General features: G+C 39.1%; 5 protein-coding genes across 5 annotated transcripts; 4 read left to right on the top strand and 1 right to left on the bottom strand.

Annotated features, from left to right (window-relative positions):
• Window positions 1–616: 616 nt before the first annotated feature.
• Window positions 617–4,116, top strand: LOC112188792 (heterogeneous nuclear ribonucleoprotein 1). Its single transcript, XM_024328001.2, has 7 exons — window positions 617–839; window positions 974–1,205; window positions 1,328–1,368; window positions 2,277–2,440; window positions 2,556–2,658; window positions 2,742–2,911; window positions 2,995–4,116. Exons 2-7 carry the CDS (start codon window positions 1,018–1,020, stop codon window positions 3,490–3,492), a joined length of 1,164 nt encoding a protein of 387 aa, XP_024183769.1. The 5' UTR covers window positions 617–839; window positions 974–1,017; the 3' UTR covers window positions 3,493–4,116.
• A 2,696-nt stretch (window positions 4,117–6,812) lies between these two features.
• On the top strand, window positions 6,813–10,396 carry LOC112188289 (glyoxylate/succinic semialdehyde reductase 2, chloroplastic). The gene is made up of 12 exons (XM_024327384.2): window positions 6,813–7,119; window positions 7,417–7,495; window positions 7,710–7,775; window positions 8,101–8,176; window positions 8,256–8,311; window positions 8,643–8,727; window positions 8,830–8,890; window positions 9,076–9,128; window positions 9,202–9,272; window positions 9,368–9,440; window positions 9,776–9,880; window positions 9,967–10,396. Exons 1-12 carry the CDS (start codon window positions 6,927–6,929, stop codon window positions 10,123–10,125), a joined length of 1,077 nt encoding a protein of 358 aa, XP_024183152.1. The 5' UTR covers window positions 6,813–6,926; the 3' UTR covers window positions 10,126–10,396.
• Window positions 10,397–10,800: 404 nt separating this feature from the next.
• LOC112190678 (nucleosome assembly protein 1;4) lies at window positions 10,801–13,934 on the top strand. Its single transcript, XM_024330149.2, has 11 exons — window positions 10,801–10,880; window positions 11,141–11,175; window positions 11,371–11,430; window positions 11,595–11,687; window positions 11,851–11,926; window positions 12,008–12,063; window positions 12,157–12,341; window positions 12,429–12,582; window positions 12,683–12,726; window positions 13,183–13,387; window positions 13,610–13,934. The coding sequence occupies exons 1-11, from the start codon at window positions 10,829–10,831 to the stop codon at window positions 13,664–13,666; spliced, it is 1,017 nt and encodes a 338-aa protein (XP_024185917.1). The 5' UTR covers window positions 10,801–10,828; the 3' UTR covers window positions 13,667–13,934.
• Window positions 13,935–23,868: 9,934 nt separating this feature from the next.
• LOC112190295 (nucleosome assembly protein 1;4) lies at window positions 23,869–27,243 on the top strand. Its single transcript, XM_024329730.2, has 12 exons — window positions 23,869–24,063; window positions 24,266–24,309; window positions 24,632–24,727; window positions 24,886–24,978; window positions 25,163–25,247; window positions 25,326–25,387; window positions 25,474–25,658; window positions 25,744–25,921; window positions 26,014–26,057; window positions 26,455–26,662; window positions 26,785–26,802; window positions 26,908–27,243. The coding sequence occupies exons 1-12, from the start codon at window positions 23,997–23,999 to the stop codon at window positions 26,968–26,970; spliced, it is 1,143 nt and encodes a 380-aa protein (XP_024185498.1). The 5' UTR covers window positions 23,869–23,996; the 3' UTR covers window positions 26,971–27,243.
• A 14,022-nt stretch (window positions 27,244–41,265) lies between these two features.
• LOC112190307 (beta-fructofuranosidase, insoluble isoenzyme CWINV1) lies at window positions 41,266–47,410 on the bottom strand. Its single transcript, XM_024329744.2, has 7 exons — window positions 47,065–47,410; window positions 46,847–46,855; window positions 42,700–43,565; window positions 42,405–42,563; window positions 42,006–42,247; window positions 41,832–41,922; window positions 41,266–41,735 (listed from the first exon to the last, which is right to left on the bottom strand). Exons 1-7 carry the CDS (start codon window positions 47,255–47,257, stop codon window positions 41,535–41,537), a joined length of 1,761 nt encoding a protein of 586 aa, XP_024185512.1. The 5' UTR covers window positions 47,258–47,410; the 3' UTR covers window positions 41,266–41,534.
• Window positions 47,411–60,948: the final 13,538 nt, after the last annotated feature.

Raw genomic sequence — 60,948 nt, 5'->3', positions numbered from 1 at the left:
ATCCTCACGGATCTTTTTTTGAATCGTCTTTTCACAATTATACAAAGTTCCAACTATCGGATCTTCATAAGGAATAAGAAAAATTATAAAAATGCCCAGGTTGGAAAAAATAAAATAATGGGGAACCCGCATTTCCCGCCCCCGCCCATGTGATGGGGAACCCCGCCCCCGCCCTCGCTTGACAAACGCCTGAAAAACCCGCGGGTACCCTGCCCCCCCCCCCCCCCCCCGGTTTGCTCATTCCTACTCCTACCCTATCGAGCCCAAAACCAATCCAAACCCTCGCTCTCCGCCCCAATAACCATTCAAACTGCCACTGTCCGAAGATCAACCAACTGAGCATAAGTCTCAGAGACTGGATACTACAACAGAAATAGAAATTTGGCCCTGCACAAAACTAGGTACCATTACATTTAATATTCTAAGAGACTAAGAGCGTGAATAACATTTTTTTTTTCCGTTATATTAAAAGAATCGTTATTTTTTTTTTTGAAATAAGAATCGTTATTAATGAAGTCGAGAAACACTAATATTCTTAGCTCCACTTTTTCCCATAAAAAAAAAAAAGAAAAAAAAAGAATATTATTCCCAACCTAGACGTAGACATAGACATAGACATAGACATACTATTTTGATTGTTTGCTTCTCACGAGGCTTTTGCTGCGGTAGCGTTTGCATGAGCACCACCACCAAAGGAAGCTTTCAGGCTTTAACCCTCAATATAAATACCCCAAAATGCGAAATTGAACTTTTAAAACCAGCCCCCACGGCGCCGTTTCAGACTTAGGGTTTCTGCAACTTCACTCTCGCTGTCGCTCTCTCCGTCCTAGCTTAATAAGGTAAATCATTCACCCAAATCCTAGGGTTCATCACAGTGATTGATTCCCTCTTGGACTTTATGCCAATCCGATTTTGTGATTCCAGACCTAGGTTAGGGCTCGTCACCCGCATAATAATGTTGATTTCTTTGCAGGTTTATAGGTGTTGTTAAGATTGAGAGGTGATAGATTCTCAGGAATGGAAGATTTCTCGGAGCAGAGTGGATTTGATGACAACCAAATCGGTTATGATGGGGAGGAGGAACAATTTGAACAGCCGCAAGAGCAGCAATTCGATTCCGGGCGTGAGTTTGAGGCGAACCATAACGTAGATAGTGAAGGCAATGAGTTTAGGGAGTCTTCATTCAGGGCTGATTCGGCTGCGGGGTTAGTTAGATTTTGAGTTCTGAAGTTATAGTTTTTCCTTGTTTAATTGTTCGATTTTTGTTGATAATTGAGGTTTAGGATGAGAGAGTAACATTTGGGTTTTGTTTTTTTTGATGCGGTAGAAAACTATTTGTAGGAGGCGTTTCATGGGAGACCACTGAAGGTACTTGGTTAAGCTTTTGATTTTGTATTGCAATGGATTTAGTGTAAAATTGGCAACCGACCTGTTTTGTGTATAAGTTGTTGCAATTTAAATGATATTGGATTTATTTGTTTGGATTGTCCAAAAGTTGAAGCTTGTTATTGTTGCTTAATGTCGTGTCTGTAGACTTAGTTCTATGTAAAACATATACTCACTTAGTTGTGTTGAAAACGGTGTTCTGGTGTACTTTAGTGTGCACAATTGCTATGTTAGGATTGCAGTCATTTGCTACTATCTTTATTCTTTGTCATATGGAGGCATGGTTGAGCTCTTTGAAGATAGATTGAGGTTCTAATCCTTCGAGGGCTAGGTTAATTGATAGAGCACTATCCTTTTTAAGGGCTCTGGTAAAACTAGGCTAAACTTCAATAACTTTGTGGCTAGAGTTTTCCAGGGAAATTGTGAGAATGTACAAAGTTGTAGCCCTTTTATTAATTTCTATTAACTATGGAAATGTTCCGATACATTTGACGGATATGATCGCCATAGGTTAAAGCATGCCATTGATATGTCCTCTGTTTTCTGTTCCTATTAAGGCTGTTTATTAGTCACCCCTCAACCTAATTGCTGCCTTGCTGCTAATGTACATCATAGAACCTGGCCATGTTGGTTATGTATGGTATAATATTTTACTAGTTTCATTGAGCTGTTGCATTTCAATTTCTTTCTTAAACCACGATTTTCTTTTATGAAAGAAAAGCAGCTGCAATCTGATCACCTTCATTTAGTTGCTCGGTGTTCATAATACTGTTATCAGCCCCCTTTAACCTTACCATACTATACAAATATGGAGGAGGCACTTGTTTTCATCATGACTGAATTAATTTCTGGCTAGCACTCACCAAAATTTATGATGATTTTCTTTACAGAAACCTTTACTAATTACTTCAGCAAATATGGAGAAATAGCAGATTCTGTTATAATGTTAGACAAACATACTGGGAGGCCAAGGGGGTTTGGATTCGTAACATTTTCTGATCCAGTGGCTGCTGATGCAGTTTTGGAGGAAGAACATGTCATAGATGGCAGAGTGGTAACGTTCAATATCCTATTGTCATAAGGCATTTGTCACCGCAAAAGTTCAGATAGATTCATAGATAGTTATTTAACTCAGCTCCCTGATTGCTGGTGAAATTTTTGTATGTTAGGTGGAGGTGAAGAGGACCGTTCCCAGGGAGGATATGGGATTTAAGGGGGGATCAAAAAGAAAGAAGATTTTTGTTGGTGGGATACCAACGTCTTTGAATGATGGTATGGTAAATCCTACGCTTTATAGATATTACAGCTAAGTTAGTTTTTGTTTTCTTCTTTGACACTACGGTAAAACTTTGTAGAGGAATTGGGGGAATATTTCTCTACATTTGGTAGCATTGTTGAACACCAGATTATGGTAGATCACAAAACTGGGAGGTCTAGAGGATTTGGATTTGTCACTTTTGAGAGTGAAGATGCTCTTGACAAGGTATTCTCAGAAGGAAAAATACATGAACTTGGAGGCAAACAGGTAAAATTGAAAGAATGTTTTATATTCTGCTGATTTCTTCAAATGAAATGTTTATGAACTCTGCACATTGATTTTAAATGTAGGTGGAAATAAAAAGGGCTGAACCTAAAAGGCCTGGTGGTGATTTTAGTGGTAGTGCTGCAAGGTCGTATGGTGGCTTAGGTGGCCCTGCAGCTGGATATGGTGGATATAATTCTGGAGGTCGTTTCAATGGAAAAATGGGCAGGGGCTATGGTGGACCTGGTGGTTATGGCGCTGCCTATGGGAATTACAACAATTATGCTGGAAATTATGCTGCGAACTATGCAGGTTTCTATGGTGGCTATGGTGGATATGGATATGGTTTTGGGTATGGCGGACCCATGTATGGCAATGCTGGATATGGAGCGGGTGGTTATGGCATGCCTGGTGGTTATGGTGCTCCTACTGGTTATGGTGGTGGTAAAGGGTATGGAAGTGGTTCTGCTGGTCGGGGTCAAGGTAGGGGTCGGGGGCGCGGTGGTAGTAGTTATGATGCTGGTAGAGGATATGATAGGAGTGGTGATTCTACAACTGGAAGATATCATCCTTATCAAAATTGAGGAAAGATTTTGTTGACTGCATTCTTAATCAATGCCTGCCGACTGTTGGAGCATAGTGAACTTTCCTCGGGCACTGCATGAGAGCATCAACAAAGTTTGCTGTAATGTGAAAAAGAATTCTGATCGTATTTATTAAGATTTGCAGTACTTTGCCTACCTCAACGGTTACTTCGGAAGAGAAGCAAATGACGACTTAGCAAAGCATCCATGTGTCTCCAACAGGAGGTTTTTAGTTCTTTACACATACTCTGTAGAGAAAATGAAGTGCAGATCAACTTTTTGCTAGCCGCTTACAATTGCTACTCCCTTATTTATGACTCACTTTTAAATCCAGGGATTTGAAAGAGATGTGTTTGATTGAAATGTCTTAGCAGTTGCTTGTAGTTATAAACATCCCTTCTACAATAGAAACATATAGGGTTGGTCTGTTTTATCTGTTGCCTTTTTTTTCTTTTGGAGCTGAACAGAAAGTTAGAATAGCAAAGTGTAAATCAGCAATTGAGAACTATAGGCTCAGGATTTTGGCTACCTATGAACAAGTCACAATTGTCATCTACATTTTGCTCTCTGACCTGTACGAAAATGGCAATGAAATTTTCCATATTTTGAGAGGTGAATGATGAATCATTACTGTGTAGTCTCTCCATACCTCTTATATTTACAGTTTGGTTTTGCATGCTATCGAGTTTCTGAATCTTTTAATAGATTCATGAAGCATGGTCTACAAACGTAATAGTCATTTTGGAATTTAGAGGAAATAAACATGAAAATTGTCGACATATCATATGTTAGACATTGTTTCAAAGAACATCTTTGAAATAGCTCGACCAGATATTAATCGAGTTGGCTAATTGTGATAAAACAAGAGTGGTGTTCCCCTGGTCAGCTGCTGACCATGGATTATTTACTCAACTACCGTCTGATTTCAATCAGACAGTTGACAAGTATTTAGATTTTTAAGAGATGAGATATGTCAACCGTCCGATTGAATTGGACGGTAGTTGAGTAAATAATCCCTGTCCAGCTGCTGACTAGGGGAACATCAGCGGATAAAACAAATGGGCAAAAAACAATATTTTTACTAAATCATTGAAATGAATATTATTTTGAATAACTAATTTTCCAGTTTTTGCAAAACATGGTCTTTGAAAGATAATCTAGAAGTACAAATGTTATATTACACTGTAGTTTGTTATGCTACTGAGTGAATTAGAGCTTACGCCAATAACTATACAAGTGTAACTTAAATGATAAATCTCTTGTTTGTAATATGAAATCTTAACTATATAAGCGTAACTTAAATGATAAATTTCTTGTTTGTAATAGGATATCTTGAGTTTAATACAATAATTAATAAGTTGTTATAGAAGAGTATGGAAGGGAACCAGGTGGTGTTGCTTTTGTCGGCTCGTCTACAGGAGTACCAGAGACACCATGGTAAGGGCCAGGGTAGAGGAAGCCGGTGAGTAGTTCATTGGAAACCTCCAAGTGCAAGGTGGGTGAAGATTAATGTTGACGATGCCTTTTACAAAGATACATGTACTGGGGGGGGGGATTGGAGTCATTATTCGTGATGACATGGGGAGATGTTTAGGTGGTTATTATGCTCTAGTATCTTATGCTTCTTCTTCAGAACAGGTTGAAGCATTAGCAGGGAGGGAGGCAGTCTCCCTTGCTATTCTGCGTGGCCTCTCTCCAGTTATTTTTGAGACCGATTCTCTTACTCTTTTTCATGCTACTAAGTAGAGAGTCATTCCTCATACTTCCTTCATTGGGCGTGTGTATAATGACATTACCTTTCATCTTCAGCAGATGCGGGGTTCTTATTTTACTCATGTTTATCGTCAAGCCAATGTTGTGGCTCACACTTTAGCTCGTTTTGCTTGTATTTTGGGGCCTAGAGCCTCCAGCTTGCATTGTTTTTTTTTTTTTTTTTTTTTTTTTTGAGAAAGGAGCCAGTAGGCGAAAATATATTCATCGAAAGCCAGAATAGGCCATTACATACCCTTCCACTGCTATTAACAGACAAGAAGATAGTGGTAGTACCCACAGCGGTACATAGAAACTAAACCCACTCATTGTACAATCAATACGTAGACATAGCGGGGATCCCCCATTGGTACTACGCCGGAGGCGCTAGAAACCTAACTCTTTAACCAATAAACCTAGCTGCCTAGAGACCTCAATTGGTGTACACCTAGATCCACTGAGAGTTAAGTCGACAAGACTAGACAAAATGCAAAAAACTAGATACACAAAAGTGCCTAGACTGTCCCGAAAACGGAACCTTATTGTAAATAGACAAAACTAAAAAACTATTGTAATTTAGTCAAAAACTAAATAACATAGTGTTGGGCCAAGGCCAAAACCCTAGCCCAAATTCAAAGCCCAGCTGCTCCCAAAGAGAGCCCAAACTCCAGGTCCAGCAGGTTGCTGCAGCAAGCCCAAAACCTAGATCCAACGCACGGTGATTGTGTAGCACGTCCGCCGCAACCAGCTGCGCCGACCCACGTCCTCGCCGGCTGGAAACCCCGCGTCCCACACCTGCCTACGTCGCCGCGCTATCCTACAACCACCATGTAGACGCTGGATCGGCCAAACACCTCGCCACCGCATAGCTCCGGGGAACCTTACCGCGGCTCAGTCCAATCGACCCACTCCGTCGTCGCAAGATCTGCAGACCCACGCCGCTGCTCAGGCCATCCCTGCACAACCCAACCACCATACATAGAGTCTACATCTGATGCTCACCAGCCAAGCATCCATCGTCCCCTTGAGTCGAAGCCATTCTCTGGAACAATACCGAGCGACATAGCTATCAAGACCCGTCCAGCAGCGACTCATCAGCGGCAAGGCAGGCCCATACCGATTCCGAACGCCACCGGACGAGCAGAATTCTCAAAACCCTAGACCAAGGGATGCCCGAGTTTTTTGGAGCTCCAGAGGGAGTTTATTTTGCTTTCCTCGTGTATGTAAATTTCCAGCTTGCATTGTTGATGGACTTTCCAAGGAGTTTATTTAAGTTGACAGTTTCTTAAATAAAAAAAAAATATATATATATATTTTCATTAAAAAATCTTAGAGTGGGCCTCTCTAAATGAGAAAAATAATTGAGTGAATAATTAATTATGTATTACAAAACTAACTAGTTCATTAGAGCTCACGCCAATAATTATGCGAGTGTGACTTAAATGATAAATTTTTCGTTTGTAATAAGAAATCTTGAGTTCAATACGATGATTAAGTTCTTATCTTGGAGTGCGCCCCTCTAAGTGAGACCATGTTCTCATATTGTCTCAAGTCTCAACTAAAACAAAAGTTAGTGCCCAAAACCTTGCCATGCCTCTCTCTCTTTATATCCAAACACGTGGACGATACGAAGCATAGAAATGCGAGCTTTCCCAGAAGTGGTCTAGTTTCTAGTGAGCTTAGTTATGAGCATGTCCTTCTTGGTCAAGCCTAGTAACTGTCACCACTTATCTTTAACTGCCATGGCAATGTCCTCGAGCTTCTGCCCTCATATTCCTAACCACTTGAGAAGTAGACCCATTTGCTCATTCCCTACAAAACCTCTTTCTCTCTCTCTCAAGGCCTTCTCTTCCCAACCATCCAATGCTTCATTCACAGGTAAATTTGTCCGCATACCTTAGTGTTATTGTTCTGGGTATCCCTTATTTTTTCCATTTTTTGTTTTCAATGTGTTTGATTATAAGCATAAACCATAAACATGCAATTTGAATTGAGCATGCTAATGGGTCATGGAAGATAAGGATTTACTGATCCAAAGGAATGTAAAGGACAGAACTTTTTCCCAGTTTAGTCTCAAACAGAATACTGCAGAGTCACTGGTGTAGTAGATACTTCTTAGTTTCTCCTATATCTTATGCTTTTCCACTGAGGTATGATTTCATGGGCTTCATGCAGATGAATTGCCAGCACGTGTGGGTTTCCTTGGTCTTGGAATTATGGGTTCTCCAATGGCACAGAACCTTATAAAATCTGGGTATGGATTGAGCATTTCCAAGATTCATGTTCATTCATTGAAGTATCTATCCCGTTTGAGTGGCTAGGATGAAGTTACCTTTTAAGGTTGTATGATTCATAAACTAGGGAAAGACTTTGTGTCTCGGATTCTTAGGATGAAGTATCTAACTATTATATATCGACGATTGTTGTCTGCTCGAGTTCAATCCCCTGTTAACTTTTGGCTTTTATAGGTGTGACGTGACTGTTTGGAATAGGACGAAGAGCAAATGTGATCCACTCATCAGCTTAGGTGCAAAGTAAGTACTTAATGTACATATATTGTACTTAATTACATATCACAATTGCTTTGTGCTCTTGCTCTTTTAGAATACCTTTGTAAAGATGATTTAGGTATTGGCCAGATTTGAACAACAATTTTGAGACCTTTGACGCCTTTAAATTCACTGCATTGCTCTCATTAGTAGTAGAATTCACCCCAGCACAGTTTATATCTCGTTCAAATTTGATATACTTGGGAATTAGCTGTTTATTTGTAGTTTGGTTGCTGTCTTCTATGACATTCAAAAGCTAAAAGCAGAAAAGTTCAACTTAGAGCTCTGATTAATCACAATGATTATGCAGATATAAACCCTCTCCTGCAGAAGTAGCTGCATCTTGTGATGTCACATTTGCTATGCTTGCCGATCCTGAAAGTGCTGTGCGTATGTTTTCAATTAGGGTTTCACTTGCTTACTCTGCTATGACAGTTAGAGGAACTTATATTTGCTTTTATTCAGGTTGATGTTGCCCTTGGGGAGCATGGAGCTGTTAGTGGAATGAGTACAGGAAAAGGGTAATGTTTTCATGTATGCATCGCTTGATGTAAGGAGTTCTACAGTCCCATATTTTGAGTCTCGAGTTAGTGCTTAACTGCTTATGGCACCATAAACACCAAATCTTTTGAATGGTTTGAGATCATTGCTTACTAATATCTATGCAACACTTTCTACTTCTCATTTCAAAGTTTAAGGGCATTCTGTTTGTTTAGGCATCCTTAAGTTCTTAGTTCACCTTCTAAAAAACTGTTTATTCTGGTAAAATGGGATCAGATGTATACTTTCATCATATATGTTCTTTGTAAGCTGATCAACAGCATTTATATTACCCTATATGAACATCTGCAGGTATGTGGATGTTTCAACTGTTGATGTTGAAACTTCTAAACTGATTAATGGTCATATCAAAGCTACTGGGGCATTATTTTTGGAGGCAAGTTACTTTCTAGTTTTTTTTTTCCCCTAAAATCTGTATGATTGATATATACAATTTCATGTTAAGTGTGTTAATTAAGTTTTGACATTTTTCCTGCAGGCTCCAGTTTCGGGCTCAAAGAAACCAGCAGAAGATGGGCAACTAATATTTCTTACTGCAGGCATGCAATCTTGTTCTTTCCTTTACGTTCATATACTTTTGGGTTTCCACTCATTTATGCTTGTTCCTGTCACCAATATGAATTAAAATGTAATAAGTGCATTGAAAATTTGTGATGATTGTATTCCCTTTTGAATAACGAGCAAAAGGAACCTCAGAGAACTGAATCAAGTTGAAATTTGTTAGGTGACAAATCTTTGTATGAAATAGCAGCACCGCTTTTGGACATCATGGGGAAGGTATTGGCTCTTCTTCACCTAGCCATCTAGTCACCTGTCTCTATTCTATGCTTATGTTAACATTTCCATTCAGTCAAGATTTTACCTTGGAGAGGTTGGATACGGTGCTGCCATGAAACTTGTTGTCAACATGATCATGGGAAGGTTGTGCTCTATTTTATTCTAGTTAATTCCTCCTAGTTCGGTTGAGTTGATTGATTTTCTGACTGTATCCTTTAATGTTTTCCTACGAATTCTAGTATGATGGCATCATTCTCGGAAGGGTTGGTTCTCACTGAGAAAATAGGACTGGACCCCAAAGTACTAGTTGAGGTAATCTCCATAACATACACTATCTCCCTGCCTTGCTTTTTCTCTATCTAACCTATGAAGCTCCTAATGAATCAATATCTTCCTTTAATCCGGAATTCTGGATTGCAATTGTTTTAAATCTCTCCCGCTCCTGAGTTTTTTGCATCCTATAGTAGTGAAGGAAGATTTCTTGGGTTAGAAGTTAGGCTTGAACTGAGAGAACTAATGAGAGACTGTTCTTTCTTTACATTGTCTTCTTTCTGCAATAATTAATTTCATAGTATTGTTGTATGTTCCTGATAGAGGAAAGTTATTGTTCTCAAATTTCAAGTCTTTGCATCCCCATGGTACTGCAGGTGGTCTCACAGGGTGCCATTAGCGCACCAATGTACTCACTCAAAGGCCCATCAATGATTCAATCTCTCTACCCTACCGCGTTTCCCTTGAAGCATCAACAAAAGGTTTGTCAAGTTGCCTTCATTGCCTTGCACACTATATAACCCCTTGAGTCCTTGACCTTAAGCTGCACGGTTATGACTGGTGGCAGGACATGAGGCTTGCTCTGGGATTAGCAGAATCTGTTTCCCAATCTACGCCGATTGCAGCAGCTGCAAATGAACTATACAAGGTAGCAAAGTCACATGGCCTTAGCGACGAGGACTTTTCAGCAGTCATTGAAGCATTGAAACCGAAGTTGAAGCACTAGGCAATGTAGATGATATCCAATTTTCAAAATAAAGTAATTAACAAGTGCATGATTTCATTGGAATTTGAGATAGAAAGGAGTCATTATCTTACAATTCTCCCAATTGTTCTGTTAAATCAATTTCAATGGTTAAGCGCATGTTGGGCATTAGGTGTCCAATCAAAAAGATTACTCAGGACACACGGTTTCTTTCGAATTTTACTTCCAAATGTTGCATTGCTAATTTGGTAAACACTTTGAATCAAACAAGAATTTTAAGCTATTGGTATCATTCAGTTTTCCCAACATTATCCAATTGCGGTAATTGGAAATGTACATCATACACTTCTCCCAACATTATTTTCTTTTCAATGATTAAGCAGCATGTTGGGCATTAGGCATGCAGTTTAAATGATTAGTCAGGCACAAGATTTGTTTCCATTTTTACCTGTTCAAATATTAATGCATTGGTTTCTTCTAAAAAAGAAAAATTTAATGCATTGGTTATTAGGTATATAATCGAATCAAGGAAGGAAAGTGAATAATAAAAAGCCAAAGAATTGGAATGTTATTTTGGAGAGGTGTACAGTGTACTGGACATAAACAATTTCTATCGATTTAAAAAGCCAAAGAAATGTTCAATTAATCAATTTGACACACAACATTTTCAAAGTTCACTTCTTTCCCTCACTCTGTTCTTCATTTTTCTAGCTTTCCCTTCAAAATGAGTTCCTCTGGATCTGGCTTCAGTGGCTCCGACCACAACCTCAATTCCGGTAACACCCCATCAAAAGTCTCGTGCTTAATATTGGTTCATAATCTCATTTTCCATCTACAATTTTGCTTTCATTGGCTGCTGTTATTCAAATTTTTCTTAACTAGACAGACATGGAGGTCTGATTTGAATTTGATATTGGAACCATAAAACCATATTATAAGACCCTTTGAAATTATGAATATGTAGTGTGTGCCGGACGTAATACATTTATCATTACTTCATTAGTATTGAAACTCATTGCTTGTTTTTGATCAACAGAGGGAAGAGATCCTGGTCTTACTGCTCAGAAGCAGGTAAGTTTCTTATGGAAATTGTAATAGAAACTAATTGGATACAGGTTATGGGAAGCAATTTAAGCCAAAGGGTTGAGGTCTCTTTTCATTTTAACTCTTATTTTGAATTTGTCCAATGACATGCTTCTTCTATGGTCCTATTTTTGTGTTGATAAACTTTTCAATCACTCTGTTTTTCCTTTTTCTTTTTTCAAGATTAAGTCTCGGATTACACCCAAGATAGTGAAGCGCGTTCATGTTTTGAGACAGATAGAGGTTGGCCTGATTTCAAAACTCGTCTTTCTCAAGTTTCAGTGTGTTCAGAACTTGATTTATTCTTTCTACATTTAGCCTTTTTTTCAGATACAATTTCTATGCTTACTGTGAGAATTAACCAGAGTATGTGCTTAAGGCTACCCCTACACGTTGTTGTTTTGCAGGGGCAGCATAAGAAGCTGGAACAACAATTTTTTGAGGACAGAGCTGCACTGGTAGATAAATACCATCAGCTTTACAAACCTCTCTACGAAAAGGTTTGTACGTAGGATCTTAACAACTAGTTAATATGGTCTGATACGATTATATGCCTTGCCGTCTTGGAGTTCACAAACTTAAAGAATCGGCTTGAATGTGTTGTTGATATTGATATTTAGTGTACGTATTGATTTCTTTCTGATTAACGTGTGATGATTGCAGAGATATGAGATTGTTAATGGTATCACTGAAGTGGAAGGAGTGAAAACTCCAGACCAAGGACAAGAAGCCACTGAAGGTAGTTGTCAAAATCTCAATTCTTTTATGACTCTCATGCATTATACTCGATTTTGATGGTGGATAATCTCTTGTCATGCAGAGAAAGGAGTACCTAACTTTTGGCTGTCCGCACTGAAGAATAATAAGGAACTTCTGGTGGGGGATTTAATAACCTTTTTTTTTTTTTTTGGTGCTCGTTTTCTCAAGTTAAATGTGGAATTCTGATCGATAAGTTGTTTCCTGGAATAGATAATGGAGCTTGACGAACACGCTCTCCAGTTTCTCAAAGATATCAGGTGGTGCAGGATACATGATCCTAAAGGGTTTAGGCTGGAATTCTTATTTGATCCTAATCCTTACTTTCGAAACTCCGTCCTGACAAAAACATATTACATGATTGAAGAACATGAGCCCATATGGAGCAAAGAAATCGGGTAATACAAATTTCTGTGTACGTGGTGTAGTGATTTTCCCCCCTTCTTTTGTTTTATTCTGAAGTTCAGAATTGGGATGCTTTGTAGGACGGAGATTGATTGGTATCCCGGGCAAAGCTTGACAATCAGTCCAAGAAAGGACCCAAAGAATGCCAAGTCCATGACTGCAGCTGATATTTGTTACAGCTTTTTTACGTTCTTCAAACCTCCCCAACATGATGATTATACCGGGGCAGATATGGTAAGTTTGGTTTCATTTGAGATCTCAAGGCTATTGACCAGGCCTTGGTTAATAATCATGATAAAGACTTTTTTAATCTCTCTGATGCATCTGTTGACAGGTTTCTATGTTCAAGACTAGGATAGAAAACGACCGTGAAATGGGGTACGTAATGATTAGCTTTGCTTTGCTTCTCTAATTCATATAGTGTAGCTGAATTAACCATTTATAGGCAGTACAATTTGTTGAAACAGAAATTTCATATTGTGGATAAATTATAAGTACGGAGTAGATATGTTTGTCACGCTATGGTATTGTGAATTTGTGATGTAATGTTTGTCACGCTGTGATATTGTGATGTGATGTTTAGATAAATTATAAGTACGGAGTAGAGATGTTTGTCACGTTGAATAAATTATAGAATTTTCCGTAGAGATGAAAGTGGCCAATGATGAGATTTGTGAGTTGATACATTCATATTCTTGTCAAACAAGTCGTGGACAGCTCGATTAAATCTTAACATTTCATTCGGAAGTCTGAATACTCATAGTTGATTATGCATGGGAATCTGTTTGTCATCTCTATCTAATGTCACTCCAATGTTTCTGGTGGAATGTGTAGCTTAACAATTCGAGACAAGATCATCCCTTACGCGGTGTCATGGTTCACTGGGGAAGCTGTTAAAGGATACGAGTTTGAAGATGACGATGATAGTGAAGACGATGATGACAGTGACTATTATTTTTACTCTGATAGAGATGATGAGGACGAGGAGGGTGCTGCTGCTGAAGACAAAAATAAAGAGGAGGAAGATGGCAAAAGAAAGGTATATATATGTCTATATTTCTTCCTGGTTTCCAGCCCCTTAGTTCTATATCATAATGTTGTATAAGTCTCAAGTTGTCAAGCACTCAAGCATGCCTAGATGAGATGAGTTAGCAGTGGTATGCTCTTTTATTTGTATCCTTTTTTTCATTACACATGTATGATGTATCGAGCCAGGTTCACTCGTGGTTAATGAACTATATCGTTCATCGATCAATTGCAGGAATTAAGTAGATGGACTAATGCTGAGAAAGCAATGGCTGTGCTAACGCTGCAATAGCAGTACCTGAATTAGAAGAATCCGCGTCCCAATCTATGCCAAGTGAAGCAGCTGCAAGTGATTCATAGTGACGAGGCTCGACCAGAGGCTGTTGAAGCATTGGAACACAGTTGCAGCACTAGGCATAGTCGTATTCAATTCTTAAAACACAATAATTTTTCAATTGTATAACTAATGGATTTTTTATTTTCCTAAAAACAGTCACCTTATTTTACGATTTTCCAATTGGTTTATTTTTATTAAAGAAGGTCAGATATTTCAATTTTTATAGGAGACTTTGGTATCTCAGATTTATGGAAATTTGGGTGTCGATAGAAATTTCAATATAGTTCAGTCAATTTTTTTTTGAAAGAAGGCAGTAGCCAATATATTGATCGAAAGCCAGAATGACCCTTACATACCCTTCCGCTGCCATCTATAGACAGACAAGAAGATGTGTTAGTACCCACAGTGGTACATTGAAACTAGGTCACTCATTTGACATTAAATACATCGAAATAGCATAGATCTTCCATCAGTACTACTCCGGAAGATTCGCTAGAGGCACAAAAGTGCGTAACTCCCTAAAAAAATTAGAGACTTATTGAAAATAATAAAATTACTATCCTAGAGTTGGCTTAGGGCTAAAAAACCCCAGCCTAAATAGAGGCTCAATAGGGCAGCCCCAAAGAGACAAGGCCCAATCCATGGCCCATCAATACTGGAATGATTCAAGCCCAAGACGTCATCATGCCCTCACATCAGGAGATGACACCGCCGCCCGACCTCGCCGCCACCGTGCCGTGACTCGTACCGCCACATCCCATGCTGCCTCAGCCTCCGCGACTCGTACCACCACGCTGCCATGGTACCACGCCACCTCGACCTAAGCAAACCGGCCCGCACCACTACGAACCAACGACGATGCAGCGCACCAGATCATTGCCTCCACGAGCCAAACCTCTAACGCCGGTCCTGGAAACCCACGACGAAGCATCAACATCCACTGTGATTCAGAGACGACGCCCATAAACTCCACCAAACTAGCATACCGCAACCACAAAACAGAAAACCTCTCTCCCGTGAAAGCCCCGGGCAAATATCATCAAAATCCGGTCCGGCAGCAGACCGCGGTACGTCGGCGAGGCCAGAGGCCAGCGAAGACATCCGGGTGCTACCGGACAGGGCTGATCTGTAGGTACACGGACGCCGCCGGCCTTAGGAGTTTTCTCACGCTAGAGAGAAAAACCTAGTTGGTATTTAATTGCAAGCACTTTATTTGATGAATCCTATGATATAATATAGTTCAGTCAATAATCAAAAACTAGTTGGAGATATTTTCTATATCGCTCAAATATCGATAAGCTCAATTACTCAAATTATGTTCGGTAATTTTGAAGAAATTTAAACCCATGATGATGAATAAGAGCTTATAGTCCACGGAAAAATGATCAATTCTGTGGCACCTCATCCTTGCAAGGAAAGTTGGATATTCTATTTGCTTTTGTGCTTTATGACTTGATACACGTTTACGCAAACATACGTATCACTGTCAAGATAGGGAAGTATTAAGCCCAAAGTTATCGTACCACGGAAAGTTGGATATTCTATTTGCTTTTGTGCTTAATGACTTGATACACATTTATGCAAGCGTACGTATCGTTGTCAAGATAGGGAAGTATTAAGCCCAAAGTTATCGTACCACGGGGATTAGTGTCTAACCCACAATCATTGGATAATCGGAACTAAAGTCACTAAGCAAACAAAGAAAAAGAAAAAGAAAATGCTATTCTAAGGCACCAAGCTTTAGCAATGATTGGCTTTGGTTTTCACCAAAACCTAATCAAAACTAAGAGCCTAGCCTAGTGAAAAGGTTACATCAAAAGTTTTTTTTGTGGGTGGTAATATTTTCTCTCCAGCTTCTCTCTAAAATCTAGAGAGAGAAAGTAGATCTGTGGGTTCTTCTCCCGGCTGAACGCCGTCGGCGTCTCTGCCGCCGCGTTCCGGCCCTGGAGAGGATGGGGATGCTGAGTAGCGGAGGGCTTTTGGGGCAGAGGCGCAGTCCTGGGAAGAATAATGGGTTTTTGGTCTCGGTTTGGGAGGACCGATCTCGATCTGTTCCTCTCGAATCGGGGACGAGGATGACGGTGGTTGTGGAGCAGAGATGTGACGGCTCTCTCCGGCGATGGGTTCTTGCGTCTCAGATCTGGGGATCTGAGCTGGGGCGGATGAGATCGAACCGAGATCAGGTCCTGACTCGGTTTTGGTTCTGGTTGCGGTCTTCAGCTGGGTCATGGATCAGTCTGCAACATGGCCAGACGGCGCGGCGGCGTAGTGATGCGGCGGCGCGACGTGGTGGTGTGTGGCAGCGGTGTGGTGACGTTGGAGCTGGCCGGAGTCGGAGATGGTTGTCCGATGTGTTTGCTCTTTGTCGGGGAAGTTGGTTTTTCGGATGGTCCTCTGGTCTTGGGCGGTTCTTTTGGTTTTCTTGTGTTTCCTGTTGCTTGGTTGTTTTTTGGTTGCTTACTGTTGTTGTCTTGTTGACAATAAGTCCCTCCTCTTTTGAGCGAGGGTTGGTTTTGTCGGTGCTTTCTGGTTGTCAATATGATGACGATTTACCCCTACACGTGGTCTGGCAGTTTTGGAGCACGGTGTCCGAACGGGTGAATCGGATCATCTTTTTATTGATGGCGGGGTTGTATCGCTACAATTGGGTTTGGTTGTTCCTTGGAGTTGCCAGTCTGGATTGGTTGTGGTTTTGGTTGTTCCTGGGTGTAGCTGGTCAGGTTTGGTTGTTATTCAATGTTGCCTGCAGGCGTAAAAGTTGGTTAGGGGTTGTGCCTTTTCGGCTCATGGATGTCAGTTGTTTTGACTGTCCCGTAACCGGTCGTTCCACGATGGTTTCAATGTTTTGTAATATAAAGTTGGTTTCAATGCTTTGTAATATGTTTGTTCATTAATGGAATTTGCACCTTTATCTCAAAAAAAAAAACTAAGAGCCTAGTGATGATTATTTACGATGAGGTAGAAATTGTCATTAAACATTGTGATTGTAATTTTCTAAAAAGACTAAGTCAAAAACTAAATCAACAACAACAATTAAAAAAAAAAATTAAGAAAAAAATAAAAGAGAGATAGGGTTGGGTACTAGGGATCACTCTCTAGCAATTTCAATGCAACGAACACATTTCAAGCAAACAAACATATCTTCATGAGAACCAAATCCCGTACATAATGCCGGTCAAAGCCACTAAGCCGAATTTCCTTAAGGGTATGCACATTTTCGATTAGAACAAATATGAACTCTCTAATTCATGAGTTAGTACCTTACCAGGGCTACCAAAACATGAACTAAAGACGTAGAGCTCTGGAAATTAGGGATTTAAGCATGCAATAGTTACAACCTAAAATGTAACGATTACTTAGTTCTCTACCTAATGCCGGTTAAGGCCACTAGGTCAATTTCTTTTATTTGGTATCCATTTTTCCGGTTAAGGCAAGAATGAACTCTCTAACCCTAATCATTATGCCTTGCTAGGGGATTAAAGGAGAAGAGCACAAGAAAATAGAAACGTATGCAATCTTTAATTCTCGATTAAGCAACTACTTGACACACCATACTAATTACATGAAGCTAGTGAACAAAAGAACCACCAATTGTATCACACATCACAAATCTCAACACATAACAAAGAGAGTGGTTAATTCCCTAAATTCATGCATCAAGAATCAATTAGCATAGTAATTAGAGTGCACTCATAAGAAAATACGTTATTTATCACTTGAAAAATATGTCAATTACATCAAAATTGAGCAAGAGTTAGAAACCCTAGCTCCCAAAAGTAACTACTCACAACCTATATTCATGAATATCAAAATTACTAAATTCAAATAGCAAAGAATAGAGAAGTGTAGGAGAAAACAAGGATAGTCACAAATAGCTATGAAGCTAGCATGTCTAGCCTTGAATTATAACCCCACAAAATACCCAAATCTTGAATCTTGTGGAGATTGAGCCCCTTGATGAATTCTTGAAGTTTTGTGTGAGTAGTCCTTCAAATCTCAAAATAAAATAGAAAGAAAAGAGGGAAAATGGAGGAAAGGAGAGGTGAGTGAGAGTTTGGGCTGCCCTGTTTTGGTTGTGTGCGAAGAGAGTTCGGTGAGAAGGAATGGGTGCTGCCCTTTTATTTGTGTCGAAGAGAGAGAGTCTGGATAGCTCTTCCGTGGTGGTGAGAAAAAGGCAAAGCATAATTAAGCCATTGCTTAATAGTGCAACAAGCAGATTCCACTCCTCCTTTTTATCATTTTTTTTCTTTTCTTCTTTTTGTATTTCTTCATTCTCTATAAATATATATAATATATATATATATATATATATAATTTTGGATTAAAATTTGCTCACCACCAATATTTTGGTGGTGATACCACCACTCAATACAAAACTGCCACGTGTTATAAAACATAATTATAGTTTATCATGAAGTTTTATTAAAAAATTATATTTTAAGTATTCAATTAATTCTATATGACGTGGCAAGTTTTAATAGATTGTTGATATCACCACAAAATAAATGTGGTGAGCAAATTTGAATCCTATAATCTTCTCCGCGATCTCAATATATTTTCGCACCACCATCAAGGAAGTAGTTGGGTTTCACTTCTCTCGTTGACATTGACCATGGTTGACCAGAGCCGCAATTTCGTCTTTTTGTCAGAAATTCTGAATTGCTCTGTTTTCCTGTCATTTTCTCTCGATTTCCACAACTCCACTTATTACCTATAAATAAATAAAAATGGATTAATTACATAATAATTAACTTAAGGATTAACTTATTTTTAGATACAATTACATGCATAAAAATGCGTGTAATCACTTTATAGCCTTACAGGAGTTATTTTTAGGCAATCATCAGACCATAAAAAAAAAAAAAACCTTAGGCCAGCAATTCTTATGATTTAACCTTTTAATCATGTTGTGTTGCTTACTCTCATCCCTGTTAGCAGTAAAGGCCTCATGCAATTTTTCAGTTGCAAGTAAAAAGTAGTCTTCTGGAGTTCTGGTTAGGTTAATTATCAGTGTTAATAATTAATAGTAGTTAATGCAGCTGTTCCTACATGTTAATTAGGGTTAATAGTTTGTTAGTGGAGCACAGATGCTTGATACGTGGTGTTAATCTGCATCCATTTCTTGTATAATTAAGTAGCTGCTGGCGCATAATTTTTATCGGTAATATTAACGGATAATCTCATATAATTTGGCGCATAATAAATGCATTGTGCAATTTGGCCCAAGTAACTAGATATTGTCGTGGAGTATGTCACATTACTGTTATCCAATTAGATAGAATTCCACAAATGATCACTCAACTATGACTCATTTGACATTTTGGTCACTGAAGTTTCAAATATATTATTTTGGTCACTCAACTATTACACTGTCAATCACTTAAGTCACCCAAAGAGTATTTTTGATAATTTTTTTAATGAAAAAAATTAACAAAGTGACTTAAGTGATTAACAATGTAATAGTTGAGTGACCAAAGTGACATATTTGAAACTCCAGTGACCAAAGTGTCGAATGAGTTATAGTTGAGTGACCATTTATGAAATTTTTCCTATCAAATTATTTTGGCATGTGAAACGTCTCATACGATTTGGCGGGTCTACTTGTTTTGGACTGTTACATTATCAGATAGTCTCATATGATTTGGTGCATAATGCAGTATTATGGTTGTACAATTTGGCGAGTATAATAAGTTGCCGTACAATCTGTTATTTTACTGTTATCCAATAGCGGTAATTGGAAAGTACATCTTATATTTCTCCCAACTGATCTGTTATTTCATTTTCAATGATTAAGCAGCATGTTGGAAATTAGGTGTGCAGTTTAAATGATTAGTCAGGCACAAGATTTAATACCATTTTTACTTGATCATATATTAATGCTTTGGTTATTTGGTATAAAATCGAATCAAGGAAGGAAAGTCACAGCAACAATTTTAGGCTGACGGGAAAAGAAATGGAATGTTATTTTGGAGAGGTGTACTTGGCATATAAATTGGCGCGTGATGAATAAGTTCTATCGCTTTAAAAAGCCAAAGAAATGTTCAATTTAACGCACACCAGTTACTCGAGGATTTTCAAAGTGACTCACTGTCTCACTTCTTTCCCTCACTCTGTTCTTCATTTTTTTTAGCTTCCCTTCAAAATGAGTTCCTATGGATGTGGCTTCAATGGCAATGACCGCAATCTCGATTCCGGTAACACCCTATCAAAATTCTCATGCTTAATATTGGTTCATAATCTCATTTTCCATGTACAATTTTCCTTTCAATGGATGCTGTTATTTCTAATTTTGCTTAACTAGCCAGACATGAAGGTCTGTTTTGAATGTGATATTGGAACCATAAAATAAGACCCTTTGATATTGGCACCCTTTGTAGTGTGTGCCGGACGTAATACATTTTCCTAGTTACTGAAACACGTTAAATTTGAACTCATTGCCGTTTTTGATCTACAGAACGAAGAGATCCTGGTCTTACTGCTCAGAAGCAGGTAAGTTTCTAATGGAAATTGTAAGAGCAGAAACAAGTTTTTATAATACATGCATCACTAGATCATTTGAAGTATGAAGTTTGGGGGGTAATGTAATAGAAACTAATTGGATACAGGTTCTGGCAAGCAATTTAAGCCAAAGGGTGACATGTTAATTTGATCTATAGTCCTATTTTTTGTGTCGATAAACTTTTCAATCACTCTGTTTTTTTTCTTTTTCTTCTTTTCTAGAATAAGGATCGTATCTTCATAAGAAAGCCTTCCCTCACAACCAAGATCGTGAGGCGCATACAGGTTTTGAGGCGGTTGGAGGTTGGCCTGATTTCAAAACTTATCTCTGTCAAGTTTCAGTTTGTTCAGAACTTGATTTTTTTCTTGCACATTATAGCCTATTTTTCAGATACAATTTCTATACTTCCACTGAGAATTAACCAGAGTATGTGTGCTTAAGAGTTAAGACTACCCTTACACGTTGTTGTTTTGCAGGCCCAGCATAAGAAGTTGGAGAAGAAATTTTTCAAGGACAGAGCTGCACTGGTAGACAAATACCATCAGCTCTACAAACCTCTGTACGAAAAGGTTTGTAGGAACTTAACAACTTGTTGTATTGGTCTTATACGATTATTTTCTCGGAGTTCACAAACTCAAAGAATTGGCTTGAATGTGTTGTTGATATATATTGATATTCAGTGTATTGGTTTCTTTCTGATTAATGTGTGACGCTTGCAGAGATATGATATTGTTAATGGAATAACTGAAGTCGGAGTAAAAACTCAAGAACTGTTAGAAGATGACGAAGCCAATGGAGGTAGCCTTTGAATCTCAAATCTTTTATGATTCTCATGCATTACACTTGATTGTGACGGTGGATAATCTCTTGTTATGCAGAGAAAGGAGTGCCTGACTTTTGGCTGTCTGCGCTGAAGAATAATAAGAAACTTTTGGTGGGGGATTTGATAATCGTTTTTTCTTTCTTTCTTTTTTTTCTTTTTGGTGCTCATTTTCTCGAGTTAAATGTGGTATTCTGATCAGTTGTTTCCTGGAATAGATTATGAACCATGACGAACGCGCTCTCCAGTATCTGAACGATATCAAGTGGTCCAGGATTCATGATCCTAAGGGATTCAGGCTGGAATTTTTATTTGATCCTAATCCTTACTTTCGAAACTCCGTCCTGACAAAAACATATTACATGGTTGAAGAACATGTACCGATATGGAGCAAGGAAATCGGGTAATACAAATGTCTGTGGTGTAGTGATTTTCCCCCCTTCTTTTGTTTTATTTTGAAGTTCATAATTGGGATGCTTTGTAGGACGGAGATTGATTGGTATCCCGGGCAATGCTTGACAATCAATCCAAGAACGGACCCAAAGAGTGCCAAGTCTATGACTCCAGCTGATATTTGTTCCAGCTTCTTTACGATTTTCAAACTTCCCCAACATGATGATTATACTGGTGCAGATATGGTAAGTTTGGTTTCATTTGAGATCTCAATAAGGCCATTGACCTTGGTCAAAATCATGATAATAAACAAGTCTTTTTAATCTCTATTATGAATCTGTTATCAGGCTTCTATGTTCAAGACTAGGATAGAAAACGACCGTGAAATGGGGTACGTAATGATTACCTTTGCTTAATTTGCTTCTCTAATGCATGTAGTGTAGCTCTGATGAACTATTTATAGGCAGTACACTTTGTTGAAACAAGAATTTTGTATTGTGGATAATTAAATTAATAGTAGGAACTGGAACTCTACAATAGTTAAGTGTGTGAAAATGGCCAATGATGAGAGTTGTGAGGTGATACATTAATTCTTATTCTTGTCAAACAAGTCACGGACAGCTCGATTAATTTTAGCAGTTCATTGGGATATCATGGTACTCATAGTTGATTATGCATGGGAATCTGTCTTTTATCTCTATCTAATGTCATTAATTCCAATGTTTTTGGTGGAATGTATAGCTTAACAATTCGAGACAAGATCATCCCTCACGCAGTGTCATGGTTCGCTGTTAATATAGACGAGCTTGATGATAGTGAAGACGACGATGACAGTGATCATGACTATCATTTTGACTTTGATAGTGATGATGAAGATGACGCGTACAAGAAGTATGCTGCTGCTTATAACAACAAGAAAGAAGAGGAAGATCGCAAAAGAAAGGTATATATGTGTATATTCTATATTTCTTCCTGGTCTCCAGCCCCCTAGTACTATTTCACAATCACACAATGTTAAAACAAGTTTTAAGTTGTCAAGCGCTAGATAATATGATTTAGCAGTGGTTTACTCTTTTATTTCTCCCCCTCTTTTTTTTTTTTTTTTTTCATTACACATATGTCAATTGTCAAGCTTCACACATGGTTAATGAACTATATCTGAACTGATCGACTTCATCAATTGCAGAGAGAGAGTGACTGGACTAATGCTGAGAGAGCAATGGCTAGGTTAACGCTGCGAGAGCAGTAACCGAATTAGAAGATCCGCGTCCCAATCTACGTCAACTGCAGCAGCTGCATGAGATTCGTAGTGACGAGGCTCGTTTAGAGGTCATTGAAGCGTAGAAGCCAAAGTTGCAGCACTAGGCATGACTATATTCAATTCTTAAAACACAGTAATTTTCAAATTGAATTGAATAACTATGGGATATTTTGTTTTTCCCTAAAAGCGGAGATTATATTTTACGATTTGCCAATTGTTTTATTTTCAATAATGAAAAATGTTTGAAAGTTCAATCTCAACATAGACGAAAGTTTGGGTATCGATAGAAATTTTGATATAGTTCCATCAATATGGAGATGGATTTGATAGGGTGCAAGGCATCTTTTATCTTAACCTTGCATAAATTGTCAAAGCAAGACTTTTAGTGGAAGAACCACCCTCAAATGTGCTTCAATTGTTCTTTTTTTTTTTTTTTTTTTTGAATAAAGGGCTGACAATTGTTCTTTTTAAAGGTGGAGAAGTTGAATACAATTTGAAGCGATTCAATGTGGAATAGATTAGTCATTAGTCCAATAGCCTAATACAATTTGGCGCGTACATACACTATCCAATATGGCGCGTACATACACTATCCAATATGGCGTGAGCAATAAGTTCTTGCCGTATAGTCTGTTATATTTACCATTATTTAATCATTTAACACGTGACAACTCTCATATGATTTGGCAAGTAAATATAATTTAATGCGTTATCTAGTTAGATACACGTGACATATCTCATATAATTTGACAGATTGTGTAATTTTGACGCGTTACATTATCGTACAGACTCATACTATTTAACGCCTAAACATAATTTAATGTATTTACCTAATTTAATGCGCTTAACAAGTACTATAGTCTGTTATATTACCGGTATCCAATCGCTTTAATGTATTAAGATAATTAGTAATTATCATTTGAATTTTATTTAGCACAAGCTTTCTTCCCTTCTTCCCCACTGTAACTGGCCACGCCCAACTGGCCAAGACGAGTTTCAAATTTTGAGTACAGCGACGTGAGTTGTCACCTATAAGGTGGTTCTTTTTCAAAACTCAAACCCCCGCGGGTCCAACTGACCCACGACTTTCCCTTCCCCCCAATTGGTGCGTGCACTACACTCTCCCCACCGGAGAGTGACACCGCACATCCACGCTCGCAGTATAAAAGCCCGAAAGTCCTTTAGGTTTCGGCCTCTTAAGGAGGAGAGAGGGATAAACACAAATCGTCCACTCGCTTTCTGAATCTCCCTCCCTTTTCCTTCTTCTTCTTCTTCTTCGTTTTAGGGTTTCGAATATTCTCGCCCTCAGAAAATGAGTAGCAACAAAGATAACTTCGACATGTCAGACCTCGGCGCCTCCCTTCCGGCCGCCGCCGCCGGTAATACTCTATTTCCACTACTCTTGATTTGAGTTTCTGATTAGGTTGAGCGAGAGCTCCGGTGTGGTTGATTTTGTTTGCTGTTTCATCTCTGCAATTGCGATTTGATGTGTTTTTCTGTGGTTTAATTTCGAATTGTTCAGCATTTTGTTACTGAAATTGTGTTGATTTTGAAGTCGTTTGTTTGGTGTTTTTTGTGTAGCTCTTAGTGCGGAGGATCGCGCTGGTCTTGTTAATGCTCTCAAGGTAAGTGTGAGTTGCTAATTTTACTTTTGAAGTAGAAAGGAGAGCTGGTTTAGGTTTTTGGTAGTTCTGATGATGATCATGTTGTGATTAGGTTCAGTTTGGTAGTGGAAATTGGAAGAAATTTTGTGTATAAGCTTATTGGATAATTGCATGGTAGATTTGAAGTTTTTGTTGTATTTGAACTGAATTGAATTTAGGACAAGGAACAATGTGCCAGAAGATACAGTTTTCTTTCCAGGGTTCTTTGAGTTTTTTTTTTAATCTTTCATTCACTTGTTAGTGGTGTATGCTAATGTACTTGTGCTACTGTGATATTTTGCAGGATAAGCTTCAGAGCTTGGCCGGACAGCATTCCGACATATTAGAAACTTTGTCACCAACGGTCAGGAAACGTGTTGATGTATTGAGAGAGATGCAGGTTGGTCTGCTTTCAAACTTACACAGTCCTGCTTCTAATTTAAATTTCATAAGCAGTTCATATTGTTGCTTTGCGAATGAATCATAGGGTCAATTGTAGTGATTTTGTGCTTAATCAAAGAGCTTAAGGGTACCTGCACACTTTTTTGTATTTTGCAGAGCCAACATGATGAGTTGGAAAAGAAGTTTTTTGAAGAAAGGGCTGCATTGGAAGCAAAATACCAGAAGCTCTATGAACCTCTCTACACAAAGGTATTGTAGGCACTCAACAGGCACTAAGTTGTGCTTTGACATTTTGTCATCATATTGTATGCTCTATGATGTCTTTACAGATCGCTGTTCAAAATTAAACTGAAATTGGTGATTCTGAATTGGCTTGAATGTGATATGCAATGATGATGTTTGCCTGTCTGATTAATATGATGTTTGATTGCAGAGATACGAAATTGTCAACGGTGTAACAGAAGTTGAAGGAGTGAAAAATGAATCTGCAGTGGACCAAGGAGATGATGCCACTGAAGGTACCTCTCAAAAGTCAAATCTTTAATGACTCATTCATTACTCTCAGAGTGTGATACTGATTGTGTCTGTTATTGTAGAGAAAGGAGTGCCTGACTTCTGGCTTACGGCAATGAAGACCAATGAAGTTCTTTCTGAGGAGGTGGGGAAACTTTTTAACACCTTCTCTGTGCATTCTTCTTTGAAAAAAAAAATTGCTGAAATTTGACCAAATGTGTACTGGAACAGATTTCAGAGCGTGATGAAGGGGCTCTGAAGTACCTCAAGGATATCAAGTGGTATAGGATAGATGAACCGAAAGGATTCAAGCTTGAGTTTTTCTTCAATGCCAATCCTTATTTCAAAAATTCTGTCCTGACAAAAACGTATCACATGATTGATGACGATGAACCTATTTTGGAGAAGGCAATTGGGTAATTCTAATTACTGCTGCTGCAAATTATTTGCTCCCTCTCTTATTTTCTTTTTTAAATTTATTTTTCATGGATTATCTTGTAGGACGGAGATTGAATGGTATCCTGGGAAAAGCTTGACACAGAAGATCTTGAAGAAGAAGCCAAGAAAGGGATCAAAAAATTCTAAACCCATAACCAAAACTGAAGATTGTGAAAGCTTCTTTAACTTCTTCAACCCTCCTGAGATCCCTGATACTGATGATGGATTTGACGAGGAAGCTGTAAGTTTGGCTTCAAGCACAGACTAGTTTTTTGCTTCATTAATATTGATGTGACCAAATGTTCTGATTCTCTTTGATGTAAATAATGTCAGGCTGAAGAACTTCAAGGTCAGATGGAGCAGGATTATGACATTGGGTATGTTGGCGATTTTTACTTTTGTCTAATGAATATGCTCTGTTTACTGTGACCTTCCGCAAGATAAATTGGTGAAACAATGAGATATATATATATATATATATATATAAGTCTGATCAGTTGGTTGGATAAGTGTTTTATTATTGCAGTTCATTTGCAAGTGACAAACATATGCAAATAGAAATGTAGATAAATTGTCTATTTTGTTTTTAGAACCCTTGCAGAATGAGGTTTATGTCACATTCTGTATGAATAAACCAGTATGAGTACTTATAACTTGTCTAGTTCTACATTGTATTCAGATTTGTCAAATGCTTGTAGTTGATTATATATGGAATTTTGTATGTTATCTCTATCTATTGTTCTTCCAATAACATGTTGCTGGTGTGATGTGTAGTTCAACAATAAGAGACAAAATCATTCCCCATGCGGTGTCATGGTTTACTGGGGAGGCTGTTAAGGATGAATTCGAAGATATAGAAGATGATGATGATGATGTAGATGAGAATGAAGACGAAGACGAGGACGAAGATGAAGATGAAGATGAAGAAGACGATGAGGATGATGATGATGATGATGATGAGGGAGAGAAAGGAAGGAAAAAGGTATTTGTATTCTATCTAGTCTATATTCATTTTTTATGATAGACGAATATTATATATATTATTTTAACTTGCCAGTAAGTCTAATAATATCCTCTTTCCATTGTTTTTGTGGATTTCTGCAGCCATCTGCTGGAGCTAAGGTGAGATGATTTTACAGTGCTATGTTCTTTTATTTGTGTTTGTTACAATCTTTTTCACCGCAAGGTGTTGATAAGTTGTATCTGAATTAACTTGATCAATTACAGAAAAGTGGTAAGGCACAAGGAGCAGAAGGTGGCGAGCGTCCTCCAGAGTGCAAGCAGCAGTAGTGACGATCGATTTGCATAGATGAGTTTCTGTAGGTGTCCTGTTTCTCGAGAGTTCAGTGTTTGATATTCAGCCTTGCTAGTGTTGGGGAAAATCATTGTTCATTACCTCCGAGTGAATCGATTTTATTGATTTTGTTGGGATGTTTGGGTTGGCCAGTGCTGTCTTCTGTGTATCGAAACCAACCGAAGTATATTGATATTTATTTTCATCATGTTTTCATAATCTCGTCAAAGTTCTTTGGATCCAATTACGTTTTATGCATTTGCATATTATATTACACTGTACGGTATCATCAAGGCAGATTATTGGTCCATGACATCAAAGGTTAGTAACTTGCTCTATTTTGTTAACATACTATAGGATGTTATAATCTAACAATGATGGAATCTGGTTCCCTATAATTAGAGATCTGAACATGTTCGCTCCATATATAAACGAGGGTCCGGTTACCTGGATGCAAACGAAGTTTGAGCTTTTGGGAGTTCAACTACAATGCTTCCTTTCTGTCGTGAACCAAATATTGATGGTGCTCTCTCTATAGATGCTTTCAATGTGACTCCAGGTTAGACGGGGTTGCTGAAATTTAAGCACATAATAAGCCGAGGGAAAGTAACTTATAAGATTCCCCTACAAGAGAATCTCTTAGTAATGGCAATGTCAATGTCAATCTGATTCAAAGTTTAAAAGTGCATGATCTTTGGAATGCAGCTGGATGAAACTTGCATAAACAGCAAGCTGTTCTTCCTAGCTGATCATAATGCAAACTCTTGAGTGCAGCTCTGACAGTTTCAAGCTTCTTGTTGACTTATTTGTGTAGTTGAGAGCTTATATGAAATGCATTGATCAATGATCGACCAAGGATAGTATTTTCTGCAATTGTGGCAATTCATAAGCGAAATAAGTGGACTTAGTATGAAGTTACATGCAGTTCCAGCTTTCTGAGTGCTAGCTGGTGTGGCTATTTGCTATCCTCATTAAGCTTTCCCTAGCCAATACCAGAAAATGTGGCATTGAAATCCTTATCAAGCCTTTGATTCAATATTATTAATTCTGATCTCTATGCACGCCACCGTCACAAAGTTTACCAGATTTACTAACTCGATCTAGCTCCATCCACATTTAACTTTGCAACACTTGTAGTAGGTATCTTCCGGTAGAGAATATTTTAACTATAACTATCCACCAACTCCATTTTGGCTTGAACACACTTCCATTCAACAGAAGCATTGGGTAACTAGAGCTGTTTTATAAAAAACTGGCATCAAACACATGTTTTCCACTGATGCGTATCATATATAAAAAAACATACATATCTTTGTTCTCTCAAGCTTTAGTTACAGCTAATTTATGAGTTACTGAGAAATCTGGTTATGGTTGATCATGAGTTATTTCAAAAATCATCTCAAGCAAATCCATTGATTATGAAATGTCAATCCGCTATGCAGATGTGGTAACTTCTCAAGTTATATGCAAGCATAGCGATTATGTTTTCACAAAGGTGCCTAAATGTGAATCATGAAAGGGTAGCTTGTTTTTCTTCTACAGAACTGGTTTTAGCTGTTCTTATTTGACTACATTTGCATGACTAATGACTCAAAATGATTCTTTATCCTCCTAATCCCATTGTTTTCAGATAAATGACAATATATTCTACTTACTGAAGAAAGAAAATTCTGGCAGCTGAAAGTTGAATGGGATTAGTTTACCACTAGTTTAGCTGATTCCGCCACGGTGGCTGAAGTGCTACTAGGAGTTTCCATCTAATTACCTTGCTTCTTTATGTTTAATCATACAATACTAATATAAAGAAGTTCGTTTTGTGGAATTTTTCTTATGATGGACTGGAAACTAGTTAATGACAAATAGCATTTCATCTCTGCTTCAATTTTCTTGTTTCAAATCTGGTAAATATTTTCTAGGTTAATTTTAGCTATTGATGGTGATTAGAGGCCTTCCTTTCAAGTTATGCACATGCATTAGGTTGACCTTACAGCTGCTTCTCTACCTATGTGTTTCTTTTGACCTTTTACAACTGCTCAAACTGCAATTTAATTATTGAAACAGAATAAGAATAGTTATGTGGGGTTTGATGTTGAAGTTCTGTTTTTTTTTTCTTTCCTCTTTCTTACCTAATTTTATCGAGTGTATATGCAAGTGATTAATTAGTGGGAAACAACACTATCTAACTTATGAAATTGTGATTGCATCTAAAAATTAAAGCTTATGAAATTGTGATCTTATTCCATAAAATTAATAAATCATATATGTGTGTCTCTTTCATTAGATAGAGTTGACAAAGAGAAGAAAAAAGAACCCCAACATCAAACCCTAGTCAAATTTGTGTTTTCAAACACACAAGAAATCAAATGGTTGGAATCTATATATAAGCAAACTATGCCATTTAAAGCAAAGCTTTCCCATCTGATCGACTACTCTTATTTTGTTGTGTCCCCTAAGGAACACTAATTGCCAAAAATAATAATAATAATAATAAGATCACTAATTGCAATTTTTGTTTACTTATCTCCATCGATCTTAAGTCTCAAACCCAATTACAAAGTAAAAATAGAAGAATTAAGGTCTGGGTTCTTTGCATTTCCTCAGTAGCTACATAGTAAAAAGGCCATTAAGTTTCATCTTTAAAACGTGACCTTTTACTAGCTTATATGTTATTGTTGATTCCAGAGGCACAGACCAATCAAGAAGCAATGCTATGAGCATTGCTTAAAGGTAGTAAATATATATCATATTACAAAAAATTATATAGCTGCACTCACATTGTATCAAGAGGAAACGTGGATATTCTTGCTCTTTACTCTTTAGCTCGCAACAATGTAACCTTGATGCATGTTTAGAAAATGATGAGTACATTGCATTTTGTTTGTCTGGTACATATATCATATATGTTAAACCATAGCATCAAACTAAATTCAATTGGTATTGTTGGAAATGATTAGCTGACATCATAAATCTTAATTATCACGTAAGGTTAATTAGAAATCTTAATTGAAGTTTTTGATAGGCTCAATATGAAGCGTGCTTTCGCGTCAAAATAAAGACTTTTATTTTCAAATACTAACAATGTTCTTTTTTTTCTCTCTAATTCTTTTATAGTGAAGGCAACGTACATTACACAATTGAAACCAGATCCAGCTAAAAATTCCTTTTTATTTTTCTTAAAGCTCAGTCTATTGCAATGATTAGTACTGAAGTAAGAAGCATCACTCAGGGCTAAAGTAAGAACTAAGAAGCAGCTTAGTTATGGTTCAATCATCCATTACTTTCTAAGTTCCAGCATGTGTCCTCTGATAGGGGATAAGTAAAAAAGATCATTCCTAAATTTTTCGAGTCTTTTAAATCAGTCTACCTAATTCAATATACTTTGATAACTCTCAACATTTCAACTTGTTGTCTTCTTCTAAATGGTATCCAAATTCTTACAAGTTACAAAGTAATCATGCTCTCATAAGATTACGAAAGTCGACTAACGCAATGCGTGAAACTGACAGAAGTTTTAGTACTTGTCCGATTCATTTGAGCCCTAGTTTCTTTCATGAAATGCCAAGATGTTGAAAAGTATCCATTATTTGAAGCTAATTTAAATGTTGTTGTTTCCGATCAACGACAGCAAATTTAGCTAGCTTATTCTTAATTTATGACTCTTTCGTTTTTTTTTTTTTGTTTGGTATAAAAACTGGTGGCCAAGTGATGAGTTGCTACTCTTGGGTTGAGAGCAACTTAGGCATGGCCAGGGGCGGAACCAGGATTTATAATCAGGGGGGGTCCATACAAAATACAAAACTATTACCAATAAAATTTACAAAAAAATTTCTGTAAACATTACACATAGCAAGCAATTCATTTTTATGAATTATTTTAATTTAGAGTTGCTGAATCTCAAAATGTAAAAGAGCTCTAAAAATAAATGAGATATGTAAAAAATATATATATATCAATCAATATATAAATATCTTAAACTTTCCGAGCGAATCTAGAGCCTTATACATCAATCTTCTTAAATTATTTATTTTTCCCTTGCATATAAATGACTGTCATTAAATGAATTCTTAATAATTTTAGTAAATATCTAATGAGAGGTTCGTTTTTCTTTTTTAATTTTTTGTGATTTCATTATTATCTTCTATTTTCCTTAAACAAACTACTAACTTTTATAATAAAATATATTATTTATGGTTACATTAATAGTATATATGCAATCTAGGGGGTTCAATCAGTTAAAAAACCTAAAATTTTAAATTTTTGTACAAACTATAGTACTATTTAACTGATTTGTTTATTTATTTGGGGGGGTCCGGACCCCTGCAGGCCTACAAGTGGGTCCGCCCCTGGGCATGGCCCCTCCCTAAGGGATGTTTTTCACAAATTAGAGTTCGAACTAGAGACCTCCTATTATCAGGAAAAGCCCTGTAGCGTTCGCTCCACTTGCAGTCTAGCATGCTTCCACTAGACCAACTCCAATGGGTTACGACTCTTTCATTTTTAAAACTAGTTTAAATGAAGTTGTTGGATCCACCACCATGCATGTATTATATTCGTCCAGCTACCTAACATCATCTTTGTATCCCGAGTATCAAAATTTTCACTTAACTTGTTTGGTTGTGTTTGTTTAGGGCAGAGTCGTTGAGAGTGACATCTATATATGGTTTAGTAATTAATTAAGTTCAAGTAATTAAGGAATGAAAATAAGTAATTATTGCTGGTAAAATTATAAGCTAATCAGTTTAGAATAATGGGAGAAGACAAGATAACTAGATATGTAACCCGATTATAACGTAAGAAATAGAGTCGCTAGTAGAGCGCTCTTTGCTAGTTAGTACCTAGATAGTTGAATACAGTTATTTGGTAGAGATTCATGATAATATTTCAGGACGTTCTCTAGATGCTTTTGTAATCAAGGAGTTTAGGCTTAATGTCCCCCCTTGTATTCAACAGTTTTATTAATTAAAGTTGAGCGCAGCCACACTAGCTCTTTATTCAAAAAATTAAAAAAAGAATATATAAGACAAAAGAGATTAATTGGGAAAACATTTAATCACTACAATATTGGGAAGACAACTAAAATGTCAAGTAGGATGATCGATGCATGATAGGCAAATCCTCTTAGCTATGAGTAGTGCTAGAGACACCTAATATTTATACCAAATTCATATACCGAATGATGTGGCAGGTGCCAACTCATCAAAGAAATTGCTAACATAGACTTTCTCTACTAATTTTTTCTTTATCAAAAAATTAAAAATCAAGAAAACTAATGTTGATACCCAAAAAATCACAAATCCATTACACTCATTGCTTTGAAATTGATCTTCATTCTTTCAATGATCTCTTTTAATTATGTAGCTCATTTTGTTGTCATTGCATGACCCAGATAATTAAGATGGCTAATGTTGATACCCAAAAAATCACAAGACATGTCGTACGCACATTTTAACCCCAAAAGGGAAATACACAGGCAAACCACATTCGAAAAGACAAAAAGTTACATATCGAACCTTCATGCCACACATGTGGACACAAGCCACAACTACGCTCTTGGAGCTTGCATAAGTGGGGTGTGGTGTGGAAGGTTACGGAAACACATAATGCTCGTATATTGATTTAGTGTCGTTGGTGATTTAGTCTTGGGCCCGAAATCCAAGCCCAATGACTTAAATCAAGAACAAAATGGTGAACTTGAGAATTGGGCCAGCCTCTCTTTTAAAACCCAAAATCCATGTCAGAAAAGCCCAACTTCCCTTTTCTTCTTCTTCTTCCCGTCTTACCTCCCTCCCCTGCAGCAATCTCATATCTCACATTTTCCCCGCAGCAACCTAGTACACAGAGAGTTAGCCAAAATCCCTAAGTACGATTGATTCCTTCTATTAGTCATTGAAAGGGGAATCTTATGACTAGTTAGAGATATCCTCCTCTTCCTTAAACAATGAGACCACAGTTCCCAAGCTTCCTCGTCCACCTTGTTTCAGGATTTGCGTCACTGCAGCTGCTCTGTTGCAATCGTTGTCTACTGATGCAACGACTGTCTCTTCCTCCCAAAACTTCATTTCTCAAGTAAGCTTCTCTTTCCATAGATTTAAGGCATGAATTGTGTGTGGATTGAAGAAGAAATGCTTTACCCAGAAATCATATGTTCCCAATAGAGTCTACATAAAGGGAGATTTAGGATTGAGATAGGCATCCAGCATAATAGAGCAAAACCTAGAAAATTTAGAAACACATATAGCAAATCAAGACTTCAAGCCTTCAAGCATAAATCTAGCTTTCAACCATTTTCCCAAACCCTCATTCAAACCAATTTCCAAAAACCCTAAATCCAAAATTCATCCAATTCTCTTACCGCAGTGTATTTCTAGCTCCCACACACCATGCTTCACGCTATTAAGCTCTATTTCTTTTTCCTATGATCTGAATCATATACAAAGTCTTTCCACTAATCAAATTATTGGGTTGATTTTGGCCTAGTCTATGTTTAATTCAAAAAGGACCCTCACACCTAAAACCATTGCACAGTCCCATATATGGCCGCCATCCTCATCGAGAGGAGATCATCTACCATCAGACGTAGATCTAGTTGGTTGGGTGAGGCTTTTTTCTCCATTTTCAATGTTTCACTCATTTCACTCACTTTATTCACCTGTCTTGCAAGATATTTTTGGAGGATCTTTTTCTTCCAATAAGACTATTGGGGCCTATTAATCAACACTCCTTGGGTACCCCCAGACTTTAGATGACAAAGCAACAATGATATTCCATCAACAAATATGGTCAGGCAAATAGCCAATAAGTCACAATTAACTGCAGACATAACATGATCTCCAATTGTTGGCACTGTATATAGCCCAATCTCCAATTGATTCTTTAATTCAAATTTTTAAAGTTCAAATGTCTAGAGGAAATCATGAAAAGAGAGGGAGTAAAAGAAGGAGAAATGAACTTTGGTAAGTTTGCATGACTTTTAATTAATTCATTAATTCATCTGACAACAAAGGCAAAAGTTCTAGCACTTTTTCATGTTCCGGTCAGGAAGGGTGAAGCAAGAGTGGATGCTCAAATGTATAAGGAAGAAGATAATTAATGGTTCTAGGTTTAATCTTATCTTGTTTTTAATTTTTAAGGAGAATCATAAAATTGTATTATTTCCATATCATCACCATCCTAGAACCAAAATTGATGACATATATAGCAGGTGCCACATCATTTGGTAATGAGTTTTGGTATAATTTTTTGGGATCTCAAGCACTTATCTTGTATTGTAGTCATAAATCATGATATCAAATACAGTAGTACCAATACCAAGAGTCTTGATCACAGATATATAAATTAAAGTCACCCTCTGCAAATTAAGTCATAGCTAGATATAAAGATTTCCATTCATATTGATAATTTCATGGGTATATATATGGTATTGTACATAAAAAGTTAAAAACCCGCATGGAATTTGTACGCGGACAGACCTAGTTAAATTAAGGGGATTATGCAACAAAGACATTCAGTAGGAGCGTACGTATGAATATAGGGTTTTGCCAAGAAAATGAGGTTTAATTGAGCAGTAATTTTTTTTGGTGTGAAGACTACACACAGATAACCATGATGCGTGTATTGTAAAAAAATCGATCGTATTTGAGTCGTAATTCAATATCGAGTCTATTAAATCCCGGCTGCTTCCTCCATAGCACATTCTGTGAAGCAAAGTCCGCTAATCACATGCATCGATCATTAAAGAGTAGATATCAAGGATAAGTTCTGGGCAGCATTCCATATCGATGATATCATACGTTTTGGTACCGTCGATCGTATATTGGCCAAACTATAAGCAGCTCATACCAATCTAGGCCTCACCAAAAGTAGGTCACTACCACAGAAACCCAACTGACCAAGACCCAAACTATATTGCTCTACTTGGTTTTTACAAAGTCAAAAAAAAAAAAAAAAACATCCGACATTTTTTGGTGTGCCTAATAAGCTAGCTACCATGAGCACTTGCTATGGGCATCATGAGCCTCACTTGACATGCTCATTTGTTATGGGCATCATGAGCCTCACTTGTCACGCTATGATCACCGTTAATTAGTCTTACTTGACATTGACACCTTCTGCCTCGGTTAATATGTCATACATACTGTAAGCCTCACTTATCATGCCCATCGTTAGCCTCACTTTTATGGTTTTGGGAGTATGAAATGATACTAACACTTGCGTTCTATTAGTATTGTTCGCCTATCTTGCATTGACGTGAACATCGTCAGCCTCACTTTTAGCAAGGGTGAGGGCGAGGAGGAGGACGTGATTATCGAATATGTGTTTGGAAAAAATGAAGAAATTAAATTGAAGTTGAAAAAGGTTTTTCGTTGGAGGGCCAGGAAGATGAAGTTTTTCCATTGAAGAGGAAGATAAAGTTGATCACCATCGTCAAAAAATGGCTACAGAATCTCTTTGGACAGGAGGCGATCGCCTCTAATTAATTAATTTTTGTTAAATAAATAATAATTTTAGCTAATTAACAGAGTTAACTTGGTGTTAGTGGTAAGACATGTGTGGCGATATTATACAAGTAACAAAATTGGGACACAGAAGTAGTGCCCCCATGTAGCGAGAGAGAGAGAGAGAGAGAGAGAGAGAGAGAGAGAGAGAGAGAGAGAGAGAGAGAGAGAGAGAGAGAGAGAGAGAGAGAGAGAGAGAGAGAGAGAGAGAGAGAGAGAGAGAGAGAGAGAGAGAGAGAGAGAGAGAGAGAGAGAGAGAGAGAGAGAGAGAGAGCTAAGGTTTGGGCCGGGACAGTGGTGTTCACCTGGTCAGTTGCTGACCAAAGAATTTATGCTCAATAACCCTTAGATTTACATCCAAGGGTGGAAAACAAAACACCTCAACTTAATAATAATTATCTCTGCCATTGGATTTACATCCAAGGGTGGTTGAGCATTATTTTTTTGGTCAATAACTGACCAGGTGAACATTTTCGTGGACTGGAATATCTTATTAGCTATGGTAAGCAGGGTTTGATGCAACAAGATACACTCATTCCTTAAATCACAATCATACCCCTCTCTATTTCAGAAATTTGAATATACAATCAATCATATGAGACCGAGACAGCATAATTTGAACGTATATCAAGTAATTTAATTTTAAATTTCTCGTGTGAAAAAGATTTATTTATTATTATTATTTTTAATTAATATTCACTGCCCAGATTAAAATCCATCTGGTGGCTATAATTAAACCAAGCGACAACGTTCGCTTTCCATATATATCGAACAAAAAACGAGTCCCCTTTCTGGAACCAACAGGCTAAACCGTGATAGGAAAGCATTTGATAGTGCATGGAATGAGTCGATGGATCCCGGCGAGCATTCAAAGAACCAAATCATTGTCTCACTATCTAACGTTTCACTGAACAAGTGGCAGAGGATGGCGTCATCAAATCCCTTGTTGTTGGTTACCTTCTTGAAAGTGTCCATGTGTACGAAGGGGTCCGTCATTCCACTGTACTGTGGCATCTTTGGTGTTTTTACATGTGCTGGCCGGAAGGCATGCAGGATCCTGGAGGTGAATGGCCCTGGCCTGGACCCAAAGAGCTGGTTTGGAATTGGTGCTGGGGGGCCTGCCTCTCCCAGGATTGGCCTTTGCTCAAGTTGCCGCACTTTTTCGAGGATTAGGGCCGTAGCGTCGCCAGCTGGCCCTATTTGGTTGTTCCGCTGCTCCAGCTCCCGCCTGGAGCCAGGAATATTGCCTTTAGTTCTTGTCCTAGTACCTCGGATGGGTGCAGTTGTACTTGCATCTGTATGACTGGCGCTGGTACCAATCTTCCGACATTTGGTCTACTACGCCTGATGCTTTGCTATTACTCACTTTGTGTTGGGTTAGCGTTTGCTTCCAGCGCCTTCTTCAGTTCGTTGAATTTTGACATTAGCGTGGCTACTTTCTTTTGGGCCTCGGCCTTCTCCCTTCGCTCCTGCTCGGGCTCCCTATTTTCCTTGTGGAGGTCCGCCAATGCCAGCTCATACATTGTGGTGAGGTCCCGTCCGGGTGGGCGGCTGCTGCCTGGTTGAGCTTCCGCTGCAGTTTGAGTCAGTGGGACCTGGGGAGTAACCTGAGGTTCCACACTAGGGTTGACCAGTGTGTTGAATAGTGCACGGTCAACGTTAACCACTGGATTAACGTTAGTCACGGGGTTGGTGGGATGGGGGTTGGCGGATTGGTCCGCCTGTTCTTCGGCGTTTCCCCCGCTACCGTTAGTCATGGTGATTGTTGTGGTGGGATGGCCTTTTGTTCAAGGATTCTCATAGATGGCGCTAATGTTAATGTCTAAGATTTGGCGGTGGCCAAATCTTGGTTAATGCTGGTCCGATGGGTGGACCGTTACTTGTGATGTATTCAGTACTTCTGCTACCTGTCAAGTAAAATACAAAGAGGTTCAGAGGGAGACTGCGCTAGGTTATACATGCTTTTGGGTTTTGTGTGCAATTTGTTTGAAGAAATGCTTCATAGAATTCACAAAATATTCATTAATCTGGGTAATTGGCGTGAATACTAAATGTTGGATCCGTTGGTTCTATTGCTGCAAAATTTAAGTCAAGAAACCCAAATTTGGTTTCTAGTGCTACCCTAATGTTTCACTGAAATGTGGGAGATCCAAAGAATTTTAGATTGGTTTAGAGATTTGATTGTCGATTGAGTGTGAAAATTGGAATAATTAACTTGTATTGCATTTTGGGTTCTGGTGCTTTATGTGATATTAACTAGTTCATTACTTAAAGAATTTGTCTTGGAGATGCAGGGTCGACGTCCTCCTAGCAGCCGGTAAGTGCGTAAACAACCACCACGACTAGTACGCCATTCTCCAAGTGGATCCCGATCTGACGACCACAATCTGATCAAGAGATCGTACCGACGGCTGGCGTTGCTCCTCCACCCGGACAAAAACAAATATTCCTTCACCGAGGAGAGAAAGAGAGAGAGAAGACCCAAAAAGTAAAAAAAAAAAAACAAAAAAAATCTGACTTTGAGGGAATTTTAGGAAGTCCTAAAAGATGTGAGATGAAATATTATTAAAAAAATGAAAGGGTGAGTGGTTTGCAATTTTAGATGTGCAAATTTCACCCCCCAAAAAAATATTCGCAAGATAAACCAAATCGAAACAGTTTTGTTAACAAATTTTATTCCACAAGCAATGGCAATGGCAGAACCTTTTGGGGGCTAGAGATGGCTATATATGGCCCCTCCCATAGCTTTCGAAATTGCCTTATATTACCTATATGATTTTATAATTTAGGTTAATTATTCTACGTGAAAATAATTAAGTTTTCTACATGGCCATGGCCTCCTCATTTAACAGCAATGTAGATTATTTTTTAATTGATTTGAAATTTTCTTAAACTAAATTCATTAATTTATTTAATATTTTGGCGTAGTTATTATTAATTAAGATCCAAAGTCAACTACTTTTAATTAGATTTAATCAATATATATTATAAGACTTGCTCACCTAAGGGATAGTTTTTAAGGGACAAGTGAATCTGACGACTGATAACCAAAGTATTTTTAGAACGTGCTACTTAAGAGTTAAATTAGTCATTCTAAAAAAATGCTCTCTTCATTAACTCTCTCATGAGAGGTTTTTCCGCGGCGGTTGTTTTTGACTGGTGGCGCCTCTATTCCTTTGACAGGGAAGGGGGTCATTTCTCCTCTCTCTTGTCTAATTTGCGGTAGTGGCGACAGACTTATTCGTCAATATCCCCTAAACGTAGGTTTTTGCCTTTTTCTCATTGCAATAGTTGTTGGATGTGATGGCAGTGATAGGCGTGTGGCCAATCGAATCTGGGATCGAAGGTGCTTTGGAATGAGGGCAGGGGTTGTCTTGCCCTGCAATGGTGGCTGGATTGGTAGCAAAGACGACTGGTTTAGCATTCAGCCTTTGTCTGGGGATTTACCATTTGATGGATGTGATGGAGATCTAGGGGTTGATTTAGACCTGGTTTGGCTTGAGATTGCAAACTCTCGTGTTGGGATGATTACTCTCTCTCCAGCACAATCGATTTTGATAGAAGTGGGATACTGGGTTCGGTGATGCCAACGGAGCAACTTTGCTCGAGGACGACTTCCGCATCTCAACTTTTGGTCGTGGTCGTGGGTCGCTTATGCTTTGGTGGTGGTAAAGGTGGTGTGGCCACCGGCGGCACATCTGACGACGATAGAGGTAGTGCAATTGGTGTCGACAGTAGGTCTTTGGCGGCGACAGAGATGGTGGTCCTAGGGCCAACTGGAGCTCTTGTTGGGGCTAGACATAGTTGGGCTTGGGCCTGGTGTGCTAGGGTTTCTCGATTTTGGACCTTAGTAGTGTGGGCCTGGTCTGATTGGTTTCATAGAACTGTTAGTTCTTTATTTTTTAAGATAGGTTTGGGCTCGCATCTTTTCTCACGAAAAGATGATGGGCTTTATTTTTTCTTTTTTTGAGAGAAGAGATCGCAAAAATCTAATAACTCTGAGGGACATTTTATTCAAGCTTTGAAGTACTAGGTTTTTATTAGAATAAAAGTGCGTGAACTTTCTAAAGGTGGGTGTACTAGGGGTATGCTAGGTTCCTATTATGTGTTAGAGTGGGGTATTAAGGTGCTCTAAGAAACGATTCTTTCTGTCGACCCCTTAGGAGTGTTTCGTTTTTGTATTACTTGCTAAATCTATATAATGGGCTGACATCTTTTCATAAAAAAATTAAAAAAAATTAAAAAGTCATTTTAGAACCATCCAATATTGCAATATAAATTATATATATATATATATATATATATATTTGGATTAACAAAAAAATCTCAGGTGTTTTGTTGAGTTATCGAGTTTCAGATTTGAATTTCTTTTATTCGAAATTTAGGGCGTGACAGATTTGGCTTCTTGTTTTATAGTAAATGTACCTTTTTAATGTCAAATTCAAGTTAAAAATAGTCGAGCTCCAAGAAAGTCGAAGCAGAAAACCCTAGAGCACAAAGCCGTCTAATTTCAATGCCCCGTCCTACGGCGTGTCCTTAGGACGTCGTCGTCGGATGGGCAGCTTGGTTCTATGAGTCTAGGGGATCGGGACAGGTTTTGGGGCAGGAACCAGAGTTGGGGAAAGCCTATGGAGAGAGGTCGGCAGGCGGTGGTGTGTCTCCGATTTGCTCAGAGGTGGAGGACGAGTGCAAGGGTGGTGCGGCGGAGGGGATCTGGTGTCTGGTGGGGACGATCTCGGGCTCACAGATAGGCGGTCGTTGCTTGTTTCCCGGCATCGGTGTCGTGGAAAGCTTATGGTGGCCATGAGCATGTTTCAATGCTTCGATCTGGTTTCAATTTGAAATTGGTATCTTGGGAGATTCGGTCGGTGCTGTCAGTTAGTGGTAAGGTCTTGGTGAAGCGATGCGTCTTGCTGGAGGCTGAGGTTATGTTCTAGCGACATTGGCGGTGGGTAGCCGTGCGCAGCAACCTTGCTGGTGTTGGGAGAGTTTGGGTCGGTCCTAGGCTACTGGGCCTGTTATGGAGCCTATAGTGGGCTTGCTTTATATTTTATTCAATAATTAAGTGGGTCTGGGCTTTTGATTTAGGCCCAGTTTCCTTCATTTTTTTAATTTATGTTGTTTTGTTATTATAATTATATTTGGCTTTATGTCGGCAATAAGTCTCTACCAATTTAGTGTAGGGCGACGTGGGCTCTGTCCCGGACTGCACACCTTGTGTGCCTAGTTTGCCCTAGTTAGGCTGCGAGTTCCTTGTTTTGTCAAATGGTCACAGCCTCCTAGTGGTAAGATGAAACTTAGTGTCACCAGATTTGTTTTCCAGTGGCAACATAGTGGGAAAACTGATCTTATTAGTACATTATGGCTTCGAGTAAGCATTTACTTTCCGGTATGTCACCACCTTTGTAAAGCGAATAAAGTAGCCAGAAGTGCACTCTTCGCTAATCGGTGCATGTCAGAATACATACTTTGTATTAGAACTCCTGTTATTATCTCGGGATGTTCTTCCTATGCTTATTGTAAGTTGGAGTTTAGGTGTTACGTCCCCCCTATGTATTCTGAAGTTTCATTAATGATCAAGGCGTAATGGCAACCGTACTGGCCCTCTTTAAAAAAAAAAAAAATACTTTTTAATTCAATATTTTTTTACCATGATTTTTGGATTTTTTTTATCCGTATATTGGAATTGAAGAAATCCAAAAAATTAATTAACCAAAGTCTTGTAAAGATTGAGTGATTGATCGAGTGTTTCGTAGAAGAAATCTAGACCTACTAGAGTTTGGAATTTAGCCTAACTGGGAGACTCAGACCTACTTCTTAGAACTACTACATTAATCATAGAACAAAATTAACTAGGCTAAATATTGGTTGTAAGCCGCCCACAGAGTGCGGCCATGCTTAGGGTTTCTCCAAGCTCTACCATCTTCTACCTCTCATTAAATGAGACGCACAAATTATTTGAGTCTCATATTCATTATCTCAAATAGGCATTAGAAATTATCGACACAAGATTAATATTCCACACATGTTTTTCTTCTTCTCCTGCCAACAATACTATCTCTCCACTATTCATTCTCTTCTTTTCTTGATCGATTAATCTTTGCAGTCCTCATGCTCCATGCACTTCCTGTGATTTTTACACCCTCCTTCCCATAATTGAAAGTATATAAGCTGGTATAACCATCAACAGCCAATGTGGGATAAACCCTGGCTGTTATGCACGCCTTGCCTTCTCCACCAAAGCTCTCCACTATAGAGTGATCAATCTGCAACATTTTGAAATGAGCTTAAGATACAATCATATGAGCTATGTATAAACTATAAACAAAAAGAGTAAAGGGGAAATTTTTTTAGCAACTTACCAAGCTTCTGAGTGATAGCTTCTCATGAACAGGATCCACATCTACAAAGGCCCCGTATGTGGTCTTATCATTATTTTCGTTTAAGGAAGACCTATGAAGACAATAAACCAAAAAAGAATTAATGGGGGTGAAAATGTAAATTTGAAGTTTGGGTAGACATTCCGGGGTATAGACCTGCTTTGATCACTGCACATGAGCACCACATATTTGTTGTTGTGAGATTTGAATATTCTATAAAAGACTGCTGTGTATTCTTGCAAACTCTCTGAAGCCAAAACCAGCAACCCAAATGGTCCTAGACCCCCATAAACTGAGGCATCCTTTTTGCTACACAAAATTTGTGGATCGGTCCAACTTGGATCCAGCACCTCTGTTTTTTCAAAATCACTTATCTCAAATGTAACTTCTATATCTGCCTGTAAATCCAAAGATCACCCAACAAAAGTAAAAAAATAACAAGTTCAAGAAATTATTCAGGTATTGAAATGGATTTATGTGCTTTTTAATAACAGATAACAGAAATTCAATAGTATAAATCCTATAAATAAATAAAAAGAAAACAAAAATGCATACCTGTGCTGCTGTGACTCCAAGTACTTCATGTAGTGATCCTCCCTCTATCACAATTCTTGGCAACCTAACCTGCTTTGTTCTCAGCTTTTCAAGTTCTTCGATGGGCCATTGTACCAATTGTTTCCCAGACTCATCAAGTAAAATGGTCCTTGGAATTGTCTGCAATAAGAGTCAATTTGAATACTATAAGTCTTAATTCATAAGCTAGCTTATTAAAGACTGATCAATTGCATTAGCTATATCGATCGTGAGAAACTGTGAAGTGTAATTGGATGTGCATAGCTATTGTTAATACCTGGAGTCCAGACCAACCCTTCTTGATGTCATCATTGGCACTTGAGGATTCATTACTCCAACCCCACAAGATCCTACGGTTCTTAGCACTGTCAAAGAAGGATTTTGATGCATAAAACTTACCATAATCATATCTCAAACCCAAATCACTCTCCTCTGATCCCTTATCAGGGTTATATAAATCTTTGTCTAGGTTATATGTTCCAATTGTGTAGTACTCTTTAGCAGTATCAAACAAGCTAACCTTGAGCACATGCTTAACATCCGGACCATTCGTTGATGTGTCAAGACCAATTGGGCTACTGTTTGAAACTGGGAAAAAATCTGGGCACTCCCACATTCCATTTTCCTTTGCTGAATGAAAGGTGTGGTTTACCCTGGTCCAATGTAGGAAATCTTCGCTCATATATAGAATGGCTAGGCCAGTTTGGTTTTGCTTGCTTCCAATGACTAATCTCCATCTATTATCTGACCCTAGCCAAGCAGTACTTGGGTCCCTAAATGAGTCTGCATTTATTTGGTTAGCTTCGGTTGGGATCATTAGTGGGTTTTGTGGGATTTTAACCCATTCTCTGAGAAATGGGTCTGAGAGATTTTTGGGGAAGGCCAAGTTTTGAACTTGCTCATTTTCGGAGTTGATTCCAGTGTAGAAAATGGCCGGCTTTTCCCCAGGGAGGATTGTAGCAGACCCCGACCAACAACCGTTAATATCAAACGGCTCTGATGGATTGAGGGCATCGTCATGTGGAATCCAATTGACAAGATCATTTGATGTTGAATGGGCCCAAACTATATTGGGTGACCAAGCTACACCATGAGGATTATATTGATAAAAATGATGGTACACGTTTTTGTATATCAATGGCCCTGAAAAACACAAGTAACCACAAGTAATAAATAAGAGTTTAATACAAGGTGTGGCCAAAAATAAAAGAGCCAAGAAAAAACATGAGTAATCTAAAAGATTTTAGTACACGAGTAAAAAAGTGGTTTCGAGTGGCTTGAACACATATCGATTTAGACTGTAAATTGGGGGTCGTGCAATGTTCGTTTTAAAAGCATACGACCTTTTTGATAAGATAATGACAAGATTTAGGCCCAATTATCTCTTGAAACTTAGGATTGGCCTAATGTTTTCTTCGATTAGCCAGACTTGGTTTGGCATATTAATTGATGGGCTGATCCGAGCATGACATAAAACCCGGATGAAACTCCTTCAATCCAATTAGCTAAGCCCGTTGGTCACCAATAGTTAGATATGAAGAGAGCATCTCCAATAACTTATTCTTTATTGTTCGCTAGTTTTAGAGAAAAACTTAGCATTATTTTGCTCTAACAACTTCTCTATTATTTATTTTTTCTTATTCTCATACTTTCAAAATCGGAATTTGGACATCCTCACTTAATAGATCCACATCTTACTTTTACAAATAACCAATGTACAATATACACCTCTTTAATTTTCCAAAAATCCTCATTGACTAATAAAATCAATAAAAGCCTTTATTTTTGGGAGGTTCTATTTTGGAGGTATGAATTGGTAGTTGGCCCTCCTTTAATTTTTAGAAAGAATTTCACAAATGGTCACTCAACTATAACTCATTTGACACTTGCGTCACTCAATTTTCAAATATATCAATTTGGTCACTCAACTATTACTTTATCAATTACTTTAGTCACCGAAGGGACATTTTGCCTCATTTTAATCACTTCTCCGAATCATTCCAATTCATATTTCTCAATTTTCACGATTGGTTGGACGAAAATATCATTTATATTATGGCAAATAAAGCTTCTTTTTAATGAAAACAATTAACGAAGTAACTAAAGTGAATAACAGAGTTAAAGTTGAGTGACCAAAGTGATATATTTAAAAATAGAGTGACCAAATTGATATATTTGAAAATTGAGTGACTAAATAATTGAGTGACCAAAATTTCCTTTTTCCTATCAATGACCAAAGTGACCATTTGTGATATTCTCCCTTTTAAAATTTCACAATCCTATTTAGTCATTGATTCAATATATTTACAACAATTGCTATTTTTCCTATAATTTAATGCTTCAAATTATATGTATTTGCATCGTGTATTATTTGATTACATTTTTAATGCTACGTTTAATTCTAGATAATTAATTTTAAAGAGTTAACCACAAATCCTTGCCAAGGCACTCAATTGTGATATCTTATCTTATATAATTAAGCCAATTCTTGAGGGAATAGTTAAAATTTTGAACTACCATATATGCCCTCACATAATATAGATATTAATAAATAAATTATTTTTATATGAGAATAAGATAGTCAATAGACTATTATATCATATTTGAAAAAATTGAAATACGATCAGACCAAGTGGAGGCTTCCGGTAAGAGGTACGATCAGACTTTCTTCGGCTATAGCAAATCGGCTCCGGGTTGTTGTTGAAATCCAGCCATGGTTAGAGAAACTGCTTTCGATTTCTCTACATCAGTGGTGATCCTGGCTGTCATGGGCATCGACAAAGAGATCTGCCCTTTCGGGTGAAGGATGGAGGGGCTATACTTGGGCCCTTTGGTTGCAAGGGGATCCTTGGTCCTGTCTTGGTCAGGGGATGGCAGCGGCGGTGCAGTGCAGCTCGGTGTCATGGCGGTGCGGCTTAGGAGGGGTGCCCTGCATTTCGGGTGTCCAGAGTTGGGTAGGAGCGAGGGTGCCCAACTGCCTGGGTGCCCATAATAGATCTATTTGGGCCTATATTTGTGTCAAGCCGGCTTTGTCAGACCTCATTGCTTCAGGCCGGATTTGGATCCGGATTTGGGATCCAGGAAACACTCAAATCCGGATCTTAGATCCGAGACAGTTGCTCTTTTTGATCTGGTATTGGTTCTGGTTCTTAGGAGTTCGTTTGCTAATTTTTAAGTTTTTGACAGCCTCGGTTACTTTCGAACTCCTGGTGAGCGAATCACCTCTCCTAGGTGATCATATCACCAGTTACAATTACAGTTACTATTACATTTACATTGCTTTCGTGACACATGCAGTGCAGCGATGTCGTTCGGCATCAAGTCACATCCTGGTTACCTTCCATTTCAGATGTTTCTATGCATCTTGTTATCTTTTATTATTCTTTTTTCATTATAGATGTGTTTGTGCATCTTGTTATGCTTTTTTATTTTATTTCAATGTTTTTGCATCTCTCTATGTACTCCTTAGTTTCACTTAATATAGTTTGTCGTATTCCCTTAAAAAAAAAAAAAAGGGAAGCTTCTCCAAAATCAAGAAAGAAATTGTTGTAATTTTTTTAATTAAAAAATAAAAATAAAAGTCAATTAATATGCAGAGCACATAATAAGGGGCTAGTATATAGAATGCAAATAAGTCTCTATATATATATATAAAGAATGGATCTAATAAACCTTTCTGAGTGTCTTTCACCTAAGGCTCATACTAAAAACAACGAAGCTATAAGAGTTGTCAGGCTTTGATTAGGAACTAGTTATTAATTTGTTATATTTTGTCAATGCTTTTCTTCATGTTTTCTATGAGAGGAAATTTTATTTCTTGTTCCCAATTTTATGAGTCTTAATCACTTATATGGCTCAATAGAGCCAAGTGGAATTTGATATTGAAAAGGACTTCATTTTAAGAGTTTTAGTGCAATGCCAATACTTTTCAAAAACTTTTCTTGTTCAGAATTACTTTGGAGTTAAGAGGAACATTTTGAATGATAAATCCTCCACTCTGTGACATAAAACACTAGGACACATTTCTAAAGACGGAATCCAAAAATTAATCAAGAAAATAATCGATTTTGCCGGCACCACTAGAAGATAGACTAATGAGAAATTAAGACTTATATTGTAGGATTGTTTACAATACAGTAGGATTGTTTACAATATTGTAGGATTGTCATCTGTATTATAATTATTGTAAACTAGTGAAACCAATATTCTATACGTCTTGTCAGACATGATTTAGAAGCACTTTGCCAACCTCATTTATTGGCATTACTAAGGTAATCGGAGAGAAAAGGCACGACTTTCTTGCTAACTTGTGATTATATGAATTGGTTGGCAAACAAAACCCAGAAAATAGAATTGCTAAAATAATAATAATAATAATAAAAAGACAAGGTAGAAAGTAAGACCACGGGAAGAGAGGAACTAACCATTAGGATCTGTGAGGTTCCAAATTAAGAACGCCCATTTGTCCATTTCGAGAATCAGATCAAGTCAAATGTGAAATACAAGAAGCAAAGAACAAACTGTAAGAGTTATAAACAATAATAAACTAAGACAAGGACAGGATGAGAAGCTAGAGAAAACGCAAATTAAACAAAAATCAGATCGAGAGAAAAATAAAGAGGTTGAAGATATATATACATACCGTTGATCCAATTCTTGGGAGGCTGGAAATGATACCCGGTTCTGTAAGGCTCTTTAGCTTGGCATGTTGAAGGTAGTTCCAAATTCAGAAGGTTGCTGCAAGCATGGTGGGAACCTTCAAGCTCAATAACGCCAAAGGAAAGCAAAACTGAAAGAAAGAAGAATATCCGAAGAGAGAATATCATCAAGGCCATACTGGCTTTGTGAGGGTTGGGAAACCAAGGCACCCGATGTCTGGTAGTTTTCAAGGAAAGTGAGGAGCACTTGAAGTCAAGGAAGGGGGTTTAGAGAAATAGTTAGATGTGATAAAGATATTAAACAATGAGAATCACAGAACATGATTGATGTTTCACATGATGTTATATGATTATTGTTATTACGTAATAATATATGATTGTCTTAGGAGAGAATGATCCTAAAAAATGGCTGCATTTTGTTTGTTTTCTCATTATTATTCATGGGTGAAAGAAATTAATTTGGGGGACTTGTACAGTTCTATAGGAAAGTCATTAGTATAAGACAAGAAGATGATAAATCAAATGGTCTAAATTTGATATATCATATGTACTAAAAAAAAAGTTCTTCATTTTATTCGAATATCTTGAGCATTCATAGTTAATTGTATAAGATCTCAAGGGACCTAGTTTGTAATTGCATTTTTATGTTCAAACAAAAAAATAGTTAATGTTGTTCAAGTAAATCTCTATTTTGTGTCTGACCCAAACTCTAGGTTACTTGACCTAGAGGTAATAGGGTTTAATTAGATAATCTCGAAGAATCTTAGAGATTCTTATTCAATGTATGATTACCTTTTCTTGTATGATTCAGATTATATGTCTTTTAATCCTCTATATAAAGAGGCCCCTATTATCAATGAGAATACACAACAATTTTCTCTCAATTCATGTTTCTCTAAAACACGTTATCAGCACGAAGCACAAACCCTGAAAACCCTAGTTTCGTAGCCCTCAAATTCTTGCAACTACCGCTCCACATATTGAAGCTCCAGCCTCAAGGAGCCCAGAACCGGCGGCGGAACCACCAGAACCGGCCAGAATCTACCTGAAACTACCGTCTGAAAATTCGGACCGGCCCCTGCCCTGTGCCTACCCTCTGCAGATCTGTCGAGCCCCTGCCGAGATCTGCCGAGCAATTGCCGAGTCATGCCGACCAACTGCCGAGCCTTGTCGAGCATCTGTCGAGTCCTGCCGAGCCTCTGCAGAGTCTTGCCGAGGAGCTACCGAGAGCCCTGCCCACGCTTCCCTAGCACTTGCCGACATCCGCGCACAGCCCTCACACACCCTCGCCTGCCCCTACGCGCGCCCCTGCATCAGCTGCAGACACCTGCAGAGCCCCCAGCAGCACCTGCCGACAGCCTATCGACAGCACCTGCACGAGCCCTGCAGCAACTCCGCACAATCCCTGCAAGGCCCTGCCATCTCCGCCTGCAACCACGGCAAGCCTAGCCCCGATCACCGGCCACCACTTTTCCGGCGACCTTGGGCCACGTTTTCCGGCCATCTCAAGCAACCTTTTCCGGTCAAGATTTCCGGCAATTTTTCAAGGTAAACTTTTCTAAAAGTTCCCATTTTTGAAGTTTTTCATTCTTTCCTCTTCTTTTTCTCGGGACTTGCAACCTCCCTTCTTCTACCCCCCTTTCTTCTTCCTAAGGAGAACAAAAGGCTGAATTGTGGGGGTTCGTGCTCACTCCAAGTTTGGAGCTTGTAGAGTCCTCCAAACTTGGAGTTTGTTGAGATAAAATGATCGACCACAAACATCATTGTTTCGATCTAATCCAACCCCTCTTGGAATGGAATTTCTTGGAATTGAAGCGACTACGCTCGGAAATTCCCAAATTATTGGAAGCGACTACGCTCAGAAAGTTTTATTGTTTTCGTGGTTGTTTTCGTGGTAACATATTTCGCTCCGAAACTAACCCTATTTTCTTGTTGTTTTTCAGAATGAATAACCTGAACAAGTTGAGGTTCTCTCCACTAGAGACAACGGGCGCAGGATACCACAAGTGGTCCGTAATGTGTGACAGCATCTTAAGGCTGATGGGATCTTAAGTACGATCCAAGAGCCAAGTCAGGACATGCTTACTCCTCAACAAGCTACTGCTTTTAAATAAAATAGAGTTATGAGAAAGGCAAATGAAGCTAAAGCCATCATTCTCATGACAAGGCACATGAATGACTCACTGCAAATTGAGTACCTCAATGAGGAAGACCCAAGAAAACTATGGGTAGAACTCGAGCAGCGTTTTGGCAACATTCGTGACTCCCTGCTTCCAGACTTAGAAGTGAGATGGCATAGCCTCCGCTTCTGTGATTTCAAGTCTGTAGTTGACTACAATTCGGAAGCACTTCGTATCAAGTCTTTAATGGAATTCTGTTGGCAGAAAATCACTGATACGATGTTGATCGAGAAGACACTCTCTACCTTCCCCGTCTGTGCAATGATAGTAGCCAAGAACTATCAGATTGATGTCAATGCTGGACGCATCACAAGATTTCATGAGCTTATTGGTGCCATGAACGTGGCTGAAAAGCACGACAACATACTTGTGAAGAACTATAACTCTAGACCCGTGGGAGCCAAGTCAATTCCGAAGTCTAATAATAGTCGCACCCCTAAAGGAGGGCGCAAGGAGTTAAACGCTAAGGATAGGGGTAATTCGGGACGTTCTGGTCCATATTCTAGCCCTAAAGAGGAAGGAAAACGCCAAGATAGGCGTACACGGAACCGTGGAGGTAAACATGTGAATAGAGAGAGAGACCAAGCCTCCGGCTATAGTGGTGACGCCACCAAAGAGAGAAGTCGTCCCCAAAGCGCTCCAAAAGCCCCTCGATCAAGGGAACCTGACCATAAAGATGCTTGTCTTAGGTGTGGACTACCCGGACATTGGGCAAGGGCGTGTAAAGCTTCCCAGAATGTTGCAAACGCATACAAGATGTATCGTGAAGCAAGGGAGGCACACTACATGGAACAAGAAGATCAAGATGGTGATCTCGATCTAAGGGTGGAAGACTTCAAGGGTCAAGATCCAGAAACTGGCGATTTTGATTAAGTCTTTTTATTTTCCAAGCTCGAGACAGGCAATTGCCATATTATTTTGCAGTAAATGCCAATGGTTTAGTTTTCTTCAAAGTAGGCTCACCCAAAGTTAGTGTGATGTCTAGGAACGTTTTGAGATAAGTGGTACTTAAGCGAGCCTTGCTCCACCGACATATCTCTACTCACCTGGTCACATTAGTTTTGGAGCTACTGAAAGAAATTAGACGACTACCATTGTTTTGCATTGGCTAGTTTTTGGATTAGATTATCTCTAATGAAAGAGACAATGATGTAATTCCGTTGGCTTATTGATAAAAGTTGAGTTCTTTTATTTATGACTTCTTTTTTAAGTACGAGATTTTCTTTTAGGAGTGGATTCTGTAGAATTACAATGTTTTGTGGATAGTGCAACTACGCAGACCATTCTATTCCATAGGCAATTATTCTTAGAGATGTTGCTTACATATTCCTCTGTGACTACGATGGCTGAGTCATCAGGCTTAGTTCAAGGACATGGAATGACCCAATTCCTATTGCCAAATGGCATCTTGATTAAATTCATAGAAGCTCTCTACGCTCCTAAGGCAAAACTGGCCTTATTGAGCTTTAAAGATATAAGAGCCAACGGATTCCATACGGAAATGCATTCTGAGAACGGAAAAGAGTTCATTTGCATTACCTATAATGATTGCAAACGGAAACACATCTTAGAAAAGATTATGTGTCAATCTAGTGGACTTTACGTCACTACAATTCGACCAATTGAATCCAATAATGTGATAAGAGAAGATCTCTTGGATTCCGACACATACTGTTAATGTCTCATATTTTAGCGGTAGCTAAACCGCAGTTAACACTAGCAAACCGCTACTTGTGATATTCTTGTTGTTCCTGCTATCTGTCAGAGGGAGACCGCGTTTGGCGGTCTTCTCTTCTCCGATGCCTAAGTTAGTCAATGTATTTATGTTGACAGAATAACTTTAGGTAAGTAGTAAATGTTTAATTAATGAGGAGAGAGAAGTGGACCTTTTATAGGTGGGGAAGAGGCTAACCTCTTCCTTGTTTAATGTGAGACTAATATGCTTCAGTTCCCAGCTTCTGATGCGTCAGCTAGGCTACCTTGGCGCTGAGCGTGGCGGCGCGTCAGCGATGATTTGGGGGTGAGCCGGGGTTCAAGTGATAGCCTGTTTGGATGTGTTTTCATAGGTTACACCGTTGATGGTTGTTGGTACCGCTGGCGGTGGTATGAGCATGCCTCATTATAGCTAATTATGCTTGGCAAATGCTCATGTAAGTACACATACTGACTATGGCATCACCTACTAGGACACCCTGGTTGTGATATGATGATCCATATACTCAAGACTTCACACGGACATCCATTCTTTAGAGTGAGACGAAGCAGGAATCGAAAATTGATTCCCAGACTTGGTGTGACCCCCACTAGCGCTGCTTTTGGCGCTGCAGCGGTCCTTAGCCTCCCTAGGGCCGCACATATCCCTTATGACAACTCCATAAATGGCCCCAACCATGGGCATGACATCATGGTTGTTCCTCCCCATGGCCATGACGCCATGGATGCCACTTTCCATGGCTCTAACGCCATGATGGGTGATATAGTCATACATTTTGCTTCTAATAGCGCTACAGGCCTTCAGGCCCAATCAAAATCCTCATTGGTTGCTTCTAAGTCCCCTCGCTCATTTTGCAAAGCCTGTTCATTGGGAAAATTAGGACCGAGACCGTCCAACGCAAAAGATCCCAAAATACTCATTCCGTTCTTATAGAGAATTCAAGGGGATGTCTGTGGACCAATTCAACCATCATGAGGACCTTTTAAGTACTTTATTGTATTGGTTGATGCGTCGACACGCTGGTCACATGTTGCACTGTTGTCAACTCGAAATGCTGCTTATGCTAAACTCTTCGCCCAGATTATCCGTCTACGGGCTCACTACCCAGACCATCCCATTAAGTCAATTTGATTTGATAATGCTGGGGAGTTTACATCAAAACGTTTGATGACTATTGCCTGTCACTAGAAATTGATGTATAGCATCCAATTCCTCATGTTCATACCCAAAATGGTTTCACATAAGCCACTATCAAACGACTACAGATGATAGCACGGACATTGGTTATGCACACCAATCTCCCTGTTTCTGCTTAGGGATATGCAATATTGCATGCAGCGACGCTAATTCGTCTATGACCCACTGCAAGCCAATCTTACTCTGCGTTACAACTAGTGACTAGGTACGAGACTAATATTTCGTACTTACGCATTTTTGGATGTGCCATTTATGTGCTTATTATGCCGCCACAACATACTAAGATGGGTCCACAACGACGAATGGGCATCTATGTTGGCTATGAATCTCCAACTATCATCCGCTATCTTGAACTCTTGATAGGCGATCTTTTTACCGCTAGATTTGAGGATTGTCACTTTGAAGAGACAATCTTCTCATCGTTAGGGGGAGATAAGAACACAGATGTTCAATAGGAATGACAGGAATTATCGTGGTCTGTCCCCACTATGTCTCATCTCGCTCCCCATACTGCACAGTCTGAACTTGAAGCGCGACGAATTATCGAGCTCCAGAACTAAGCAGACACTCTGCCTAATGCGTTTTCTGATGTTGCCAAAGTGACGAGATCATACCTACCTGCTGCAAACGTGCCTGCAAGGATTGACGTCCCAAATACTGGATGTAACGCCGCTCCTAAGGTACCAGGATATGGTGTCATTGCCCATATTGGCAATGATGTAGCGTCTATGGCTGCAGGTCCCACAAGGAAGGGCGGTAGACCGATTGGTTCGAAGGATACTCGCCCTAGAAAGAGAGCGAATGAGGCACAAACAAATCCTTTGATCATCGATACTCAAAATCCGTCCCATGAGAATGTTCTGAATTATTGTTATGTCCAAGAGACATCATTAGGGGATGCCTTAATGTCAAAACCTATTCCTGAGAATGTAGAGATCTCTATAAATTACACTCGTGTACATGTGACTTGGGAAAGAAACTCCATCATCATTGATGATATATTCGCATATTCAGTGGCGCGTGGGATTATTAAGATCGATGATATCGAACCACGCTCCATTGAAGAATGTCAATGTAGAGCTAATTGACCAAAATGGAAAGATGCAATCCAGGCAGAACTTGATTCTCTAGCGAAAACAAGGCTATTTGGAAAAGTTGTACCAAAACTGCCCAACACCAAACTAGTTGGTCATAAATGGGTATTCATTAGAAAGCGTAATGAGAAAAACTAGATTTTAAGTTACAAAGCTCACCTTGTGGTGCCCTGGAATCGACTACGAGGAGAGCTACTCTCCCGTAATAGACGCCATTACGTTCCTCTACCTTGTCAGTTTGGTAGTTTTCAAAAAACAGAACATGCAGCTTATGGATATGGTTACTGCGTATCTATATGGGGATCTAGATACAGAGATATATATGACCGTCCCAAATGGACTTTAGTTACCCAAATCAAGTGGCTCTAAACCACGGAGCGCATTTGCGATTAGTTTGAAATGCTCACTATATGGATTGAAACAATCCGGACGGATGTGGTATAACCGTCTAAGTGAATACTTGATTGGTAAGGAATATGTCAACAATGAACTATGCCCATGTGTGTTCATAAAAAGGACAAGTTCTGGATTTGCAATAGTAGCGGTTTATGTTGATGACATGAACGTAATTGGCACCCTTAAAGAGTTAAGGGAAACCGCTAAACACTTGAAATCCGAATTTGAGATGAAAGATCTTGGGAAAACACAGTTTTGCCTCTGTTTGGAACTTGAGCACCATGAAGATGGTATCCTAATTCATCAATCAGCTTATACCCAAAAGAAGCTTAGGCGTTTTAACACTGACAAAATTAATCCTTCAAGCACCCCAATGGTCGTCCGTAGTCTTGATCCAAATAAGGATCCATTCTGTCCAAAAGATAACGACGAAGAAGTGCTAGAGGCAGAAGTTCCCTACCTACGTGCAATAGACGCATTATTGTACTTAGCACAATGCACGAGACCAGACATCTCATTTGTCGTGAACTTGTTAGGTATATATAGCTCTGCGCCAACACGACGCCATTGGACTGGTGTTGAAGATATTTTTCGATACCTAAGTGGTACGATCGATATGAGCTTGTTCTATCCTTACAGAGAAACGATGGATTCGGACCCATCAAATGCCAGGGACGCCATACATAGTGTTTCACGTCCCCTATCCCCATCCCAAAATTATATAAGCATTTTGGAAGATTTTGCTGATGCTGGGTACCTCTCTGACCCTCACAAAGGTCGTTCCCAAACTGCCTATGTATTCACTATGACTAAGACCACGATATCTTAGAGGTCTACTAAACAGACCTTAGTCGCTACCTCATCGAATCATACAGAGATTATTGCTCTTCACGAAGCAGTTTGTGAATGTATATGGCTTCGATCCATAGTTACGCATGTTCGAAGTAATTGTGGTCTAAAGTTTACAACAGATGAGCCAACTAGCATTTATGAGGATAATGTTGCTTGCATTGAATAAAAGAAGCAAAGCTACATCAAAGGTGACAACACCAAGCACATATCGCCCAAATTCTTCTGCAATCAGCAACAACAGAAGCTCCTCAAGATCAAAGTAAATCAGGTTCAATCTGAGGACAATGTGGCAGACTTGTTTACTAAGTCATTGCCCAAATCTACGTTCGAGAAACATGTGGCAAGAATTGGCTTGCGGAAGTTATCTGAACTCCTATGATCGTAGTCATCAAGGGGAGACACAGACATCAAGGGGAGATGTTCACATGTAGATCTCGAAACGTGAAGGGTGTGTTGTGCTCTTTTTCCCCTTCGATCGAGGTTATTTTTGTCCCACTGGGTTTTTGTTACTCAATAAGGTTTTTAGCGAGGCAACAGGAGAAGCACCGCGTTTGGGCGACACACGGGGGAGTGTTCAAGTAAATCTCTATTTTGTGTCTGGCACAAGCTCTAGATTACTTGACCTAGAGGTAATAGGGTTTAATTAGATAATCTCGGATAATCTTAGAGATTCTTATTCAATGTATGATTATCTTTCGTTGTATGATTCAGATTATATGTCTTGTAATCCTCTATATAAAAAGGTCCCTATTATCAATGATTATCAATGATAATACACAGCGATTTCCTCTCAATTCTCGTTTCTCTAAAACAAATGTTATATTATTGAATATTACTTTCGTAGAATATAATAAAATTTTAGCTACATAGTGTCAGGTTCATTTGCAGTTTATCAATGTATTAATACATCAAGTAGACTTATTTGTTATTGTGTGCATGTGTTTAGTGAGATGGTAAGATAATAAACCTCCCAAATCAAGGGTGCGTAGAGATGGGATTAAAAAAATAATACAATAATTTGATTCAAATGTAGACTAATTAAAGACATTAATGTATAGATAATTTTACCGACATATAAAAAAAAGGTGAGGTGGACGATAGAAAAATATTAAAATCTGTCATGCCAATTAGAATAATTCAAGATGTGCTCGTAACTCAAGAGGCTGCTTTAAACATAGTGCTGTGCGGCAGAGTTGTCCAAATATTAAATTGGAGCGCAGTATCATACTCATATTTCAAATATATAAGTGACTGTTTCAGAGAAACTGAAGAGTGAATTGGTGAGTCTTCTTCTCATATTGAGGGGGTTTATATAGGGTTACAAAGTAGTGTAAATTTGCCCTACATACATTAGTATATTTGCTACACAATTTCTCTACCTCTCAATGTGCATTCCATACAAACCACACATTCTCCACTTCTTAAGTGCATACTCCATGATATAGACATTTTACCTATTTACTACAACACTCCCCCTTGGATATATCATGTCAGTAGTATTGTCTTGGAGGTGCGCTTCTAATTTGCCTCGTTAAAAACCTTGCCAAGTAATAAAACCCTGTGGGAAAAACAACCTTGGTCGAAGGAGAAAAAGAGCACAACGCGCGTTGAGTGTGGAGTTTGTTTCTGGATAACATGGTGCTTCTCTTGTTGCCTCATTAAAAACCTTGCCGAGTAACAAAAACCCAGTGGGATAAAAATAACCTCGGTCGAAAGGGAAAAAGAGCACAACACACCCTTCACGCTTTTGAGACGAACATGTAGACATCTCCCCCTGATGTCTGTGCCTCCCCCTGATGACAACGTTCATGGGAGTTCAGATAATTTCCGCAAGCCAATTCTTGCCACATGTTTCTCGAACGTGGATTTGGGCAATGACTTAGTGAACAAGTCTGCCACATTGTCCTCAGATCGAACCTGGTTCACCTTGATCTTGAGGAGCTTCTGTTGTTGCTGATTGTAGAAGAATTTGGGCGATATGTGTTTGGTGTTGTCGCCTTTGATGTAACCTTGCTTCATTTGTTCAATGCAAGCAGCATTATCTTCATAAATGCTCGTAGGCTCATCTGTGGTAGACTTCAAACCACAATTGCTTCGAACATGCGTAACTATGGATCGAAGCCATATACATTCACGAACTGCTTCGTGAAGAGCAATAATCTCTGCATGATTTGAAGAGGTAGCGACTAGGGTCTGCTTTGTAGACCTCCAAGATATCGCGGTTTTTCCCATGGTGAAAACATAACCAGTTTGGGAGCGACCTTTGTGTGGGTCAGAGAGGTACCCAGCATCAGCAAAACCTTCCAAAACACTTATATCGTTTTGGGATGGGGAGAGGGAACGCAATCCACCATGTGTGGCGTTCCTGACACTTGATGGGTCCGAATCCATCTTCTTTCTGTAGGGATAGAACAAGCCCATATCGATCGTACTACTTAGGTATCGAAAGATATCTTTAACACCAGTCCAATGGCGTCGTGTTGGCGCAGAGCTATATCTAGCTAGCAAGTTCACAGCGAATGAGATGTCTGGTCTCGTGCATTGTGCTAAGTACAATAATGCACCTATTGCACTTAGGTAGGGCACTTCTGCCTCTAGCACTTCTTCATCGTCATCTTTTGGACGAAATGGATCCTTCTTTGGATCAAGACTACGGACGACCATTGGGGTGCTTGAAGGCTTGATTTTGTCAGTGTTGAAACGCCTAAGCATCTTTTGGGTATAAGCTGATTGATGAATCAGGATACCATCTCTACGGTGCTCAAGTTCTAAACCGAGACAAAACCGTGTTTTCCCAAGATCTTTCATCTCAAACTCGGATTTCAAGTGTTCAGCGGTTTCCCTTAACTCTTTAAGGGTGCCAATTATGTTCATGTCATCGACATAAACCGCTACTATTGAAAATCCGGAACTTGTCCTTTTTATGAACACACATGGGCATAGTTCGTTATTGACATATCCCTTACCAATCAAGTAGTCACTTAGACGGTTATACCACATCCGTCCGGATTGTTTTAATCCATATAGTGAGCGTTTCAATCTAATTGCAAACGCGCTCCGTGGATTAGAGCCACTTGATTTGGGTAGTTGAATTCCATCTGGAATATTCATGTATATCTCTGTATCTAGATCCCCATATAGATATGCAGTAACCACATCCATAAGCTGCATGTTCAGTTTTTCGGAAACTACCAAACTGACAAGGTAGCGGAACGTAATAAAGTCCATTACGGGAGAGTATGTCTCCTCGTAGTCGATTCCAGGGCGTTGTGAGAAGCCTTGCGCCACAAGACGAGCTTTGTATCTTACAATCTCGTTTTTCTCATTACGCTTTCTAACGAATACCCATTTGTGACCAACTGGTTTGGTGTTGGGTGGTATTGGTACAATTTTGCCAAATACCTTTCTTTTCGTTAGAGAATCAAGTTCTGCCTGGATCGCATCTTTCCATTTTGGCCAATCAGCTCTACGTTGACATTCATCAACGGAGCGTGGTTCGATGTCATCGGTCTCAATAATCTCACGCGCCACTGAATACGCGAATACATCATCAATGATGATGGAGTTTCTTTCCCACGTCCCATGTACACTAGTGTAATTTACAGAGATCTCTATGTTCTCATGGATAGGTTCTGACACTGAGGCGTCCCCCAATGATGTCTCTTGGACATAACCATAATCCGGAACATTCTCATGGGACGGATTTTGAGTATCGATGATCAAAGGATTTATTTGTGCCTCATTCGCTCTTTTTCTAGGGCGAGTATCCTTCGAACCAATCGGTCTACCGCGCTTCCTTGCGGGACCTACAGCCATAGATGCCACATTATTGCCATGTTGAGCAATGGTGCCATCTCCTAGCGTTAAAGGAGTGGCGTTATGTCCATTATTCGGGACATCAATCCTTGCAGGCACGTTTGCAGCAGGTATGTGTGATCTCGTCACTTTAGCAATATCAGAAAACGCATCAGGCAGAGTGTCTGCTACGTTCTGGAGCTCGATTATTCTTCGCACTTCAAGTTCGGACTGTGCGGTATGGGGATCGAGATGAGACATAGTGGGGACAGACCACGACAATTCCTGTCGTTCCTGTTGAACATTTGTGTTCTTATCTCCCCCTAATGATGGGAAGACTGTCTCATCAAAGTGACAATCCGCAAATCTAGCGGTAAAGAGATCGCCTGTCAAGGGTTCAAGATAGCGGACGATAGTTGGAGATTCATATCCAACATAAATGCTTATTCGTCGTTGTGGACCCATCTTAGTACGCTGTGGCGGCGTAATAGGCACATAAATAGTACACCCAAAAATGCGTAAGTGCGAGATATTAGGCTCGTACCCAGTCACTAGCTGTAACGCAGAGTAAGATTGGGTTGCAGTGGGTCGTAGACGAATTAGCGTCGCTGCATGTAATATTGCATATCCCCAAGCAGAAACAGGGAGATTAGTGTGCATTACCAATGTCCGTGCTATCATTTGTAGTCGTTTGATAGCAGCTTCTGCGAGACCATTTTGGGTATGAACATGGGGAACTGGATGTTCTACATCAATCCCCAGTGACATGCAATAGTCATCGAATGTTTTCGATGTAAACTCCCCAGCATTATCAAGTCGAATTGACTTAATTGGATGGTCAGGGTAGTGAGCCCGTAGACGGATAATCTGGGCGAGGAGTTTAGCATAAGCAGCATTTCGAGTGGACAACAGCGCGACATGTGACCAGCGTGTCGACGCATCAACCAATACCATAAAGTATTTGAAAGGTCCGCATGATGGTTGAATTGGTCCACAGATATCCCCTTGGATTCTCTGTAAGAACGGAATGAGTATTTTAGGATCCTTTGCGTAGGACGGTCTCGGTCCTAATTTCCCGAAGGAACAGGCTTTGCAAAATGAGCGAGGGGCCTTAGAAGCAACCAATGAGGATTTTGGTTGGGCCTGAGCGTCTGTAGCGCTATTAGAAGCAAAATGTGTGACTACATCTCCTTCTATGGCATTGTAGCTATTTGGAGGAACAATCATGGCGTTATGCTCATGGTTGGTGTCATCACATGGGACTTGGCCAGCCTTATGGCGCCCCAAGACGGCTGCAGCACCAGATGCTGCAATTGTTGCGGTCTTGTTAAGTCCAGGAATCAATTCTCGATTCTTGCTTCTTCTCACTCTGAAGAATGGATGTCCGTGTGAAGTCTTTAGTATACGGAGCATCATATCACGACCAGGGTGCCCTAGTCGGTCATGCCAAAGCCAATATGTGTCAGAATCCAAGAGATCTTCTCTTATGACATTATTGGATTCAATTGGTCGAATTGTAGTGACATAAAGTCCACTAGATTGACACATAAGTTTCTCTAAGATGCGCTTTCGTCCGCAATCATTAGAGGTAATGCAAATGAACTCTTTTCCGTTCTCAGTATGCGTTTCCGCATGGAATCCGTTGGCTCTTAAATCTTTAAAGCTCAATAAGGTTCGATTTGCCTTAGGAGCATAGAGAGCTTCAGTGACTTTAATCAAGGTGCCATTTGGCAATAGGAATTGGGCCATTCCATGTCCTTGAACTAAACCTGATGGCCCAGCCATCGTAGTCATAGTGGAATATGTAGGCAACATCTCCAAGAATAATTGCCTATGTCGTAGAATGGTGTGCGTAGTCGCACTATCAGCGAGACATTGTAGTTCATCCATTCCTTAAGAGAAAAGCTCGTAATTAAAAAAGGAGTCATAAAGGAAAGAACTCAACTTTTATTAATAAGCCAAACGGAATTACATCATCATTTATTTCATCAAAGAAAGCGTAATCCAATAAACTTAGTTAATGCAAAGCAATGGTAGTCGTCTAACTTCTTTCGGTAATTCCAATGCAAAGGTGACCAGGTGAGTAGAGAGATGTTGGTGGAGCAAAGGCTCGCTTAAGTACCAATTATCTCAAAACCTTCCTAGACATCACAATTACATTGAGTACGCCTACTTTTGAAGAAAGATTAATCCCATTGGCATCTACTATAGGATAATGTGGCGATTGCCTACATCTCTTGGAAAATGAAAAGACTTAATCAAAATCGCCAGTTTCTGGGTTTTGATTTTTGTCGTCTTCCACCCTTAGATCGAGATTGCCATCTTGATCTTCTTGTTCCATGTAATTTGCCTCCCTTGCTTCACGATACATTTTGTACGCGTTTGCAACATTCTGGGATGCTTTACATGCCCTTGCCCAATGTCCAGGTAGTCCACATCGGAGACAAGCATCATTATGGTCAGGTTCCCTTGATCGAGGTGCTTTAGGAGCACTTTGAAAACGGTTGTTTCCATTGGTGGTGTTACCACCATAACCGGAGGCTTGGCCTCGCTCTCTCTTCACACGTTTACCTCCACGGTTCCGTGCACGCCTATCTTGGCGGTTTCCTTCCTCTTTAGGGCGAGAATATGGACCTGAAC

The sequence above is a fragment of the Rosa chinensis genome, chromosome 2 (assembly GCF_002994745.2).
Source record: "Rosa chinensis cultivar Old Blush chromosome 2, RchiOBHm-V2, whole genome shotgun sequence".
Lineage (NCBI taxonomy): Eukaryota > Viridiplantae > Streptophyta > Magnoliopsida > Rosales > Rosaceae > Rosa > Rosa chinensis.
Note: the sequence above shows the minus strand (reverse complement) of the source record. Positions and strands in the feature narration are given on the sequence as shown.

Bases quoted from the DNA above. Each gene is read 5' to 3' on its own strand.
- LOC112188792 (XM_024328001.2), top strand. From the start codon at position 1,018: ATGGAAGATTTCTCGGAGCAGAGTGGATTTGATGACAACCAAATCGGT. The intron at 1,206-1,327 runs GTTAGTTAGATT...TTGATGCGGTAG, and splicing joins AGGGCTGATTCGGCTGCGGG to AAAACTATTTGTAGGAGGCG. The intron at 2,912-2,994 runs GTAAAATTGAAA...TTTTAAATGTAG, and splicing joins ATGAACTTGGAGGCAAACAG to GTGGAAATAAAAAGGGCTGA.
- LOC112188289 (XM_024327384.2), top strand. From the start codon at position 6,927: ATGAGCATGTCCTTCTTGGTCAAGCCTAGTAACTGTCACCACTTATCT. The intron at 7,496-7,709 runs GTATGGATTGAG...TGGCTTTTATAG, and splicing joins CAGAACCTTATAAAATCTGG to GTGTGACGTGACTGTTTGGA. The intron at 8,891-9,075 runs GCATGCAATCTT...GAAATTTGTTAG, and splicing joins ACTAATATTTCTTACTGCAG to GTGACAAATCTTTGTATGAA.
- LOC112190678 (XM_024330149.2), top strand. From the start codon at position 10,829: ATGAGTTCCTCTGGATCTGGCTTCAGTGGCTCCGACCACAACCTCAAT. The intron at 12,583-12,682 runs GTAAGTTTGGTT...ATCTGTTGACAG, and splicing joins ATTATACCGGGGCAGATATG to GTTTCTATGTTCAAGACTAG. The intron at 12,727-13,182 runs GTACGTAATGAT...TGGAATGTGTAG, and splicing joins GAAAACGACCGTGAAATGGG to CTTAACAATTCGAGACAAGA.
- LOC112190295 (XM_024329730.2), top strand. From the start codon at position 23,997: ATGAGTAGCAACAAAGATAACTTCGACATGTCAGACCTCGGCGCCTCC. The intron at 24,310-24,631 runs GTAAGTGTGAGT...GATATTTTGCAG, and splicing joins GTCTTGTTAATGCTCTCAAG to GATAAGCTTCAGAGCTTGGC. The intron at 24,728-24,885 runs GTTGGTCTGCTT...TGTATTTTGCAG, and splicing joins ATGTATTGAGAGAGATGCAG to AGCCAACATGATGAGTTGGA.
- LOC112190307 (XM_024329744.2), bottom strand. From the start codon at position 47,257: ATGGCCTTGATGATATTCTCTCTTCGGATATTCTTCTTTCTTTCAGTT. The intron at 42,564-42,699 runs GTATTAACAATA...CTCTTATTGCAG, and splicing joins AGGGTTGGTCTGGACTCCAG to ACAATTCCAAGGACCATTTT. The intron at 42,248-42,404 runs GTATGCATTTTT...TTGGATTTACAG, and splicing joins TTGGAGTCACAGCAGCACAG to GCAGATATAGAAGTTACATT.